Source organism: Pogona vitticeps, chromosome 3, assembly GCF_051106095.1.
Source record: "Pogona vitticeps strain Pit_001003342236 chromosome 3, PviZW2.1, whole genome shotgun sequence".
In the NCBI taxonomy this organism is placed as follows: domain Eukaryota; kingdom Metazoa; phylum Chordata; class Lepidosauria; order Squamata; family Agamidae; genus Pogona; species Pogona vitticeps.
The window spans coordinates 239,099,101-239,170,043 of NC_135785.1; the positions used below are offsets into that span (position 1 = coordinate 239,099,101).

Here is a 70,943-nt window from a genome sequence, read left to right on the forward strand (position 1 = left end):
GGCCTGTAATCACCCATTTTTTTAAGTACTTACCCAAACAGAAAATTATTTTGTGTCAACACTGGGGGATTAAATAACTAACCATCCCTAAATAGAATCGTGTCCCTGTTTACAGAATTTGCAATTTCCAGTATTGTCAAGAGTTGCTATGTCACACATTAATGTGTTTCTTTTCCTTCAAAGTCCCATTTGAGGCCCTTTGCATAGCAACAAGGGGACATGCATAAGATTTTGTGTGTTCTGTGGTAACTCTAAAGATTACATCTAGACATTTGATCTAATAAAACCTACTGCTTTACTTGGTTTACATTTTAAATTGTAAGTTGAAGAATTAATTAGACAGTATGAAACACATCCATTGTCGTAAATAACTTTATTTAAAATGCCAGCATGCTCTAAAACAAAACATAAAGAGAAAGATGCACTATATACTTTATTTTTTATGTAAATTAGGCTAATATGTTAATGACAATAACTACTAAGTGTTTGACTTCATATCTGCCCAAATAGGAGTTAAATGTCACATATCTTTAAAATTCATGGAGGCTACAATTAGCACAAAGGCCTTGCATCTTGTAAAATAAAAAATAATGGCAAAGTGGGGGGGGGACCTGGCTCTTAAAAATTCAGTGACATACTCATTTCTAGAAGGGGACCTAATAATTTACAGAAAAATATTACTCTTCTCCCTAAGATATGCCAACTGCACATGATAAATCATTTTCTTTTAAGGGAAAAAAGCTGTGTTAAATCAAAACTACAAAGCCCTTGGGAGCATTAGATTTATGGCAATCTAAAGAGGGGCTTTGTAGGCTGATTTCAAACATCTGCTTCTGGATATTGATTGGCTAAGCACAGTGACTTCCTCCATTCTCTATCACCTCCTCCCTTTCCTCTCTGCAGAGATTTAAGGAAGAAGCAACAGAGGAGAGATGGTATTGGATATGGTTTTTATATACATCTGAAAGTCACTTCCAAAAATGATGCCCAGGTAGTAGTTGAGGACTCCAGCCACAGACATAAGGAACATGAACGACATGAGGCGTTTTCCCAGCATGTAACCAGGGATGCTAAGAGAGAGAATGGAGAAAGCAATACATAAGAATATATTGATTCAATGGGGGAGGGGATCTTAACCTCTCTATCTGTCATGAAGGTCAACCTCAACTTAAATGGAGCTCAGATGTTCAGATTAATGGGGTCAAATTCTGCATTGATCTATGTCTCTGCTGCACAGTTAATTTCATGTGAGCCACACAGGTATAAATCAGCAGAGAAATCTGGTGCACAGTGCAAAATGTATCCATTTTAATAATAAAAAATGTTCCATTTAAGAGATGTATTAAGCAGTGTATATCTTGTTCTGGCTATTAAAATGATAGCCACTGATTATATTTGAAACAAAATTCAATAGTCTTGCATTTTAAATACAAGAACGAAGTGTGTGCATATGGAAGCTACGCTGTAGAGATGCCGAGTCCCAATGTTAACGTTTCGCCGTTGGAGAAGACCAGAGGACTGTGGCAATGGGAGAAACATTGGCTCTAATGGATGGTGTGGAAGTTCTACTGTATAATCATATCTATGTCTGTTCCAGAATCCCACTGGCTGAGTTAAATGGAGATTAATAATAATAATAATTGTCCCAATGGGGTTTATCATTCCTTTCTTCTGCAGGGCACCCTGGGACTGTGCAGCTTGCCCTGGACCACACAGGCTGGCTCTACTCGCCCGAAGCACAGTGGGGAATCGAACTCCCAAACCACTGAGCTATCCAGCTTCCAGATAAATAATATATTGTTACAGCTCCATTGTACTTGTGGAATTCAGCAGTTCTCCTTTTACCACTGAGGATATTGGATGTGGGAGCCATTGTCTAACCATCATATAACTCCAGAGCTTGATGTTAAAATAGTCCCATCTTGAAATGGGCACCTACCATGGTTCAGCGGTTCAGTGTGGTTTGGTGGATTGGGCCCACAGGTGTTGTGTGGCCACCCTGGATTCCATGCCCCACCTCCTCCCATGGGTGTCCCATCAGAAGCAGCACTGTGGGCTTTGCTGCCTCAGCGGTGGGCACCTGCAGGAGGAGGCAGGGCGTGGAATCTGGGGTGCCCATGCAACCCTTTTTGGCCCCATCTGGCAAACTGCACTGAACCGTGGAAAGTGCCCATCTCCAGCCCCATCTATACAACACAGCAGTGTTAGTAATACTGGTGGCGTTTTAGCTTAGAGAAATCAAATCAAGATGGAATGGGTATGTAGGGGCTCTAGTTCAGGGGTGAGGTAGCCATTCTTGTGTTGTCTTTTTAAAGCTATAATCCTTAGGATCCTCTGAGATACATTAACTTGACTTTTGTTATGACTTGTATTATTAGATATCAGAAAGCCATCTCCTACTCTGATCGCTGTCCCGTTCAAGATCTGAGTGGTCTTGTTAACTTCCCCTCTAGCCTTCCAATATTGCTTGCAAATGTCAGATAAGGCCATAATAAGACAGTTGCTCTATAGCGATATAAACGGAAAGCATGAAAAGCGGGTTTGAAGTATTTTAATAAATTAGAGATGCAAACCTATAAAACAAGATTTCTTAATGGTTGAAGCATCACTCATTTGTGTTCTGGCCAATATAATCTTCAGGAGCTCTGCCAACACAGCAGGAATTCTAGCAGCAGGAGCAGAATGCCACTAACTGAAGATTTCTCTTTTTGATTTGGGGTGTGTGCATGACTTGTGCACAACGAGATGAGGTCACATGTACTCCAAAACCAAGAGAGAAACTCTGGAATTAAATTAGCAGCAGTCTGTGTGCAACCTCATCCCTGCTATGTTGGTCAAATTCCCCGAGAGAGTCCAGGCCACTTAGTCTGCATGCTTGCTCAAGAATCTAAAGATTGATTATTTGTGTAGCCACTTATGAGAGGACATCCATTGCCCAAAAGGCACAACAAAAGAGAAGACTTGTTTGGCTAAACTTGCATATGCTACTTTGTAGGTACAAAGGCAAAATTAGAAATGATTTTTATAATTTAAATAGAGTTGCAGAGTGCATCACTCTAACAGAAAGGCTGTAAGCAGTGTGTGTATCTGTGTCACAAAGTCTGCTGTCCCAGTGATAAATGGATGGGCCACTTCCAAGACTCTGAACTCCCTCCTTGTGATTATCTTTAAACCAGACAACCTTTCAAATGGAGGACCCTTTCACAAGGAGGTCTGCCCACTGACAGTCTCTCAAATGAATGCCCTCCATTGAAGAGTGAAGGTGGCCATCACACTGAGTATGCTGGCTGAGGGAAACGGGAGTTGTGATTCAACAAGATCTGGAGGGCCACAATCCCACACGTCTGCCAAAAAGAGAGACACAAGAAGATCCACTCTACATGTGGTCCTCTAAGCGAGAAAAAGGCAAGAGGTCTACAGTACTTAGCTCAACTAACTAGGAAGGAAAACCAAAAACAAGCCTGCTGTTATGGGGAACATTGGGCAAATAAACATGTGGATGCTCATCTAACAGTTTCTCAGGAAATAAAACTGGAAAGTTACCTCTGAGTCCTTTCCCCCATGTAGCCAATGAAGTACTTCTGCCTCACATACAGATACATCAGTCCAGCAAAAGCAGCAGGGGCTGAAAGGAAGGACAAAGGGAAAACCTTTTAGACTGTCTCTTACTTCACTCCAGCCATACTGTGTGTAAACCAAAGCAGGATTCAAGTCTTGTTCAGTATAAATGGCTCTCTTCAGACAAAAAGAGCATTTATAAACAAGGAAAGAATATTAATAAAGAATCCAGAGCACTTCAATGAATCTACAATTCCCAGGGTGCATAAATCATAGTGCAGGTTCAATAACATAAAAATGGGAGGTTGTAGTGGTGGAAAGCTCAACACATACTCCTTGTCTCACCTAATTTGAAAACAAAATGCTTCTGCCGAAGGCCTCTTTTCCTCCATGCAAATGTCTATTCCTGACGGAAGTCTGCATATAATGGTAATGAAGGCTCTGTTCAAGCAAACAGCTGGAAAGGACTGGACATTGAAAGGCAAAGGTGCCTGAGGCTGTGGTTTGGGGATGTAGACAGAGGGACCACTCCATCTTTAGCAGCTCTTTGTGTAATTTGAACCATTTTTAATTATGCAAATACAAATTTTCACAAGTGCTATTTCTGAAGTTCAGATTATCTAGACATGCTTCTAGATTTTCTTTAAAATAGAGGCAGGACCTACATTGGGATATAGTGGTAGATCTGGGATTATGACTTTCAGAATCTACAAGTCAGCATGAGGACTATAGTACAAATAATAGCAATTCCAGGCTCTGATGCAGTAGATGGGGAAAAAAATTTTGATGGCTGCTTTCCAGCTATTTAACAATAACAGAAACACCAGGGCTTTTCCCACCCGAATTATGAGAGTAGGCAAGCAGCAATTATTTTGGTTGTTGTTGTTGGGTTTTTGTTTGTTTGTTTTGTTTTTTGGGAAAGGATCTCTGAGCTCAGTTCTTTTCTGGTATTTGGAACAAATGTCTGAGGTGCAGAATGTGCTCAGCAGGAAAGGACTGCTTTCCTCTGTTCTTTAATTCTCTTTGTATCTCTTTTGCACCTGGCTCTGGCTAATGATGGATCTTGGGGTTGTTGTTAAAAAGAACGTGGGCCCGAGAAGCCTGAACCCTGCCCACCATGGGGGACTGAGAATAGTATTTAAGTGGGAAAAACAGTATATTCAGCTGTAAGAAGGAAAGATTCTTACTTTCCTTCTGGAATAGGCAAACTGTTAATCGAAGTAGGGAGCTTTTCAGATGTTGACTACACTTTTATAAATCATGTGGTATAACAATAACTCTGTGTCGTCAAGTTGATTTTTGATTTATGGCAACACTTGCCAGGGCTTCCCCAGTCCCTTATTCTGAGGGTGCTCTGGGTGTGTGCACCAGTCTACACAGACTGACTCTTCTCCTGGGAAGTACTGCAGGGAATTGATGATCTGACATATATTCCAACTCACTGAGCAAACCAGTCAGCTTCAAAGCATGTGACAGTAAACAGAAATAGATCAAGTTCTCCAACATGGGGTTAAACTATACACTGAAAAGAGCATGTCATTAGAAAAGGGAATCCTTAAATGATAAATGCCTTTGACTGTCACAGCAGGGGATTTTAACATCTCTTACAGTCTTTAAATTCACTTGCTTTGTTTTTTTAGAGGGGTTTGAGAGGGAGACACAAAATAGGTTTTCAAGTCTGATACCTTAAACCTGAAGATCTGCTCTACTTGTGTCTGACTGAAATCCTGTTGCTTACTATAGTAAGTCACACTGAATCAACAGGGATTTGGTGAGTTCCACAGATTCAAATAGGCATACTCTAGTTGTGACTTACTACATGTAGAAATAGCAATTTCAGTAGACCATTTCAATCAACGGAACTTACAGAGGAATTGGCTCACCAATTGATTCAAAGGGGCCTACACAAGTGCATTTACTATGCAAAGGAAAAGTCTTACTAGGCTAAGGCATAGTGGGTAGTGGACGTGGTGAATACCTCCTTGAAAGAGGATAGAATCTAAGCATGCTTAAGGGAGGCAATAGTAAGCCCAAAGTTGAAACAGCCCTCCTTAGATCGCACAATACTGAATAACTACTGACCTGTTACACTCCACCTAAAAGCCCAGGTGCACAGCCTTGTGTTCTCCTTAGATAAGCCTCTGAGTCTTGATGCCCTGGTTTCGTCTGTGACCTGGAGTGCCTTGCACAATTAAAACTATTGTGCCAGCTGCGCTTGTTTCTTGAAAGCTCTGATTTGGCTATGGCAACACATGCCTTAGTTACATCTTGGCTGGATTACTTCAATACACTCTACGTGGGGCTGCCTTTGGAAAGTATCAGGAAATTTCAGTGGGTCCAAAATGCAGTAGCCAGATTGGTAACTGCAACTGCACACAGGGATCACCCCACCCCATTACAGAAGCTTCACTAGCTACTGATCCATTTTCAGGCAGAATTCAAAGTCCTGGTTTTAACCAATAATGCCCAAAATGGCTTAGATCCAAGTTATCTCAAGGACTGCATCTCCCTTTATGAGTCTGCTCAAGTGTTAAGATCATCAGGAGAGGCCTTTCTCTTGGTCCTGCTACCTTCACACAGGTGTGTTTGGTGGCAACACAGGAGACGGCCTTCTCTGTTGCTGCTCCCAAATTCTGGAACTCCCTCCCACAGGAGGCCATTCTGCCCCCATCTTTACTGTCCTTCTGCAAGCAGGCGAAGACCTTTTTCTTCAGGCAAGCTTTTCCTGAGTGACTGGCTGCCTGAGAGGGATTTTTAAATGGATTGTTGTACCTTATGGCAGGGGTCCTCAACCCCCAGTCCATGGCCATGGCAGGACTGGGCTGCAGAAATAATATCCCGCCCCCCCTCACATACTCCACCACCTGCATGCACAGCCCGCCACTTGCATGAACGGGTGCCCCATGCCTCCATGAGCATGCCCCACCCTCTGCTCATGTGCATGAGCACGCCCCACCCCTCTGCAAACGCGCCCCTCCACTCCGTACATGCGTGAGAGAGTGCCCCTCCCCTCCACAGGGGCACTCCACCCCTCAATGCACGGACCCTGCTCCCCTCAGCCGGTCTGCAGTTCAGAAAAGATTGGGAACCACTGCCTTACGGCATTGAATGTGTTTTGGTGTTGCTTGTGAGTTTTGGTATTGTATTAATTGATCCTTTTAGTATTATATGCTCATTGTTACTAACTTGAATAGTGTATTTTAATTGTTGTAAGCTGCTTGGGTCCTTTTTTTAAGGAGAAAGTCAGGTTAAAATATATTAAATAAGTAAATACATAAGCAGGATTTCAGTCACCGGAAGATGAACGTGATTTCAGCCTCTAATGAGGTGCCGTCTCTAACATATAGTTCGATGCACAGTTGTGAAGGTCTGAAGAGTTAACCTAAATCCAGTGTGTGAAGCAAGTTGTCTCCCTCTGACATCCTCTAGATTTGACAGCATCCAACTACAACCCTTTTAATACTGACCCAGCCAGCCCATTTGTCCTCAATAACAAATAGATAGCACAATGATGAGGGGAAAGAATATGGAGAATGATCTAGCTATATTACCTTGGCTACACAGCAAGCCTGCACACCAGAGCACAGCAAGAAACATTGGGTAGGCATCTCTGCAGTTTTGGCTAGGAGAAGACATTGGGAGAAAGGGGCGACGTCATATTGAAATCAAGAAAAAAGGCATATGTTTTAAAGTGCATTTTCAATAGATAAAGTACATGTAACAAGTGGAGAATTTAATGAAAACATTGGAACAAAATCTTAAAGGGATGTTGGGACATGAACATTAGTCTCCCCCTCCCTCCCATTACAAGTGCTAATCACCTCATCTACAATTTTGCTGTCTAAATATTAATTATCCAAGGAATAATTTGTGCTAAGTCTCACCCAGCTCTCTCTTTTGTCTACCAAACTCTGCCTGATAATCCACAGTCAGTACAGATATTAAGGCTTTTGCCTGGTTAAGAAGGAAATGCTTCTTCAAGTCGTCAGATGCCTTTCCCAAAAGATGTAACATGAAACCATGATTTTAGTGAGGTGGGAAAAAGAGCTATTCACGTTTCTCCAGCACACCCCTGCTCCCTGATTTCTTCCCTTCCACTCCATTACCTCTGTTTTCCTCTGTTTCTTTTGTAGTCACACTTCCTGACTTCATTGTGTTGGTTCTACTGGTTATGAAACTGGTTTGGGTGCTACTGGGGCAGTTGTAAAAGAACGATGGGTAATAAAACAAGTCACCGGGGTCTACTATATACTCCCCATCCCTTCACGGAAGGAGTTTGAATATTTTTGCTCCATTTTAGATTAACCACAGCTTGTTGTGATATCTAAATGAGGATAAACTATGTTTATTCTTAACTCTGGTTGGCACAAACAGACCAGCTACGTATCATAGAGTTTGGCTGATATACTAGATGATGTGCAGATGGACTCTAAGCCAGAATTTGCCAGTTTTCTCCCTTGGAATCTGTCCCAGGAACCTGTTTTGAGAACCTGGGCCCATCCAGTACTAACAGAGAATTAATTCTCTGAATGCTAACCGTAGAGATTGGAAGTTACTGGTTACAAGTAATGTAGTTATCTGCAACTAGTAATTTTTGATGTAGCAAGTAATGTAAGTGGAAGATAACATTTTATCTGTAACAATTCACACTTATTAACCTTTAAAAGTTACTTTTAAAGGATATGCGAATACATTTTTAGAAGCGTTTCGACAGGAATTTCAGGTTTTATGCCATTCTCTTCTCAGTCTTAGTTGGCAAGGGAAGCCTTGATTGGTTTTGTCTTTTATATTTTTATGAATATTTCCAAGTAGCACTATCAGAGTTTCCCCATATTTTTCTGACTTGTTGAAAATGATAACAAGACATGTTAACAATGCACAACATAGTAAATTACTTGCAGCATCAGAACAATGGAAACAATAAAGGCAATTAGATTGCTGGGGAGTAATGAGTAATGCAACAAGTTCCTTTGAACATGTAATGTTTTGAAGTCAGGCTGGAACCTCATATGCAGTTTGTGCATAAGGACAAGGTGTTATCCTCAGCAAACAATCTTGACAAATCGTAAGGTTAGAAGAAAGATTAGCAACTTCAGAACAATAATTAAATAACAAACAGGAGCATTAAAGAGACACAGAATAGCCCAGTGAGGTCTGAGACGGTCACTGGATATTGGTAGAAGTGACTGGCTGAGTAAAACATTCCATTGCAGCATCTGTTTGGATGAGATATCAGTCCAAAAGGAGATAAACAACTAAATATATGTAGAGTCCCTTTCTATCATTATGGTTGCAGTCTTACTCTGCACACCTTAACTCCTCTTGGTTGTAACATGCAGGAATACTCACTTGGCAGTATAGACACGGTCAAAAGCAGATGGAGCAGCCCGCTGAACTGTTCTGCCTGTTTTCTTGTTTTCGTCTTCAACTTTATGTGCAAAATAAGCTGTCAAATAAAATTTAGAAATTGGCCTATTTTCATTTCATTTCAACACTGATATCTTACTTTCCCTTTCTGTGAACACCTGTAAGTTGCTAAGGAACACAAGCAGAATATATTTATACATATTACTCAGTGACTCTACTAAATTCATCTTAATTATCAGCACCATTAAATCATAAATGACAATATTCAATGACATAGTGACTGCTCGTCATCATTACCTTTAACTAATCCAGAAATATTTCATTTCAATTCACTGTATAAAACAAAAATGCAAACAATTTTGTAAACCTGCTGAAATCTTATTAGCTGATCAGCATGGTTAAATAATTAAGCTGTGAATAAAGTCCAGTAATAAACTTGTTGTTTAGTCGTTTAGTCGTGTCCAACTCTTCGTTGGACCAGAACGCGCCAGGCCCTCCTGTCTTCCACTGCCTCCCGGAGTTGGGTCAAATTTATTCCTTTCACAGGAATAAATTTACCCACAGAGTAACTGTGAGTCGGAGGTGACTTGACAGCACATAACAACAGCAGCAGTGATTGTTGCTACTGCACAAAAGAAGGAAATAGTAAACCATTTCTGAATAATTCTTACCTTCAAAACTCTGTGATGAAGCAATCGAAAATTAAACAAGAGGTGGTGCTGGAAGGGGCATGGCATGTGAGAAGCCACAGCCTTGTGTTTGCAGGGCTGTTAATGACAGGACATTTTGGAGGTCACTCATTCATAAAGTCACTGTTTAAATCAGAATGAAGTGACTTTATGGTATGTAACAGTGACAAAGTGCCTCCCACATAAGCATGGCCATTCAAATAATTCATGCAGAGAATCTGAATTCAATGCGAGCACACACTTTCTACTTGGAAGTATTTCTCATAGGGCTCTGAAGCATTAACCACATCACCATCTTCTTCACCTAAGTCAAATGGAAAGGCCATCTCATCCTTTTTCCAGCCAGCCCTGAAACTTCAATCCCAAGGGATTGGTTTCCCCTTGAAGTGCGTCCCATTGGACGCACCACATCATTTGAAACACAGAGGTCACTATGCAGAAGCAATTCAATAGGCCAGAATTTGCTGTGAGCTTATATTTGTGCACCTATGTTTTTGATGTTCCAAGGTAGAGTCTTTATCACCATCTGATTTTTTTTCTAGGCTTGAGAAAGGACAATACATGGCTGCAAAGCTTTGTTTTTGAGAATCGGTATCAGTTATTTGGAAACATACTTCTCTTCCCCTCATGCTTTAGATTTGTTAGCTGAAATCCAGTAGGGTAGGCCTATTAAATCAAAAGAGTTTATGAAAGAATTGACTCATCAAATCCCCACTAATTCAATGGCCATATTCTAGTTGTGACTTACTGTTGGATTTAAGCTAGTGGTGTGAATTCACCTAACATATAATAGGGGAAACACTTAATCTTCCAGATGTTGTCCAAATTTCAACTCCCATCAATCCCAACCAACATGGTCAATGGGTAGGGATTATGGGAGATGAAATCCCATTGATCCTGACAGGTGAACATTTCCTCCTTCCCCCACACAAACACGTTATTTAAATGTGCTTGAAAACACTCACGTGAAAAACCTAGTGGTTTTCACGCTGTATTCCTACAAAAGCTGACATTTCTTGGGAATGGACCAAGAGGAGGTCTGTAGTGATGGGCAACAAAGGTGGGCGCTACTAGCCACATTTTCTTGTCATGCATGGCCTTAATATTGACTTGCGGTGACTTGACCCCAAGAGACTGTTGGATGTGTTTCTAGTCCATGGTACATTCTGCTTTGACAGGATATTTGGAAATCATCCCTTTGAGGCTGCCAGCATGCAACCAGCTGGGTGCAGGCAAAGAACAGAGGAAGGGAGAAAACCACAAGTTTGCCCCTCTGGGAGGAAATAATGAGAATTATTCTTTTCCATCAGACTTCCTCATCACGTAAACAGCCATGGCCAAGGCCACAACTTTCTGAAAATAAATCCCCACGTAGTCCCAGGTTTTGTACTTCCTCTAATCTACTTATGATAATAACTATGTGCTGCCAGGTTGATTCTAATGCAGTGACCATTTCCAGTGTTTCCTAGGTGTAGAGTACTCAGAAGTGGTTCGCCATTCCCTGTTTTTTGGAACGGGGCACTTTGGGGACACAGGCTGGTTCTTCTTCTGAGAAGCACAGTGGGGAATTGAATTCCCAGGCCCTACCAATTCACTGAGTGGCCTGCACAGCTCTAAACTGCTTACTCCCATGCAGATGCATTCAGATGGGCCAACACTTTGAAAATTTTCTTTTTGAGACTATACTGTAGTTCACCGAAATCTCATCCAGAATGGCTGCTGTCCATGCTGGATGGGGGATTCTGGAAGCTGTCATCTAAAAAGGTAATTTTTCAAAGCTTTTAGCTGGGCTTAATCATATGCCCTACAATGGTAGTCATCACAGGTTCCCTTTCCTGGGACATTCAAATGCTCCAAAGTTGCATGAAATGGAGCTGTTATTTCTTGTTAGTCATGGGTAAACTCATCTTGGATCAGATTTTGGTGGTTTATGCACAAATGTCTATAAATATGTATAAGTGTAATGCTGATAGAATTTTTTTTAAGCAAGAAAGGCTAATTTCGAGAGCAGCTTGTCTGACAGCATATCCACATTACACAGGTGTGTCAATCTGATGCCACTTTAACTGTTATAACTCCATACTATGGAATACTGATACTTGTAAATCAGTGCACAGAAATTTCTCTGCTGTACAGCTTTAGTGCATTTTCCTTAAGTCCTTTTTCTTGTTCATCTCCTACCCTGTTTCCCTGAAAATAAGCCCTAGTATGATTTTTCAGGATGCTCGTAATATAAGCTCTGCCCCCAAAATAAGCCCCAGTTAAATGAAACCCCGCCCTCCACCATTGTGCCACATTTTGCAGGAACCCAAAGAAGATGACATGGCTGTAAAATAAAACATCCCCTGAAAATAAGCCCTTATGCGTTTTTGGAGCAAAAATTAATATAAGAGCCCGTCTTATTTTCGGGGAAACGCGGTAGCAAAAGCTGGACTATTTTGACTCTGACACTGACCAGCGATGTTATGTTTTACCCAAATAGACTCTCAGGTTCCTCAGTCAGTGAGTTCTTCTTGTTATTCTTTCCCTGGTTATTTTACCTTGGATGGCCAACTGTAACCGTGTGTACTTTTTATTTCTAGGTAAGTCACAAAAGAATTCTAGCTCTCTGTATTTCATGTGTTTTATGACTTCTTTGTCTTTACACGTTTGCTTTAGTACTTGCTGGCCTTCTTGATCCAAAAAAATCACCACCCTGTGATAAATCCCGGGAAGAAAATTCTATTCTATGGGATGGAGCCCCAGTCATAACCATCTCCTGCACCTGAGTCGGCTGCAGGACACAGTCTGTCAGATAGGTTTGTGCTATTACTGATGTTAGGTAAGGAGCTAGCCCTGCCTGCTTTGTGTTTCACCAAAAGGTACAGCTGCCTCAGGCCACACTGCAGCGAATGCCTTGTGCTCCTCCAGGGGAGAAACACCACTTGCTTGAAAGGCTAGGTGTTCACAGTGAAACCATCCTCTGCAGTCCACCCAGTTAGAGAAATTCTCCCTACTTTCTGTATGAGAGGGAAACATCTTTGATCCACAACCTCTCACGCACCTAGTGCAGTCTATGAAAGCTTATGCCAAATAATGTCAGAACAAAAAAAAGGACAAAATGTTGTGGCACCTTAAGACGAATTGATACTCACAGATGAACTGTGAGCTTTTGTGGATTACGTGTACTACCTCAGATATTAGAGTGAGACTATATGACCATAACATTCATACAGGTCCTCATGACCAGGTAGAGAGGAAGATAATAAACAAAGTTACAATGGTTCATTAATAAAGGAATGGGATTATCAAGTTGTGAATATTTCAGTTAGCAATCTATGAGTCTACAAGGTAACAACAGCATTGTAGACAAAGGTGCCAAACTGTGGGAATCAATGTAAGATTTCACAGTTTATGCCAAATAAAACTATCTTTAAGGTGCCCAAAGAGTCTTTGTTTTTTTTTCCACAGCAAAGTAACACAACTTTCCCCCATCAAAACTGTCTCCGCTTATAACTTGTCACATTCAAAGTTTTCCCACTGCAATTCTATCAACGTTCATTTAACCCATGGACTGATGTTGTCAGTCTACATGAAGAGGTGGAACATACAGAACAAGCACTGAACTCAACCCAGACAAATAAGAAAAGAGGGAATGATGAAAAAAGAGAGGAAACAATTATGACATGCTATAGATATTGAGCAGAGCTTGGAAGTGTCACTTTTGGGACCTACAGTTCCCAGAAGCCCACGGTTTCCACATAATGTGGACATTTTAGCCTGAGAAAAAGCAATGCTGTAGTCCTAAGCTCTGGCATGGCATGCAGAAATCCATGCATGAAAGCATGGTTGATTCATCTTCCCCTCATCCATACAGGAATGATGCAGAAACAACTCCCTCCTTCCCACTTCCAAATGCATTGCACCCCCTTACCATTTTGGATGACACTTAAAAGTGTTACAATGACCAGAAGGACAATGTGTCCCACAATGTCTTGGTCCATGTTGGCAGCAGACGGGTCAGAATACTCTCTCACTGTTCTGTGCTGCAACTCAGTCAGATGAACCACAGATAGAGGAAGTAAAGTCTGCCTTAGCTTGCATAATGGAACCTTGGTGAGGGCTTCCTGGTTTAAGCTGCAGCATGGCCATAGCACATTCAATTCAGATGGGTTAGAAGTGCACTGACTCTGCAAGGCACACCTTTGAGTCTTTTGCAGCAGCAATAGTGGTGGTGTTCTAAATCTAAGAATCTCTGTAAAGCATGCATCGTTTTGTTTAGTCGTTTAGTCGTGTCCGACTCTTCGTGACCCCATGGACCAGAGCACGCCAGGCCCTCCTATCTTCCACTGCCTCCCGGAGTTGGGTCAGATTCATGTTGGTTGCTTCGGTGACACTGTCCAACCATCTCATCCTCTGTCATCCCCTTCTCCTCTTGCCTTCACACTTTCCCAACATTAAGGTCTTTTCCAGGGAGTCCTCTCCACCTGGAGTAGGAACCGGCAATTCCACTCCAGTATCTTTGCCAAGAAAACCCCATGATCAGAAACAAAAGGCTAAAAGCATGCATAGACAGATGCAATTTAAATGTTCAATTAATAGAGCAACGTGAAACGAATTTAGCTTCAGTTATTCTCTGAGAATAACAGGTTGCAAAATAAAAAGGAAATAACCTCAGACAGGACCCAAAATGGTGTAATCATTGCCCAGTAATGAACTAATGAAATATTCTTTTTCCAAAGTGCATGTTGTGAAACATTGGAATTCATAAATACAGTCCTGTACAATCTTAAAAATGACTCAGAATTCTTCAGACTGAAATCAAACACAAATTTGCACCAGTGACCAGCACAACCCAAAATTTATAACTTCAAAAATGATTTCCAAAGAAGTAGACTGAAGATCCTTATTTCAATAATCTATTTATAACATTTCTTTGTAATTGTGAAAGGGAAGTTGCTTGGATATCTTCTTGGACCCAGCCCTTTTATGAGAATCCCACATTGTTGCCACAACCACTTCAGCTTTTAATCAACTTAGGCTGATCGCCTAGTGGACGGGGTGGCCCTGAAGATGTTAGTGCATGAGCTAGTGATCTCAGGGATTGGCTGTTGCAACACTCTCTACATGGAGCTTCTCTTGAAACTGACCTGGTAACTTCAACAGGTACAGAATGCGATGGCCAGACTGATGTTGAATGTGAATAAGTTCAAGCACATTTCCCTAGTCCTGGCCAGTCCACACTGGTTGCCTGTGTAGTACCGAGCCAGGTTCAAGGTGTTGGTTCTTACTTATAAAGTCATTCACAATCTGAGACCTCAGTACTTGTCAGAGTGTCTTTCCCTAAGAACTTCCACCCATGCCACTTGATCCTCCCAAGCCACGCTCCTTCGGGTTGCCACTTTGAGGGAGGCCAGGAAGTCATTGACTAGAAACATAGTCTTCTTAGTCATGACCCCATCCCTTTGGAATGGGTTCCCAGTGGAGCTGTGTCTGGTCTCCTCCCTCACAGTTTTTAAGAAGATGCTCAGAAGGAGGCTATTTACTGCAACTTCTCTTAGTGTAGCACAGATTGACCATCGTCATCCGACTGCCATCAGTTTTTTTGTTGTTGTCAGTTATGGGCTGCTTTATTTGTTCATTTTTGGTGAACTTATTTTTTATATTATTTAAGATTTTTTTAAAAAAAATTATGTTATGTCTGTTTCACTTTGGATGTAAACTGCCCAGAGTAGTGTTTACCACTAATCAGTGTGGTATACAAGTTCCATCCATCCGTCCATCCGTCCATCCGTCCGTCCGTCCGTCCGTCCATCCATCCATCCATCCATCCATCCATCCATCCATCCATCCATCCATCCATCCATCCATCCATCCATCCATCCATCCATCCATCCATCCATCATCAATACAGTTAAATATATGGGCAAAAGAGACATGTAACATATACTGCAGTATCACACAGTATTAAACACATCTACTGAGTCAGATGACTTGCATAAGTTACTTTGCCCAGGAATTTAGGCAGGGGTGCACTTGCCTGTCTGGAAATATCAGGATTGTAGCTTTCCTATTGTCTCTGAGCTTAGTTGCAAACCTCATTGTAATTAGGAAAGAAATAGCCTTTCTCAGAAAGAATATATGGCTGAAAACCTGTTGCTTAGTGTAGCACGTCACACTTGTGTAAGCCCAGTGAATCAGTGGGGATTTGGTGATTCAAAAAGGTCTACTCTAATTGTGATTTACCGTACATCATGTTGTTGATAACTTCCAATTTGATCCTTAGATCCATTTTGTGGAAATTGTAGTCTGAGAAAAAGCAATGCTTCAAAGCTCTAGTATGGCATGAAGAAGGCATAGCAATTCCAAATACTGTAATGCTAAACAACATGCATTTATAGGAAAGAATGTGATAATTGCCAGTTTTCACAACTGCATGGAACAGCCAATCTCAACAGACTCCTAGCATCACTAGAAAGACATCCCAAATCACCTTTTATGATTTGCTCTGGACACTTTTGGAATGACATGTTGTTGTCATCAAGTATAGACACGCGCCATCAAGTATAGACAACTGTATAAGTGAGCAATCTCCAAAATGTCCTGTCCTCAAAAGCCCTGCTGAGCTCTTCCAAACTCAAGTCTCTTCCTTTTTGTGTGTGTGTGTGGTTGCCTTCAATCATTCCCAACGTTATTGCCTTTTCCAGATAATACTTTCTTCTCACGATGTGCCCGTCCAAAGTAGGACAGCTTCAGTTTCAACCTTTCAACCTCCAAAGGTAGTTCAGGCTTGATTTGATTTAGGACCTACTTGTTTGTTTTCCTGTCAGTCCAGGGTATCCACAGAGCTTTCCTCCAGAAGCATATTTCAAATGAATAATTGTTTTCTGTCAGCATTCTTTACTTTCCAGCTTTCGCACCCATACATGGTGATCGAAATACAAGAGTGTGGATTATCTTGGTCTTTGTCTCCAGTGACACATCCTTGCACTTAATGATCTTTTCTCATTCCTTCATTGCTACCCTTCTGAATCTCAGACTTCTGATTTCTTGGCTGCAATGTCCATTTGGACTGATGATTGAACCAAGGTATACAAAACCTCTATTTCAATTTCTTCCTTGTCCATGTTATAGTCATGTAGTTCTTCTGTAGTCCTGATTTTCGTCTTCTCAATGACCAAATGTCATGGCTAGACTAAATTTCTGATGCTTTTCAGCCATGTGTTGAAAATCAGGATCAATGTGGGGGCCATAGGGATAGCAATGGGTCAATTTCACTTTCTCCCATTTCTAAATTTTTACATCTTAATTCTCCCCCTTCTCAGTATTAAGAAATGTGTGAATCTTGGTGAATTCCTAATAAACATAAACTGAATTGAACTGAAACATCTGTTACATGGTTCTTATACACTAAATAGCAGGTGCTATTTCATGGTGGACTTCCTGTCAACTGGAAATCAAAACAGATATGGTAATACATACATGTCTGGCCAACATCTTTGGAAGTCATCATGCTTTAGATAAGGGGTGGGGTTCAAGTATCCTGCAGCAGCCCAGAGCTTCCCATTCCCTGCACCCTCTCCCCCCCCCAAATAATTAAAACTGAAACAAAGATTTTGACTTTTTAAAAAATTCTCCTTATGCACAGTTATAGGGGACCCATACTTCTAATTTTTAACATTTTTTTAAAGAAACATAGTTTTGGCCTCTATGAGTTCCAAGGACACCTTTTCAGTTAAGAAAACCGATTTTTGTAAGATTTACTCGGGGGGGGGGGTTAGGGGTGGTGGTCCTGTGGACCACCAGAGGTTGTCCACTGCTTCAGACTGCTTTGAAGCATCTTAGGCCATTCTAAGGCAGGTTGATCACTCACACTTTTGCTACACAGAGATGGAAACGAGAATAACCTTTCATGATCGTACTGAACCAGACCAAAGCATGACTGATTGCATTGTCAAGGTCTGATATCCCTAGTCTGCAACTTAGTTCTTGAACTCACTTTTTTTTCATTCCTTACTTCTTTTCCTTCCTGTGTTATCTTCTGAATATTTAATGCAACCACAAAGGAAGTACTGTATTTTATTATTTTTCTGTTTTTGAAGGGCCTGTTAGCTGCAGCATTAAAAAAAAAAAGAGAACTACATACAGTCCTTGGAACAAAATAATATATTTGTTAGACTTCAGTTATTCTTTAGGTATTACAAAACCAATGATTGATTATTTATTACCATATTTCTATACTGCCGTTGATCTTATGGCATGAGGGCAATATGCAAATATAACTGAGAAAGCTAATATAATATGAATAAAAATAAAACAGCATTAATTACAGCAGTAAAAGGGCAGGAAATAATATCTAAAATAACAGTTTACTTAAAGCATTTCAATGAACAATTTACTGGGCAAAGCAGTAAGTTTCACCATGTGCCAAAAATTACCATTGGTACCTGTTACACTTCTCACAGGGAGGATGTTGAACAATCAAGATGCTGCCATAAAGAAGTCTTGTTATCATATAAACAAAGTCATCTTATCATAAATGTCTCCTGTATTATTGTATAAATGTACTATTGGGACTTAGAGAAGAGAATGGATAGTGTTAAAGTATGGACAGCTATAGGAAGCTATTCCTATAAGAATATAGTAAGAGGTTTTTCTTCTGTTGGAGTTTTATTTGTAACTTTGCATTCTATATGTAGTTTTTGTGACTGAGGGATTTTTCCAGGCTGGGATGACTGTTTATTTATCCAGCACTAACTACCCATTCCTTCCAGCCTTTGAATTTGAAGAGAGCCCACGTCTCTGTTGAGTGTTCTTTAATTTGCTGTTGGTCTGTTTCGCTGCAAAGTATGTGTGCAGTAAAGAAAGCAGCATACCCAAGTCTATAATATCAAGCAACTGTAAGTAGGAAAAAAATCATTCTTTTTCCTACAAATGTCTCAGAGTGAGTTAATGAGACTTAAAGTGCCAGTTAATGAAAAAGGTGTTAAGTTCTGGGGAACTTTTAGCTATTCTCCACTGTGAATCTCTGTAGTTCTACTGCCTAGCAAAAAGGAATTTTAACCAGAAATTCAAAACACTGCAGCATCTTTAGATATTTAGGCCACAGTTTTCATCTATGCTACCAATATATTTTCCCAAGGAGTATGTATTATAAAATATCCTACATTGCTTTTTTTTTGGTTGGGAAAAAATCTTTAAATTAACTTTCTATCCCACTCACTCATTAAAGGTGGTAAGAATTCATTAACAAAAGTGCATCACAAGTGGATTTGAAAGATGCTCAAGATGCCAGGAAATAAGTAAAATTTATTTCGAGCTCTTAGCTTTTGTTCCCATTGGCCTTTTTGTAACAGCCTTCATTCAATTTGTTTTGTAGCAAAAGTGCTCTTTTATCCATTAGGAATAAAATTAACAGCAGCACAAACTGCAGAAACATCTTGTTTGAAAACGAGACATGGCATGAGCTCTATTAGTACTTTGCCGGCAGCGAAGTTTACCCAGCGAAGTCTCTGTGGCGCAATCGGTTAGCGCGTTCGGCTGTTAACCGAAAGGTTGGTGGTTCGAGCCCACCCAGGGACGCCTATAACTTTTTTCTTATTTGCTTTCAAGTACAGTAATTAAACATACCTTACTCGGAGCTTCCTATCTGTGCAAAGTGATTGGCATTTCAGGGAGGAAGCCCCTCCTATGCTTTTCAAGGTTTTAGCGAGAGGTGCGTGTCAACAAAGGAGTATTTGAGAAGAGTTATGAGCCTTCTTTTTTTATTTCGATGTCTTCTTTTGCAAGGTTACGGAAATATGCTCCGAATAGGAACAACATAACTTGCACGTCGTCAGTGGGACGGATAAAGCAACGGATGGCAGGCAGACAAGACTAGGCGTTAGTCCGATGGGCTACACAACAGTGTGTGTTAAAAACTTTGGCAGAGAAATCTTTCAGGACAGAGTGATTTCAGTGGCCAGTGCCATCTCCACTGCAAGAAATGTAGCATTCTCTCCCAGCAAATCTCCCAACATTTCGTAGGACGCTCTTGAAGGAGATTCATATTGGGAACTTTGAAAGGGGTGTTACAACACTTTCCCAGCATCTGCTTTAAGTAGACAGTGAGAAAGACTGGGGGCATGGAGCGTTTCCGTAGTGTAGTGGTTATCACGTTCGCCTAACACGCGAAAGGTCCCCGGTTCGAAACCGGGCGGAAACATGTTTTTGGTTTTATCTTCCAAAAATTTAAAAATGAATACAGTATTATTCATGGATTAAGAGGAACGTGTATGTCAGAAATTGACTTAGGCATGTGTTGTTTTTTAGCACATTACCTGGAATGCTAATTTTGAAGGGGATGAGCCCTCACCAAATCGCAGCGGACAGTTATACCCTTTGCAATTAAATAATTCCACCATTCTGTGTATGTGTGATTTATAGTACAAGATCAAATTGGAACACTTTTCTCAGTATCCTAAATGCGTTTATAGATATGCTTTCCTATATTAACGTACCTTTGGCTTATCATCATTCATTCTAGGCATAGGAGCCTCCGAAGATCTGATAGTAGGAGAAACTGTTGGAAAGCTATGGTATTAGTTTGGCAACTCTGCAGTGCAAAGAGCAAAGTTGTAGAAACTTGATAACCATTTATTCTATATTTATTCAGATTTTATTTATTCACAGGGCTGAATAAATAAATATTTTAAAAGTTACTTTGTTGTTGTTGTTTAGTGATTAAGTCGTGTTCGACTCTTCATGACCCCATGGACCAGAGCACGCCAGAGCCTCCTGTCTTCCACTGCCTCCCGGAGTTGGGTCAAATTCATGTTGGTCGCTTCAGTGACACTGTCCATCCATCTCGTCCTCTGTCACCCCCTTCTTCTCCTGTCTATTTGCTTAAGTATGTAAAAAAAAATTATCAAGGGGCTACCATCAAGTGTTCATTCCTGCCCACACATTAAGATCCTTCTCAGGGACCCATGACAAGTATCACATGCTAAGATAGGTGAGCTCAACATGCAATATATACAGTTGTGTTCAAAATTATTCAACCCCCAATGCTGTAAAGGGGTTTAGGGACTATAGTGTACATTTGGAATTGTATTCAGAATGAAATCCTACAAGGACGTTTTAAAGAACCAAATGCAACTAAAATAACATCAATTGTTTATGTAATACAGTAGTAAATGTTTCTTTTGTGGTTTCTTCATTGCCACAATTATTCAACCCCTTAAAGACTACCACTCTGAAGAAGAGAGGTTCATTCAGGTGTTTTCGATCAGGTATTGAAAACACCTGTGGATGTCACCGAGCACCAATCAAGCATAATAAGCACCAATTAGGCAGCTTTAAAATGACTGTGATACTCAGCTCCTTCTAGCCATTTACTGGTGTGGTTACAAACATGGTGAAGTCAAGAGAATGGTCCAGGAAGACAAGAGAAGAGGTGATTTGTCTTCACAGGAAGGGCAATGGCTATAAGAAGATTGCAAAGGAGTTAAACATACCAAGAGACACCATAGGAAGCATCATTCACAAATTCAAGGCAAAGGGCACTGTTGAAATGCTACCTGGTCGTGGAAGAAAGAAGATGCTGACTTCGACTGCTGTGCGCTACCTAAAGCGTAGAGTGGTGAAAAGTCCCCGTGTGACTGCTGAGGAACTGAAAAAAGATTTGTCAGATGTGGGTATAGAAGTTTCAGCTCAGACAATAAGGCGCACACTGCGTAATGAAGGTCTCCATGCCAGAACGCCCAGGCGCACCCCCTTGCTGTCTCCCAAGAATAAGAAGAGTCGACTGCAGTATGCCAAAAGTCATGTGGGCAAACCACAAAAGTTGTGGGATAGTGTTCTGTGGACTGATGAAACAAAATTAGAACTGTTTGGGCCCATGGATCAACGCTATGTTTGGAGGAGGAAGAACAAGGCATATGACGAAAAGAACACCTTGCCTACTGTGAAGCATGGTGGAGGGTCAATAATGCTTTGGGGCTGTTTTGCTTCTGCAGGTACAGGGAAGCTTCAGCGTGTACAAGGTACCATGAATTCTCTTCAGGAGCAGGAGATATTGGATGAAAATGTGATGCAGTCCGTCACACACCTGAGGCCTGGGAGACGTTGGACCTTTCAACAGGACAATGATCCCAAGCATACCTCCAAGTCCACTAGAGCATGGTTGCAGAGGAAAGGCTGGAACATTTTGGAGTGGCCATCGCAGTCACCAGACTTAAATCCGATTGAGAACCTCTGGTGGGACTTAAAGAAAGCAGTTGCAGTGCGCAAGCCTAAGAATTTGACTGAACTGGAGGCTTTTGCCCATGAAGAATGGGCGAAGATACCCGTAGATCGCTGCAAGACACTTGTGTCAAGCTATGCTTCACGTTTAAAAGCTGTTATAACTGTAAAAGGATGTTGTACTAAGTACTAAGATTGAATGTCACTTGGGGGTTGAATAAAAACTAATAATGATGTGAGCACAGAAAAGACATTTGTGGTTATTTCATTAGAAACTTAAGGTTATATTTCTCTGACCTACAAGTGCCTCTTTCATGTAAATGTAAGCAAGATGACTGAATGATCAAAATCAATGTCAAAATGGCCAAAACATTCAATTTCAGTGGGGGTTGAATAATTTTGAACACAACTGTATATACCCTTCTCTGTGATGGTGCACAACTCCAACTGTGTTGATGTGTGATGTGAACCTTGTCAAGGTGAGGCTTGAAGGCCTCCTTCTTCAATTTGATATTTATGTTTTTTGTGTCTTGCCTTTATTTTAGCTTTTACATTGTTTAATGACTGTGAAGACATAAATACCAAAAAACTAAATCCCATTATCTGAATCAGGTCCTTCTGACCACCGAGTGTCTTGTGGCATCTTGAACTAGATTTCACAGACACTTTTGCCTCCTGCAAAACTCCACTGCACACTTCATCACAAGCATCTGGTTCTCAAGGACTGCCAAAGCCAGAAAGGTCTGCCTTCGCTGCTGTCAGCAATAGGGGTAATAATCTCCCGTTCAAAGCAAACCTAAACCAAATCCAGGTGAGAGAAGGTTTGGAGAGGTTGGAACATCAAAGGCACCTGATTTCCTGCTCTTAGAGGGAGCAGCCATCCTCTCCTGAGCAGTGATGAGATAAAATGTTCTCAGGGGTAGCAGTAATGTCCCCAAAAGCAAGCTGCTGGCAACCCTATGATGATCCCAGGGGAGTGGGGTTACTTGTCTGCCACATCAAAGAGTTTGAGATGTACTGCCACGGGGTATTCAGGGAAGCTTTTCTTTACCAGCCTTCTGGGTCTTCTCTTCCCCCTCCATCTCATTATCTGCACTTCTCTTTTCTCTGTTTTTGGTCCAGTGACCATTTAACAGACAGCCCCTTGCAGTATTATTTTTTGCTTTTGATGAGAAACTGGAAATATAGTGTCTGGGATTCTGGGTCTGAATGTCTCTTAAAAAGCTTAAGGTGTGTCAGTCCCAACCTGTTCAACAGATATTAGGATACAACTTATGTCAGAGGTACTCACACACCCCTAGCAAATAACTAGAAGGGAGATCAAGATTCAGAAGCTTTATGGCATGAAGTGAAAGCAAACCAGCCAGCTCTTTCACTACATTGTGTTGCCTACTGGTCCTTCACCTTGACCTATCTACCAGTTTTAAGAAAATGGACTAGACAACCGTGTCCACTGCCCAGTATACTACCTACTCTCTTGGGCAATTATGAGTTTTAGTAGCAGCAATGTTACTTGGGTTTCATTTTAGTTTAATCAAGGAATCCTCTTGCTTGTTCCCATCCTTCAAGCAAGTTGGCCCTAGCATTCTACATCAGTGTGTCAGTCACTGTCAAGATGAAACACCTCCCCCCAAACATTTGATTATCTTACTTGTAATGCTCCAGGTTGTTTGATGAATTAGCTAACTTTGCATACTATGTTCAGCTGAGCTCAAAAAAGACCTGTACATGAACCAAGCGATGGAATTTTCAAACCTCCACAGTACCCGATTGACTGAAACCAATCTGGCTTATACAGGTTCTGATCCTGATTCAGCCTGTATTTCTTTCATATTGCGTTTATGGCTGTGGCCAAAACAGAGAACGGCTGACTGCAATTTGCTGCCAAAAATATTAGCATTGCTTTGTTTCTTTATTTCATGCTGCTGCTCCATACATGCTTGTGTGCATGCTTTTGCTGTGTACTTGCTCAACATGGTGCTCTTCATTTCAGCATTCATCTGTCTCGAGGTCTTACTCTGCTATTGGTATGTATAGTTTAGTACAATTAGCGTCATTTAACCCATTGTATATATCTCAAAACTTGTTCCGTGTATTTTTATTCATTGTTTTATTATGGGCTTTTTTTCCCTTTTAAAAAGATTGCCTCATGAGTTTGGTGCATGCTTAGCTGGGCCCTCATCGAATGCCTGTAGCTTGACCACTTGGGGTATCTGTGCAAGACACTGAAAGGTTGAGGGACCTGCATTTACAGTAGGACCCCCGTATCTGCAGGGGATAGGTTCCTAACCTCCTCACAGATGCATGAAACTGCAAATAGTATCAACTCCAGTAGAGAGTAAGAGGGAGGAGGAAGGGTGCATGCGCACTGCACTGTACTTGTGTGCAATGCAGGCTGGGTTTCAGTGAAGAGAGGTGGGGGAAGAGCAAGAGAAGTGTGTGTGCACATTGCAGGCTGGGCTACAGCCTACTGTATTCCTTAGTGGGCTCTGAAATCATGAGAGTGGTAGCATTTACTACCTTGTAGAGTTGGAGTTCTAAGTTTACTCTTTTATCCACAAGGCTGCAGATTCAGATGTCTGGGTCCACAGTAAGTGTTCAGACAGACCATTTACCCCTTTGATGGCTCACTGCACCTAAAAGAATCGACTGAAGCACTGGATTTAGAACAGTATAAATACTTTTGAGGTCCAGTGTTTGGTGGCAACATTTTCCAGTGGTTCTGCCTCTCTGGAGGGCTGATTCTAGAAATTCGATAGTGGGGCTTTATCACAATCTTAGCAGAACTGCATCATACTTCTGGATACTTCCCTTCAGAGGACTGCTCTGTAGCTAATAGGGACTGTTCCCTGTTAATCCCATATGAAAAAGGTGTTTCTGAATGAGGTCAAAGCATTGGGAGCTAGATGTTCCTAATATGCTGATGCCCTTTGCAGCTAAGTCAAAAGATGTGCTGAGCATGTGATTGGCACAACGAGTGTATTAAATGAATATAAAAAAGAAAGAGAAACATTGAATTCTGACAAACTGAAGGTGCTACTGGTAGATGTGGTATATGTGTGCCCAGGAGGATTTTCTACAATTTTCAGCAACAGGTGACTCCACAAATCAAGAGTGCACTTTTGACATGCGATTGAACTAATCTTTACTATTAAAAGTTCCATGCCGGTGAAAAGATAAGGCAGTAAAAATGCTGAAACATTTGCACAATTACCAATTTAAACAAACCTAATTTTAATCATGAATAAGTTTGCAACAGAAACCTGTTTCTCTTCTAGTGTAGAAAATGAATTTAATTATTATAATAGGGGGAAAAAGAAATGTAAGTGATTCTTTTTTGGCTGTGCCAACATGCTGAGAAGTGGCTATGCAAACAACTTAAACCAGTGCACTAGCATAAAATATGGCTTTATACGTTTTTGCTGTTACAGTATTTTCGTAGTTCAGCAGTAACATATTTAAGAGATTTTAGGTGAACAACATATAGTCATAGGTGCTTTTTATTTCTGAAGATTTTCATTTAGTTCCAGAACACCAAACTTAACTAGCTCTATTTCATAAATTAATTAGCTCTATTTCATAAAAAACACAGCTTCTCCTCTCTTCCAGTTAGTAACTGTTTTAAAAGAGCAAAACAAGCTCAAGTGCAGTAAACAATAAAGAACAACTCATAAAAACAGTATCACATTTTAAATATTCAAAGTAGAACCATGTGCAAAATATCCTGAAACCCAAGTTATGCTTCAGTTTAACACCACCTAATAGAAAAAGAGTGAAATTGTTAAAACACAATTCACCAAGTTAACCAAGATTCATCAAAATGATGCATGTCATCAGTGTCAGCCCTTACAGAATTCAATACTGAATGAGGTAACAGGTCATCTAGGATGTCTTGTTTTGCAGAACTTTCAAAATCAAGTTTCTTCAGGGTTGATTTGACTGTTAAAAGGTCTGAATGACCCTCACATCCATTTTCCTTTACTGGTGAGGTATAGTTATGGTCATGAGCAACATCAGGTTTCTCATTAAGCACTGGAGATGTTGGACTTCCATCTCCCATTTCCAAGTATCTACACTCTTCTTCTTTTGGAAGTTCCAAGGAAGCAACAGTTGGAGCAGGTGACAGTAGCTCTGACAAAATATCATCATAAGTTGAATTGCTGCACTGAGACATATTGGTGAGAGGAGAATTCACAGATTTACTATATTCAACATCAATCTGGTGGTCCAGTGCGTTTAACAAACTCTGTAGGGATTCACTTTCTTTCTGGGTTTCAGTACGTGACTGGTTCTTCTTAGTTCTCTTGGAAGAACTTCTCTTTTTCACTTGAGCCTTGGCCAACTTATCTAGTGAAGCTAGTTTCTCCTTTTTAGCCTTAAGATCTTGAAGGAGTTTTAGACGCAGCTGATGTGCTTTATCAACTGCTGTCTCGCCATGGTCAAAAGATGTAGAGTTTTTACTCTCAATTTTGGAGGGCTGAATTTGTTTACTAGAAGAAACCACCGAGTCTGCTCTCTTAGTTACAGTTCCTTCATTTCCATCAATGGCATGGTTTTCAATCAGGAAGTTTGCAAAAGGAGAAGTGGTAGGAGTCTTACGGGAAGAATCTAATGTTGTAACTTTCTTGGTTATAGTCCTTGACCATTTAGCTTGAAAACTACTGAACTGACTGGCATGTCTAGGAAGTGGAGTGGAGATATCTTCTTTCTGAATGGTCTTTTCAGAACTTTCTACTTCATTACAAGCTGAGACACTTTTAGGCAGGAAAGGAGGATGTTTTCCGAGTAAGCCCTTAAGCCAACTAGCTGTAGACAATTTTGCTCCTTTCTTACGGCCAAATGGAGAGGAACTACCTGGATCAGAAGCCCGAGAATCTGATGGTGTTTCTTTTACGTGCTGTACAATGTTAGGTATCTTCTGCATAGTATTTCCTGATTTTGCTTTAGAAGGTTTCTTTTGGGCATTAACCAAGTTCAAGCTGCTATCTTTACTCTGAAGCCGGTTAACTTCAAGTTGTGCTTTATGGACTGATAATGTTGCTGGTGAGTAACTGCTACTGCTTATAGGAACTATTGGCATAACAGATGTGCTATTTGTATGGGCTGGCTGACCTTGATACAAGGGAGCATTGCTGTGTTCTAGTAATGTGCACTCATTTCCAGGAATGTCTCCTTCAGGACTACATGGAAGCACGCTAATCTGAGCCAAACCTTGTAGTTGTAGTGTGCCTATTTTAGCTGTCATGTTACTTTGCACTATATGGCTGTCTTCTAGTGGCTTACCTTCTGAGTCAAGTGGAATACTAACAAGATTTGGGTTTACAATATCATCACTGGCTAGGTTTTCCAACCCCCAAAGCAAATTACTTCTATTATTGTTAACTAAAGTTTCTGCCTCGTTTGGATGTACATTTGACGTATCACTGTGGCAATTTAAAGATGTATTCTCTACAGACTTGTCATTAAAGTATTTCACTGGAGACTTTGGTGGTGTTTTTGGACTAGGAACGTTCACTGCTCTTTCATTTTGTAACTGCAAATCCTTATTGTTGGTCACCTGTGGTGGTCTTCTTTCCCAGATGACAATGTGAATTTCTGCAGGAGAAACTCCAAAGCTCTTGTGCCTTTTACAGTAGGAGCCCTTTAAGTCATCACACTCAAGCCAAGTTTCTGAAAATAAGACATTCAGAATTTTAAAAGGAGTAACTTTGTCATTATCACTAAGAAATCACTTGATTTTAGGGATCATGCACATTGTCATCACTTACGGTGGAAACCAGCTTTATAAGAGTCTGCAAAAATTAAGAATCTAGTTTTTAGCTAGCTGCCTTTCCACACATGACTATCTAAGTTTTTCATGGCCCATTAATAGTCTCAAAAGAAGAAGAAAATCTCTGCCAGTTCAGAGTAGCTTTTTTGAGTTACTACCTGGAGGCGATTTTAGTCATCACAGGACGTTGCAAAAGCGGTTATTTTACAAATTTGCTATATGCCCCCATAAAACATTGCATAATTTGTTTTCTGAAAAAGGATGATAAAAAGTAGAATTTATTTCAATTAGAACTGATTTGCATGTTTTTATTTTTCAAAGAATTGTGTGCTCAGGTACACAACAGGATGGAAAAAAAATAGGGTGAACCTGTCACTTACACAGCAATCTAAAAGGAACAGCTGAAGTATGGCTCTCTGTGGCTTACCCTGAATACACATCATACATTTATGTACAGTGAAAAAGAAAAAGCAGAGCTTTTTGATGGATGGGTCTGTAGTCCACCTGAAACTCTTGTTTCGAGTTTTAGGAGAGGTAACTGCATTAGTCTGTGCAACCATATTACCATATTACAACACAGAAGACAAAAATTCTGCGACACCTTAAAGACAAACGGTTATATTTTAATGTGAGTTTTCATGAATAAGTCCTCTTCCTCAGGCAACTCTTGCATTTAAGGAAATGGACTTGTCCACAAAAACTCACATTAAAATATAGCAGTTAGCCTTTAAGGTGCCACAATGTTTTTGTCATCTTGATTTTTTTGCTTTTGGCCTAATACTGAACCCCAAGAGATTGCTATGAGTAAAAAGGTCATGCAGAAACATTTTTGAGTTCCATGTCACTTTTGGGGGCCTCTAAGAAACTACTGTGGTTGCTTCTGTTTGAAAAGGCTTGATGGTCACATTGCTATGTCAGACTTTCACATCTTCCATAGTACTGTGACCATCAAGCTCTTTGCAAACGGAGAGGGGGGTGGGCAATGTGTAATTCCCCCTTCACCTTTCAAACCTCCATGCCCCCCTAAGCTCCCAGTAATTCAGAAAAACATTTTTGCTCAAAAAAGCTACCTGTGGCCTCTAGGAGGTGTGATGGAGCAATTTCTCCATGTTGGATCCTTCCAACAGGTCTTAAAAGTTTTCAAACTAAAAATTAAAGGTTTTAAATCTTTTTGTTCAGTTGGACATTTGTGCCCTCTAAGGAGCTTCTTCAGATTTTTTTTAAACATTGTTTAGTTCAACCCAGTTTTTCAGTGAACAAAAATAACTTCTAACAAACCTTATAAAACTGCATTAAAAAAATTAAAACATGCAGATTTTGAAAAATAATCCTAGGCCTGGATAAGATCACCCACTGCTGCTTTAGATACAGCAAAAGCAAGGGGTTGTATATAGCTGCACTGAAAGTTTTTTATATATATATATATAAAAAGAGCCAGCATTCAAGTAAAAAGGAAATAGTGCTCACAAGTGGGATCTGCAACAACTTGCTGGGGAGTTCTCTCTCGCCATGTTCCCTTTCAAGCTATGGCATTTTGCTACCCCAAAATCACTGAGTGTGCCCAATCCTAACTAGATTGTTTTTCTTCCCAACCTCTCTTCTAGTTCTATAAACCTTGATGATCTCTCAAGCATCTGTCTTGTACACAGATGATGCTTTCTGGCTAAGGAGCAGCACTTAGACAATGAGTTTGCTACCAATACATAGGCTATTATAACCTTTATTGATTTCTATTCCTATCAGTTCTGTGAAGGTGACATTGAGGGCCTGACAGCCAAGACAGACAAAAGGTATAAAGTTCAAGTTCAAGATATTTACCACCTGAATTCAGGACCCATGTGATGAAGTGTTTTTCTGATTCCTGATACTGAACAACTGCTTTTATTTGGTAAGAATATCCTCGAAACCGAAACGAGTAAGCTGCCAAGTCATTGTGTCGCAAACCTTCAACGAAGTGTATCATAAGCACTGAGGAAACACTACCAAAAAGACACAAATATGTAGGTTTAGAATTAAATAACTCACTAGAATATTAATAACATTGTCAACAGAGAATTAAAAAATCCAAGATGGTTGTTTATAGATGAGAATACACATTTCATTTTGGATTCACAGGGCAGAGCTTTCAGACAGAACTGTCCATCCCCCACTATGTGGAATATGCAGCTCCCTGCCAAGTAATACATTCTTTATACAACAGGACCCATCAAAGCTGACACTGCACCTCAATGCTTCTCAAAGAATCAAGACTACAACATGCACATTCCTTACAGTACAACTCAATCTTTTTTTGTCCATTCCTGATGTTGTTTTCCTCACCCCCACTTTGGTATCTTAACACAATAAAGACTTACTTTTCTAGAACCATTTCCCTTCTTTGAGATGTATGATTGCAGTTATTACAGGGGGCGATATGAACAGCATTCAGTGGGTGCCATTCTGGGATTATATTTGTAAATGTTGTCAATGTCTTCTGACACCTGAAATTAGGGAAATAATTATTGATGCACCACAGTGGCAACATTCTTGCAAAGCTAAATATCAGCACTAACTCAGCGCGGTTGAAAGAACTTGTTCAAATAAGTAGTCTTTATTCAGAATTATTTTGAATATTGCACAGCACTGAGATTGCTGTAAGTTTTCAGTGCTCATATCAGGCTGAGGCTATTGTAATGTGTCTGGAGTTCTTGAATCATCTTCTTTATAGGGTGAGACAAACTATCTCAGGCTATTTCTATTCACTGGCTAAGTATATTTCTTTGGCTACTGTATAACAACCACTGTTACTATTACTAAAACAGAGAAAAAGCTCTAATATCAAATCAGAATTGTAACAATAATGAAAAATTATTGTACAGTGGGGTCTCTACTTAAGAACTTAATCCGTATTGGAAGGTAGTTCTCAAGTTGAAAAGTTCTTATGTTGAATCTGCATTTCCCATAGGAATGCACTGAAAACCATTTAATCCGTATCTGCTCTTTTCTGTCCATAGAAACTACAGTGGAACCTTCTTCTTAAGAACTTAATCGGTTTTGGAATGGTGCTCTTAAGTTGAAACGTTCTTAAGTTGAAGCAAAATTTCCCATAGGAATGGACTGAAAACCAATTAATCCGTTCTGGCTGTTTTTTTGTTATGTAGAGGTGCGTTCGTACATTGAAGCATTAATTCCCATAGGAACTAATGCAAAGCTGGTTAATACGTACTCTACCACTAGGGGGAGAAATTTTTTTAACCTAAGATGACCTAAGGTTAAAAAAAGAGCAGGAAAGGTTTTTTTTCCCTGTTCTTATCTTGGATTTCTGTTCTCAAGTAGAAGCAAAATTTAGCAAATGGAGCTGTTCTTAAGTTGTATTGTTCTTAAGTAGGGACGTTCTTAAGTAGAGATCCCATTGTAACATACATCTTTCCCATTATGGAAGAAAGGAATGGAAGTAATGATATGCATGGGGTGACAGGAGCATTTCATGTTAGACTAAACCATATCTGAGATATAGTTTTTATGCTGGAACTTCACTAACAGTAAAAAGTGTGGTCTAGTGAATAAAAGTGGCTGTATAGGACTCAGGTGACTTGAGTTCAAAACTCACCAGGCGGTGGGGGCTAGGAAGATGCACTAATAAACCACTCCTCATATATCTCATGTATCTTGAAAATCCTATTAAGGTCACTTACTCCAAACTTGATGTATAAGTTACTTATAACTTATATTGTGTAGGTTACTTCCATTTTATTTATTTATTTATTTATTTACTTACTTACTTTACACACACACACACACACAATTTATATCCCACCCATCTAGACCCAACTCTACTCTGGGTGGCTAATAACACTGAATACTTAGTTACTTCCATCACACACACACAAAGAATAAAGATTCAGATGTTCAAGTTATGCAACTTGGTTATTTTTCACAGCAAACAAAACACTTTTATGCTAAGCAGTGAGCTAAGATGCATGGACAGATAAGAGCATGCACATAATACTCCTGCCAATACTAGTATCTCATACTGTTGGTGAAAGGAAAGAAATGTATAGCAACTTGAAATCTTAACATGAACCTGCATGCACACGCACACGCACACACAAAGAATAGAGGACAAAACATCTAAAGAAATTAACCTGTCAGTAACTTGGTGGCCACACTGTGAACATTCAAGTTTCCAAGAAAATGAATGGAGAAAGAGTTCCTCAATGTGTGCATCCTTTTGTAGAAGCAGAGGAAAAGCAAATACTGGGCTTTCCTCCTCACCTTTAAAAACAAGAAAAGCAAAATGGAATTATAATTTAACACACAATAATGGACATGCTACATGGTATATTACTACAATGAAAAGAAACCATGTAATTCAGCTGATGGCCCTTCCAAAGCAATATTTCAGGATCTCAAAATGCTGTTGAAAGGACCACTTGAAACAAAGATTTGTAGAAACAAAGATTTGTAGATAGTTCAGACTGGTAGATTTTGGTTTCCTTTTCATTAAGAAAACATACATAACAACATTTTAGTAACTAAAAGCACAATACAATTACTTTTTACTGAGAAGTCTATTAAGCTCTATGAAATATGTCCAGTAAAAGTCTAAAGAGTAGCTAAGGTAGTTTGTAGAAAACAAAAATATCTATATGCACAGAATTGTCCAGCAAAATGTCGTGTTTCCCATGTACAGTAGGAAAAGGCAAGAAAAATTGCTGATGCATCTAAATAGAGAATACTGTAGAAATGTAAAATACTTTTTCCCTGCTACTGATATACAAGTGTATGCAATTACAGAGTAAATATAAGATAATTAAACAACTAGTTTGCTTTCTCTCTGTGTAAACCATCTGATCTTAAACACAAACCAGTACTCTGGGAATTAATCAGTCCACTAATTTGTTTACAAAGCTGCAGGATATATATAATGCCAAGTTACAGCTTAGTGCTACAAGACATCAGCTCTGCTAACTTCCCCTGCATACCAAAATCCCTTTTCTCTTTTTCTTGTTTGGCATTTTGCTCAACCAGGTTTAGAGATTAAACATATACTATACTTTGGTGGTTTGGGTAAACCTGATTTAGAAATTACAAATTCTTTTTTGTAAAGGCACAAGCATGTTTTTGGGCAAGATAAAACTGCAATGTTTTCTCCAAATTAGGAACAAAAGGAAAGAGATCACCTCATAAAACGGGAAATAGAGAGCTTGGACCTAAGGGCTACATGAGGCTTAGGAGCCCGGTCGTACTGTTGCAAGTCATGTAGTCACTGTGTTCCACCTGTAACCAGCCCTTGAGCATCTGAACCACCTGCTATATTTCTTTGGCTGACAATTTAAATACAGTAGATTCCCCTCCCATTACTTCTCACTGCCTCTTATGAAAAATGCATTCTCTCCTATCCGAGAGTTTCAATAGCCAACCAGCTGTCTAAATCTCACATTCTATTTTGTAGTCAAATTATTCCACCACTATTATTTCGGTTCTTAACTTCATATCTTTATTATGCTGCAGCAATACTACAAGACACATCTTCAGAGGAGAAGCTGGTCTATTGTGTTTTTAGCAAAGGTTGTTTCCCTGTGCAGGTGGGAGGGTGGATGGGTGGGGGGAACAGCAGTAACTAACTGGCAAAATACATGCTTTTCTAGGGTTCTAAACCTTATCCCTAAAATCTGAAGGTAGAGCAAGAACTGATCGCTGTTTGAAACTCTAGAGATCAACTGCCAGGAATGACAAATAAGATGCTACTGGACTGTAACTCCCAAACTCCCATTATCCCTCATCACTGGTTCAGGTGGCCAGGGGCAGCTAGGAGTACAATCTAATCACGTTTTAATCATTCACCACAGTGTAGACAGTACTATATTAGACAAACCAATGGTCTGTTTCTGTCTAATGCTACTGCTTATGCCCTTATATTGCATCTCTAGATTTCAAGGTGTTATAGCATTAAATACTAGCTGATATGGTATGGCATCTTCTATGTTGAGTTTGGAGACTTCACTGAGCCTTGTGGACAGTCAGTGAGGAAAGCAAGATGCTGGGCTTGACAGATAACAGCAGTGTTCTTATTCTGAAATGAGTAATCACCAGAAAACAAAACAGCTGGACTCCACAAAGGCATTAGATCACTGAAACCAGAACCCTATTTGAAACTAATGTCAGAGAAAAGTGGTTTCTAGCAGATGGACAGGGCGAGCCGAAGAACAGCAAGAGCACTTTAATATATTAGCACAGAACTCTGAGGAATCACCCCCCCTTGGACCCATAAATGAAGAAACCAGAGAGAAAAGAAATGTATGAGAAAAAGAAATAAAGGGGGGGGTAAAATATTTTAGCAGTGTACCAGTTACTACCAAATCTGAAATCATCATTAAATTTTATGTAAAAATCTAAGGTTTTATAAAACAAAAAGTTTTTTGAATACACTTACCCAATTTACATTTCAGCTGGGCCTGAAGTTGGACAAAAATTATATTCCTGATTTCATTCAAGTATGATTCAGCTCTTGACAGAACATCTGATGGGATCTCTAAAATATTCTTACCTAAATGAAAATGTGTGTTAATCTATCAACATGTGGTTCCCCAAAAACTGTTATTTTGTAGTACTGTATGATACTAACCAAATATCAGATAAATAAAATCATATAATTAACATTGCAGCAGCGAATAACAATACATTTAACAAAATTTAAGCCATCCAGAAGGAAGTTGGCTGCAGTCATCCTCAAAATGAATCCCCAAAGCGAAATATAAACTGTTCCGACCTGTGAAGATAACTGCAAGGTCAAACCTGTGCCCAGTTTCTCATGGAGATCTGGATTTACTAGATTGAAAACAGGCTCAGAAAAAAACACTTATACACTGCTGCATGGAAATAATGTCTCCAGCTTAGTGGGAGCCAAGAGCATACTGTATAAGGAAACTACACTTTGCATCCTGTACAGTGATGCCTCGCATAGCGATTGCTCCATTAGCGACAAAATTGCTTTGCGACGATGTTTTTGCGATGGTCCCTATGGGCTATTTTCGCTTTGTGATGATCGCAGGGAAGCAATCATAGCAAAGCCTCCATTTTCGGCCAGCTGATCGGCGGTCTCAAAATGGCCGCCGGGTAAACAAAACGGCCACCTGCTGTTTTCAGGCATGGATTCCTCGCTTTAGAGGCACTGAAAATGGCAGTGTTATGGAGGATTTTCACTCAAAGGTGAGTTTTAATTAATTAATTAATTAATTAATTTTATATCCCGCCTATCTAATCGGTTAAGACCACTCTTAAGCCCATAGGAACACATTAATCGCGTTTTAATGCGTTTCTATGGGCTTTTTTATTTTGCTTAGCGATGTTATTGCTTAGCAGCAATTTTTTCAGAATGAATTAACATCGCTAAGCGAGGCACCACTGTATTTACAAACCTATTGTTCTAAGAGAATCATCCCTTTAAAAGAGATATGAATTGGTTAGAGAAAAGATTGTGTCATTCAGCACATAACAGTAAAACTCTCTTGGAAGTAGAAAGGTAGTTATCACATTTCTTTCCTCCCTACCATTTGATGCCTACATCATGGAAGCCACCTGCCACTGGAGGGAGAACTGGCCATTCACATGATACCAGACTTCAAAGGACCATGCCCAAATGGACTCAGGGTGGGGGGGCTCCTCAGCACGGGAGGACAGCTGTGTGTTTCTTCTTGCTACATTCCATCATGGTGCACCCCTGCCAACTACCTATAAAATTAAATTCTGAGGCACCAGTGGCTTTCTCTCTTCATTAGGACTAAAAGAACAGAAGGTCATCAGGGTTCTGGCTGGTCCAAAAAAGCCAGTTAGCACAATGGAGAACTTGTGGTTTTTCAGAATTGTGTGAGACAGACTTCATGGAGAAGAGTAACAATTGAGATATACTGCCACTACTGAGGCTGTCCCGCAATACAATTTTGAGGACAGAATTGATCATGCTTTAGTGTGTGTTCTCACTTTCAATAGGGCACACTGAGAGCCTACAATAGGGCACACTGAAAGCCTACTCAGCTTCGTAACATAGACTGCACGGTGGACATATGACCTTGTATAATTCTTAGTGTGCAGGGGCTCATGGGTTCTGTATCAACCAATTAGGAGTTGCTTGGCAGATAAAAGTATGCCCAAAAGGTTAAAAAAAGTTTTGATGCAAGAACATCAAACTCCATGCAAGTTATTGATATGAGGCGAGATTGTTCCATGGTGAGGTAGGGATTTTTCAGACTTCACACAGCCCTTGTTCCATATTACATTTCCTATTCAATCTAGTGAACAGATTAGAAGTCTATCAGGGCAAATTTGGTTGCTGGGCAGGGTAGACAATGTGTAAGTTATGCAAGAGTAGGAGAATATTTAAAGTAAAAACACATATTTCTTCTCTTCCACAAGAGCTGTATGAACTACAGATGATTCTGTCAAAAGCCCTTCTACAATTTGGGTATATATTGATAAAAATATCAGCATTCAAGTTACTGATTCACATTATTCTGATAGCAAATTGAGAAAACTTATTTGACTCACCCCTTTGGCAATTATTCACAAGTACAGTCACTTGGTTATATTTTGCAAACAGTTTCTGGATTACAGATATGTTTTCTGAGACTGATCCAATGCAAACTGTTCTTGGTGTTTCTAAATGCACAATGGCTGACAGGACACAATCTAACCAGCAAAGAGCATGCACATTTCTCCACTGCAACCACAATGTCTCTGGCACAGATAGTTTGTCTTGAGGCAGAATCTGAGACACTGATGAACCACTCTCATAATTTGAAAAATGCTGTATCTGCACCCTGGACAACACCGGTAAGTTTTTTTCAGTTACCGCTTCTATGCCCATTTGTTGTTTCGTGGATTCAGCTGCACCGCAAAGACTTGGCTGACCAGCTTGTGAAAAATCAGGTTGCCCTGACCGAGTCTCAGATGAATTATTTCTACACTTGGTAGGAAGATCAGGTCTGAATGTCTGCTCAGCATTATTAGTTCTAGTCAATTTTGAGGCTGGCTCAATGACAGAGGTCACAAGTCTTGTGTCAAAGAGCTTTCTTTTTCTGCAAGTTTCTTCACATAAATAACCTTTTGCATCAATGGGAATAACAATGTTGCTTAAAGGTTCAGATCCCAAAGGGTAGATGCACTGAAAAATAAACAAAAGGAGAAGAAAAACACCCCAGATGTTAATATACACATAACATTTGAATAAATTAATGTGACATAATTCAGATCCCGAAGAAAAAAACTATCCACAAAAACTTCCAACAACAAAATCCAAAGAAAAAGATAGGTGATACCTTTATTAGACCACTAAAATAACACAAGTAGAAACTAACCTTTAACCCCACAAGACAGATGTTACAGACCTGGGGGTGACGCACATGAAATATAAAAGTTCCAAAATCTGCAGATTTCCTTATTTAAAGCAAGTTCCAAAATGGGGACTACACAATAAGCCCAGAGGTGGTAGGTTTCAGCTTTCACTTTGGCAGTAGAGATCAGCATGTCTAGACTCCAGTTTCTGGGTTGTGCACAATAACTAGCAACATCCCAAAATTTTAAGTACTATTCTTCCCTGGCATTTTTCTTTTAAAAAACAATCAAAAAGACTCCAAATCCCAGTTAACAAACAACATTATAACAATAACACTATAAATTAATTCACTAAAATTGGAACCCTTAGAAATATATCTAAATCAGCACTAAGGGAGGTACCTCCTAAGATCAAGTATTGCTTCTGATTGGGTGCCTGCCAGAGGAGGTGGGGCAAGGGAAGCCGAACTGCAGTTCATGCCCATCTCTACAACATATTTTTGCTTCTGAACTCTATTTTTAAGTGTTGCTTTTATAGATGATAAGGACAGGTTACTTACCTGTAATTGTGGTTCTCTGAATGATCTATGAATTCACATGTCTGGGTCTCCTCTGTGCCTACATAGATGAACCTGGGAACATAGGGCATTAAACCCCCGCCCCATTTCAGATAGTATACTGGCTCAGCCTAACAACAGCTCCTCAGCTCCCTCTATGCAACATCACTGCCTAAATGGAAGTAGTGTGAAAGCCAGAGGGGAGGTTGGGTGAGTTGTGGGAATTCACAGATGACCACTCAAAGAATCAAAGTTACAGGTACATAACCTGTCCTTCCTGGTCTCTGTGATCCACACATATGGGTGACTCCTAAATTAACTTACCAGTTGGTGGGATGTCACACAAGTATAGAAGATAGTACCGTGCAACCGAACAATGCATCCTATTTGGCCCTCACATCCAACCTGTAATGGTTCACAAAAGTCATAGGCTAGGACCAGATTGCAGCCTTGCAAATGTCCTGTAACTGGCTCCCTTTCAAAAAGGCTGTATAGCATGTGCTGAATGTTCCTTTAAAGTATTAGGGAAAGAACACTTTATTTAGCTAGTTCATATGACAATGAAATTGCTTTTGTAACCCATTTAGATGGCCTCTGGAACAACACTTGTTTGCCTCTTCTGTTTCATTGATAGCAAATTTAAAGTTTATTAGTCTTTCTGAAAGTATGTGTTCTATCAACACAAGATGGAAGAACATGCCTAAAATCTAATGTGTACATTGTCTTTTACAAGGGAAACATATGAGTTAGAAAAAACAAAGGTAACACTAGTGGTTGGTTCAAATGAAAACTTGAAACTATGTTGGAAAGAAAAGAGATGTCTGTAAACCAGGTCATCAATTAGCTGTATTTTGCCATCACAAGATACAGTTTTTAAGCGAGTCCTTAGAGGCCACAAACAATGACGAAGGATGACGTATACGAATTATTTCTTCTTCTTTTAGGGTATGAAGAACAAAGTAAATGGAGGGAGGGAGGATAATCAGGTAAGTAAAATAAAGTAGAAAAGGTGGCAAAGAAAGCTCCAAAACACGTCCCAGACACTGTGAGAACAGCGGTTAGAGGGAACTGAGGAACAAGCAACTGTTGAATGGAGCGAGTATACTAGCTGAAGGGAGAGATTTGAAGCTTTAGAATATTCCCAAGATCATCTGCACAGGCACGGAGGAGACCTATATGTGTGAATCACAGAGGCTGCAAAGAAGCTGATTATTACCACCATTTTCCATTTTTATGTTTTACAAATAAGGAAATTCATCATCAGCATGTTAGAACTGCAGAGCTGGAACATACCCTGTGGATCACTAAGTCCAAACACTGTCAAAGAGGCACACTGCGGAGTTGTACTCCCAACCTCTAACTCTACAGCCATATACCTAAAGCACTGAACCTCTCTAAATCAAAGGTAGATTAAATAGCTGACTTTGATCCAACCTGCTCAAGCTCTCCTACTGAATAACCTATCTTTCCACCCAATTATTTCTTTTCATGTTTAGCCCAAGTATACAGCAGTGTTAGAATTAGAACCTACCAATGCTGCCTCTTTTTCAGTCTGGAACCAAGGCTCTCTAATCTATACTTCGGAAAGGCGACAGGGGAAAAAGCGACCACATTTAGGAATCAAAAAGGCTAAACATACTGATTTTCTTTTCTTGGCCCCAACAGTTAACAATTTTCAGGCACTAAATTGCTCCTGAACCCTTACAAAACTGCTCATTCCATAGCTCCCAAAGAGATCCCTGGGAGTTATGGGGATCCTTAGGAACCTGGTATTGGGAGAAGCTGTTAATGCCTCTGAAATAGCTGCCAAACAGGTTTCCAGCCAATGTATTTGTGGAATATGAAATCTGGATATCTGATACTAACTTGGTTAACAAAATGTTATGGCAACCATCTGGTAAAACTCCATATATGTCCAGATTAAAAATGGGGAGGTAAAGCAAGTGGATAAATTCCCGTTTAGCAACTCAAATCAAAGAAATACCTCTGGATTTTCACATAGGAAAATAGATTCTTCAAAACTGATGCGATATGTTCTTAAACGCTGTATCAGACCCTTCTTTTTGCAAGCCAGGCAGCATCCATCTGAAATTACTTGAACAGAATTATGGTCCTAAAGTGATATAAAACAATAAAAAATGTTGTTCCTGAAAAACCCAAAAATTAAGTATAGCAAAATAACATATACCACTCTTGTATCCAAAGAGTTAAATCTAACAGCATGGAAGCACAAGAAAATATAGAGAAGTCTCCAAGAAAATAATACTATATGATTTGCTTCATGTTATTTACATTGAACAAAATTAATTCTGTTACCATTCGGTGCTCTAAAATACACCCAGCACCAGAACAAATGTGTTTATGAATGTGTTTGTAACAACCAACACTATTTGAACAGTAAATCTTTCGCCATTTCAATAAGATTTCCGTGCAAAAGTAATCTGATAGAAAATTTACAAAGATAGCAATTTTGTTTTTGTTGTACAGCAAAATTATAGGCCAATAAAGTTTAATTTTTTTTTCAGAACTGATGAGTTAAAAGAACTTTGCACAATGCAAAAGTGAACTGAACTGACTTTTCCCAAATATCCCACCATGTGGAATGCAGATGCCCCTATATCAGTGTGTTGCAAACCATGTTCACTCTTCTGGCAATCCATCATTCTGAGGCACTGGCTAAATTATCAGTTGTAACATTTTCAAGAGTCTTAAGGATATTTTTCATACAGCCTGAAAGATAAGAAATGAACAGAGAAAGTTAAATAAGCATTTCCTTCCCCAATTGCAACTGTTAGAAAGCATGATAAAGGATTCTGTTACCATTTGGAATGGTATAGTGCATACTTGTAAGGAGCATACACAGAAATTACAAGGAGATAAGCAAAAACACTAGAATAAAGGTTAACATTTGCCAAACAATATATTAATTAATATCACCAATAGTTCTCAAAAATGCTGCTGCTGTTCCATTTCCAAAACTTCCATGGCAAAAGCAAGAAACAAGTCTTGCACAGGTTAGTGCAGGGGTATTTCTAACTGCGTTCCTTGTGGGATCCACAGAAATAACACAGCATGGCTTCACATTTTAGCTTAAAGAAGTGGGCTATATAATACCTGATGTAATGGCACAATCGGTGAGTAGAAAGCTTTGCCTACACTGTATGTAACACTGGATAAAAGAACTGGGCATGAGAAAAGAAGTCTGAGGGGAGATATGAAAGCACTTTTCAAATATTTGAAAAGTTTTCAGAGGAAGGGAAGGATCTGTTCTCAATCACTCTGGAGTGCAGGACACATAATAATGGGCTCAGTTACAGGAAACAAAAAAAAAGTCCTAACTATTACAGCAGTACAAGAATGGAACCAACTACCTTGGGAGGTGGTGAACATCCAACACTGGAGGCATTCAAGGAAAAAAACCTTCAATTTGGATTCATGCATTGAGCACGGGGCCCAACTTGATGGCCTTATGGGCTCCTTCCAACTCCATTACTTTATGATTCTGTATGGCTGCCATGAACAATGCAGTAAACTGCCCAATCTCCTAATTATGACTGTAGTGGGAAGTAACTTGTATGTTCACTCTCTCTTTCCTATTCCCTTCTCTAGTCAATCTTAACCACAGTTCACATGTCAGACATGACGTAAGACTTCTAATTCTTGTTAGAACTTGGAAAAGTTACTTTTTTACACTGCCAGTAACCCTGTTGTCTGCAGATTCTGTAAGCTGTACTAAAAAAACCAGTTTTCTAAGGTCTCATCCTGGCTTCATTTTCTACTCAAATATATTGTTTTCAGTACCTTGATATTGATATGAACTGCAGAATACTACATCATGTGAATTTTAACATGAAATTGAAAAAGAGTGCAGAAACACAGTGGGAGAAAAAAGAAAGGTATACATGAAGTGCTTCTCATCCCTTCACAGGAATTGGGAGATAAGGTAGCATTATATCCAAACCTGTGTTAAGTCAGGAATTTGCAGCATTTACACTGTGATTTCAAAGGAAACACACAGGACATCTACATGACTGATAAGGCTTAGGTCTTTTCTTCACTGTAAAACTGTCTTCAATATACAGTGGTGCCTCGCTTAACGGGTGCTCCGTTTAATGACAAATCCGCATAGCGATGGCTTTTTTTGCTATCGCTTTTGCGATCGCATTGCGATGTTGCCCCATTTCCCCCCAGCTGAGCGGTGGGAGCTTCCGAAGCCACTGCCGCTCAGCTGGGCGAAAATGTCAGCTAGGGCTTGGGAAGGAGCGTGGGGGAGGGTTCCCCCGCGCTCCTTCCCAAGCCCTAGCTGGCGCGCCTGCCGCTTAGCTGGGGAAAAATGCCAGCTAGGGCTTGGGAAGGAGCGCTCCTTCCCGAGCCCTAGCCGGCATTTTCCCCCAGCTGAGCGGCGGTGGCTTCGGAAGGACCACGGGGGAGGGTTCCCTCCCCCGCGGTCCTCCCAAAGGCCCCATTTTCACACAGCTGATTGGCAGTTCCAAAATGGCTGCCCGCTGTGTTGCCTCGCTTTAGAGGCACCGAAAATGGCCGCCCCTATGGAGGATCTTCGCATAGCGGTGAGTTTTCCCCCCATAGGAACGCATTAAACAGGGTTTAATGCATTCCTATGGGGTTTTTTGCCCCGTATAGCGACGAATCCGGATAGTGACGATTTATCCGGAACGGATTATCGTCGCTATGCGGGGCACCATTGTAATTTGAATTGGCTATTTTTCAAAATATGGAACGTAGAAGTCATGAAGAAATAAAAGTCTTGTAGAAACGTAACAGGTTTTGCAACTGGCTAACATTATTGCATTAAAATTATAATTAGATACCCAAATGGAGTTTGAAATGCTTGCCAATGATTATCTGATTTCATTCTGGAATTAACTCTTTACTGGGAAAATGTCAACTATGATGAGCCATAGTCTTCTGATCTTGGCCTAGGAGGTCTATATATTTCTTTAGGACTCCTGAGGGAGCCAGGCATCCTCAAGGATCAGACATATTCATCTGGCCCTGCATTAAAAAACACAGCAGGAACAGCCCTCCAGAAAATGCCTGGATGCATGCATGCATGCCACTGTCATTTTGTACATTACATACATTCAGAACTACAGTGGACCCCTGATTTACAGACGGCTTGACTTACAGACTTTTTGAGTTACAGACTTCTCTGGCCGCAAAATTTAGGTTTGACTTGCAGACTGAGATTTGACTTACAGACCAGAAAAAAACCAAAATGGAACAAAAACGGCCTGTTATGGGATTAATCGGTTTTCAATGCACTGTAGGTCAATGGAGACTTGACTTACAGACTTTTTGACTTGAGAACCGTCTTCCAATACGGATTAAGTTCTCAAGTCAAGACCCCACTGTAGTGTTTGTGGTGTGAATTTAAGCAGGAGAAGGTGGCCTATGGGGTCACATAGATAAGCACTTTTTCTGTTGCCTCAATCACACATTACCTTTAAAAAGCTAATGTAAATGGCAATCCATCAGGTATTATAAAAATCATACAATCTTTATAGAAGTTTTCAGCCACTTTTGATTTCACAGTACTTTGTCTTTTATTTTTCTAGAGAACCAAACATACTTTTCCAACTTTCACCAGCAACTTAAAAAATGCAATAAAACGGGAGGAAAAACATTCTGGAAGGGCATCTATGTTAACTGCGCACAAAAACTAGTTAGTACTACACTAGAAATATTGAATTCATTTTAAAAAATAGTGATACAAGTTGGAAAAAAAGTGACAATTTCTAACATGATATTTATCTTTTCTAACAGTGCTGTGTGCCTGACTGATATTTCCACTGCTACTCTGGGACATCTTTTTTCAATAAGCACTGCCAGCTAAGACTACACTAGTGCAGATGTATGGTTAGGTGTCTACCCCAGTGAGTGCTGCTTTACACTACTCACACTAAACTTTGCTATTTTGTTGACTCACCCAGTACAGAAGTCCTCTTGGAGTTCTTCAGAGTCCATGGACATTCATGATCCTGAACAATTTAGTGTCGTTCACTGACTTTATCACTTTAATGCTCAGCAGATCCACTTTAATGCTCAGCACTGATTTCAGCAGAGATCTTTGGATATCCTATCTTTTACTCTAAGAATTGCACATTTATATCAACTTCTTGCTGGCTCTTAACTAGTTTCTGATAGAAGTCAATTCTCTTTTCCCATGATTAATATTTCCAATTTGGGAGCCTTTGGTAAAGAACTTGTCACAAACCTTTTGGCATTCCAGCCTTAAAGTATCTACTAGACTGCTTCTAAGTGCATTCAAAAGTATTCCAGAAGGTCAATGAGGCAGGACTTTCCTATACAAATGCCATGATGACTTTTCCTCAGAAAGATTTGTTTTCTTCTTCTCAAATCCTGAGTGAGGCTTTCTATTAATTGATCTAAACAACTCATGTATATTTTTTAAACTTCACCTTATCCCCTTTAAAAGCATTTAAAAGCACAAGCTGGACATTGAAATTGTCAAGGGAGGAAGGCAAACCCATTTTCCCTTTCTCCCATCTACAGAAGTTACAAGTCCTATTCACTACCATCATTCTAAAACTACATATGCACTAAGTTTGCCTAAATTTGCATTCAACCTGCTTACATACAAATAATTAAACACAAAGTTAAAAATTATGTACTTTGTGGCTGTACCTCACTGAACCATCATGAGCAGTACGGAAGATGAGGAACAATAGCACAATTATTATACAGAACAACAACAACTGTGTGCCATCAAGTCAATTCTGACTTATAGTGACCCCTTTCCAGAAGTGGTTTACCACTCCCTTCCTTCTGGAGGCATCCTCGGACTGTGCAGCTTGCCCATAACTGCACACGCTGGCTTGTCTTCCAGGAGACACAGTGGAAAACTGAATTCCCAACCTTTAGCTCTGCAGCCAGATACCTAAACCATTGAGCCATCTAGCCAGTTTATAAAACAAACATAATTTCATTTTTGTCTATTACCAAGTGTACTGTTGATGTTCATACACAGTGATGGAACAGATGAAGGCTAAAACTGAGAATTAAGTCAGGATACTCAGGAGACACAGACAGACTCTGAAATCAGAATTTGGCTTATTTAGGGGAGTAGTACTCCCCTAAAGAATCAGATTCACCATTTGAAGAAGGTAGCACTTCTGTCTTCACATCTCTGAGAGGCAGTTTAGGCTGAGAGACAATGAATGGCCATAGAAATCCACTGAGCTTCATGGCTGAGTGGAGATTTGAACAAGATTATCCCAAGCTTGACATTCTTAATTGTGACAATAGATTGGTAAGGTTGAACCTGTTCACAGAATCTATAGGGAAGTGTTTTTAATACATGATCAGTCATGCCACATTATCAACATAGTATTTTAAGAAGTCCTCTGACACCTTGAAGAACAATGAATTGATTACATCACAAGCTTTTGTACACCACAACATACCTATCTAATCACGTAAGTAAATATACTTCTTGGGGGGGGATCTAATTCCAGTGTAATTATGAACTCAATTGTTAATAACCCTGTAGAATTTCTATCAATACCTGTAGATATTTTGTGTCTTCTTCATTTGTGTCAGAAGCAATCCAATAGTGGTTTTGGGGTGGAAGGGTTAGTTGACAGAGCGCTATCACTACCTGGGGACACCCAAATGTGTTCTTAATCCGCAAATTTTTCAGGGAGGCTCCTTCTGTTTTTTGACTGTAATCAGTTGCATAAATATATCAGTATTTAGAATACTGTTGTTCTCTCATCCCACTTTTCCCAGCTTTTAAGTTAGGATTCAATGTTTTTTTTTTACTTTGCAAACATGAACAGCCCTGCATCCCAGAAACACAAGTATGTTAACTGCAAACCTCTTGCCTCCATAAAGTTTAGAGATGGGCACAAACCTCAATTCAGAGGTTTGTACCGGTTCATATAGGTTCCCTTCCTCCACCTCCCTGACGAGTGACCCACTCACCTGTCAGAGCATGCTCCTCTATTCCTCCTTTGGCTATTCCACCAGTCTCTGGCAGGAGCACAGGCTTGCCTGTCCTGCCTTCTTGTCTGAGTGGGGAATCGGCCACAATTGTGGGGCAAGGAAGCCCTTGCTCCTACCAGGGACTCGTTGAACAGCCAAAGGAGAAAAGGAGCACATGCAGGCTGGTGAGTGGGGGATCCAGGTGGGGAGGCAGGGAAATGGAACATGCAGCATCTCTGGTACCATGCATATGAACCAGCTTGAATATCCGAACTGAGGTTCACGTCCATCTCTCTTTTAGATCATTACAAAGCCACAATGGATCTTTTATGAGAACTAGTACCACAGTTATTTCCCTAGAGTGCCTCTGCCCCAACAAGAGATAGGGATTCTCAAAGAATAGGAGAACTATACTTGGTAGGAGACAGGTATTTTTGGCTTACTTTTTTTTTTGGACATACTGAACTTGTTTGAACATAATGCTAAAATATAGTTAACAATTTGCAAATGAGCCTTGTTTCATGCACAAACACTTCTCTTCCATCTTCCATTCCATTTTGATTTATTGCAATTTTGCTTATTGTCCAAACACAGACAAACTGTGATTAACCATAACAATGGGTGTTGAAATAAGGCAGTGTCAAATCACAGATTATGAAGATGTCTTGCTTTCATGCTCAAGAGCAACCACAGTTTATGGTTCAACAACATACTTCATATTGCTTAGTATAAAATAGAACTGGAAGATTTTAGTCTCCTTAAAGTTCTATTAGAGGTGGAAACATGCAGAGGAGATAGGAATAGCTTAGCATCCTATGCAGTTGCAGCTGCTCAGTGCAAACCTATTAGCTGCAGCTCAGAAGTCAAGGCTTCCCTGCACTACAGTATTAACAGCCACTCAACTAGAAGTATGAGAAGGTCCAAAGGAATGGGGAGAGCTGTAAAGATAAATAGTCTGGAAAAAATGCTAGATGGTTTATTTATGTGATTTCCCTTTTGACATAACTAAGTGGATGTAAGAACACTCTTTCACCCTCTGGAATTTTACCCTTACCCCACCCCTATCCATTCCCTCTTTATCCCCTTGTACCCACACCCAACCCCTACTTTCATTGAAAATGAATTTTTTAAAAAACAGGCACTCAACTTACTGTGTTGTAACTTATGTATTTCTGTGATGTAACTGCTTCCAGATGCACAGCAAAAATAATATATCCCTCATTAAACTTTGTTTTGAAAAGACCTTTCAAAAGAAATTTGTGCAAACTTCAATATGCTTTGAAGAAGAAATCACTTAATTATAAACATACAGGATAAAAATGTGTAATATTCACTTCAGGTCAGCAGCTGTATCATGTACAGTAACTAGGAAGGTATTTGGACCCATCCAGATTGGCTTCCAATCTCTATGGCCAAAATATGCATATGCTGTTTTTCTTGATAAGCAGACTAATGTACTCTTCTTGTCTTGATTGATGATCCAGATGTCAACTGTGTTATGGTCCCCTAAAGCTGATTCCACTCATTTTTACGTATATATGTATGGAAGTGAAGGAAATACTTTTACCTAAGGGCATGACAGCTCATATGACTTTGACATCTATTCTCGCATCACTTGCCTGAATACAACACAGCTACAGCTACAGCTACAGCTACAGCTACTGCTACAGCTACTGCTACTACTACCACCCTATTCCCCTGAAAATAAGCCCTAGTATGATTTTTCAGGATGCTCATAATATCCCAGGGGGACGTGGTGGCGCTGCGGGCTAAACCGCAGAAGCCTTTGTATGCTGCAGGGTCAGAAGACCAGCAGTTGTAAGATCGAATCCACGTAACGGAGTGAGCTCCCGTCACTTTGTCCCAGCTCCTCACCAACCTAGCAGTTCGAAAGCATGTAAATGCGAGTAGATAAATAGGTACCACCTCGGTGGGAAGATAAACAGCATTCCAGGTCTAAGTCACACTGGCCATGTGACAACAGAAACTATCTTCGGACAAACACTGGCTCTACGGCTTGGAAACGGGGATGAGCACTGGCCCCTAGAGTCAAACATGACTGACTAAATGTCAAGGGGAACCTTTACCTTTACCATAATATAAACCTTATCCCCAAAATAAGCTCGTTAAGTGAAACCCCACCCTCCACCATTGTGCAGCAACCAGAAGATGACATGCCTGTATTTGAATAAATGTAGATTGTTGTACATGAAAAAAATAAAACACCCCCTGAAAATAAGTCCTAATGTGTTTTTTTGGAGCAAAAATTAATATAAGAGCCTGTATTTTCAGGGAAACACAGTACTGCTTTATCAAGGTTAGGTCCTATTACGCTTATTATTACATGTACATGAAGTCGATTCTCTTCCATACTTACGGTCAATGGAACCATAACTGCCAGACCTCTTTGTAGCAAGACATCTACAACTATGTGCACTGCCCATTATCCTTTATATCTCATTGGACATGGAACATCTAAAACCTGAGCTTCATCAAAAGTTCATTACAATGAATTAATGTGGACAGAGAAATGGCCACAGATAGCAACCACATTCACAGGTTTGGCAAAAGCCATTGAAACAGTTGAGATACAAGTGTTCAACCACAAGGAGGTGGCTGCTATCATTTTTTTACACATGGTTAACTGGCTAAAGATAGAAGTCATATAGAAAGACAAAAAACTGCAAATGTAAAAATAAATCATAAGAAGGAAGGTGTACTGTAGATTACAACAAATTAATTAGGAAGAGAATACTGTATATTTTGCAAGCTAAACAAGTACACCGACACTGCTATAATACAATGTTGATGTACACCTGTACAGATGCCATGAGGCAATCAGTATTTGTGCTGTTTTTAGTAGCTTATGAAGGATATTTGAAATGTTCTGTCTACAAGGATTTTACATAATCTTGATGAAAACAGAATGCATAATACAATCAAATAAGCCAGGGGAAGCAAAGATCTGTAACACTGAGGTGGTCTGTGCACAGATATCATAACTCATAGCAAGTAGTAATGACAACCATGACCTTGTAACTATGTTTAGGTAGGAGACTGGTACTCCTTTTAGTCTTTGTTGATGAATGGGGATAATTCCTCAAAGTTCAAGCTAATGTATGTGTTTAGAATCCAGACATTTTAAAGATGAAAATCAGTAGATAAACTAATATAACTTCAGAGGCCTCTATGTCAGAACCTTGTCACCAGTGACACTCCCCAAGTCCAGAGAAGCAGCATGACTGCCAAACCATAACTCCCTTCCAAAAACCAACATGAAAGGGTTAAAGTTATTCTCTCCAAAATGCCAAACATCTATGGCACAGATGTAAAATGAATGGTGGAGTGAGCTCTTTTGCTCCCCCCCATAGATAAATGAACTGGTGGGATGAAATGCGTGTCATTCCTGCTTTTTATCAAACTGATCTTATCTTACTACTGCACTTTAATGACATAAAAAGCAACATTTGAGACATGCAGAGTTGTATTCTTTCTCATATTTATAACTTTTGCAGGCCATATATGTTTAATTGTAGTAAGACCTACTTCATTTACTGGTAATCACTCCCATACAGTGGGGTCTTGACTTAAGAACGGCTTGAGTTAAGAACATTTTGATTTAAGAACCACTCTCATAGGAAAATATTGACTTGACTTACATACTTAGATTTGAGTTAAGAACTGAAAAAAAACACATGGGAGGCAGGGAAAGTGAAAAATGTGAACTTTCAGTTAACTGTTGGGCAGTGAAAAGGGTGCCTGTCTGCTTCCTCACTCCTCCCAGCGTTTAGAGAGTGGATTGGGAGTCTTCAGACTGCCTGGTACTGCCTGGACTGTATTTTCCCTGCCTTCCCTGAACCTTTCTTGACCTAAGAAAAAAAAGAAACAAAATATCCCCCTCTAGTGGTCAAAGGCAGAATAGCAGCTTCCCATTAGTTTCTATGGACGGAAAAGAGCAGATACAGATCAAATGGTTTTCAATGCATTCCTATGGGAAATGCAGATTTGACCTGAGAACTTTTTGACTTGAGAACCGCCTTCCAATACGGATTAAGTTCTCAAGTCAAGACCCCACTGTATAAGCAAGCATAGAGGTGCAGGCTGAACTGTTCTGTATATACTAATTGGCAATACACCCTGTACTACACACCTACAAACTGCTGCATCCCTAGGCTACATCCTGTGATCCCTCCTATGTATCCTAACATCTCCCAGAAATATGTCTGGCTGGGATGAGAACTTTTTTGTACCTGTCCTTAAAACTCTGTTCAGAAATGTCCTCCCCTTTAAGATCTGACTCCCCCCTTCTTTAATGGCTTTCAGTGATTCACAAGAGCCATCCTTTATAGGAAGGTATTTGGTTGTAGGTGTTTGCTTTATTGTTCTAGCTCTAACTGGATGCTTAAAAAGTATTTTTACTGTTGCTTCTCACATACTACTACTTTAGTACAACATTTTACTTTTTTGTATCTTATGGATTTACATCTGTTGCTAGCGATCTTTTTTTCTTTTGAAGAAAAGTGGGATAGAATTTTAAATAAATAACTCAGCACATTTATCTTCATTTTCATGCCAGAGGAGAAATAGAGTAGAAAATAAAAGCTGAAAATGGAAACCACCAGAACAAAAATCACCAAAGGGCAAGGGAAAGGAAGGCCTGGTATGTTCCCCTCCTGAAGATAAGAGCAGCATTTATGTGCAGAAATGCATCCTGGGTTGGTATACTGAATGCATCAGTGTCTAGACAGAAACTATCTAATGTTGTGCATTACATAAATTTACATAAATATCTTGACAGAATCTGATTTCAGGGAAAGCAAAACTGTATCTTAGAAAGCACTTAACTCATTCAAAGAGATAATTTTTTCATTTATTTGCCACAGCCTCGGATTTTCTCTTTTAAAAAAATCCCTCTTTCCCCCTCAAAGGTATTTTTACCTTTTTCCAACCCTCTAAATATTCTATCCTAAGTCTTGGAACTATTCCTTTGGTCATATTTATCAAGGATTTATGACTACAGAGGGATGAGAAAATTACTTAACTGTGATTCTGTTTTTAAAAACTCTATATTTCTTGTTTGAAAAATACAGTAAAACGTTCATTAAAAAGAGACCCCAATCTGTCTCTTACCCCTGTTCTACAAGTTTAGCTTAGCAGAAAATGTAGTGTAACCAGAGCAAAATAAAGGACCACCTGCAATAAGAGCAACTTAACGTAACGCAGAAAAGAACCAAGATGATGTCATACGTTCCTTTGTGTCTGTCATCTTCCTCAGAAGTGCAGTATATTCCAATATATGTTTAAAAAACAGCAAGTTGCACAATACTCAGTCCCTCACTGGTACTCTTCCCATGTATGCACAGCAGGTATAGGCAAAATAATGTGTACAGTACTGTATTGTGTTTCAGCTCCCATCACCTTCAGCCAGCAAATCAGGGGTTTTAAGAATTGCAGTTCAAAATCTGAAGGGTGTCAAGCTACCTGTCTCTGATCTATAGGACTGCAGCCCTAATATACTAGGAAAAAGCTAAGGAAAAGGGGACCATTGGAGCTCCTCCTTCTAGTTCTGCATGCAGCAAAGCAGCCTACACACATACATCCCTGGACACTAGAGGATTGTACCCACACCGCATCCCCAAGGATTTCCCCCCCCAAAATTTTCAAAACATTGAAAATGACTCATCCCATTTAGTGGGCAAGAAACATTTATTTTAAAAATGGAGAGCAGGGACAGGGGTACATTCAAATATGCCATAATTGTGCCCATGCCTCTTAGCGAGCATTTCCCCCCAAAATAATTTTCTGTGCAGCTGGGCTGTCCAAGGCTGCAGCAATTAAAACCCTATGGGTCACATGTTGCCCATCCCTGCGCTATTTTCTCATTCAAAAAAGGTATTGTATGGTGTTAGAAGATTTAGTCACGAAGTCTATGGATGTACAAAAGAGGCTCAAAGTCAATAATCTTGATCCACATGAAAGAATACTGAACATACAATGTGCCTAGGATTTACACATCAACAAGAAAAGCCATATATAACTCCAAAACATTAGTTATTTCCATTATTTGGTGACTTATGACAGAGTATAGATTCATAAGTGCTGATGGGACAAGTTTTCACTTCTGCAGATTTATGTTGCATTTACATGGTTAGAAGATGCCCCGTAGGCTGTCACACTTCTTTTGGAAGGTCTCTTAGGTCAATATGACTGTTAGTAGTTCCTTCACCTGAAAGCAGGTATATTCCAAAGATGCATTACAAGCTGTGACCATATTGAATATCTGTTAATAGATCAAGCAATCCAATTCAGCACATTTAAAAGACCTGAAAGTTACTTGTTCCACTTTTCCAGGTTTACCCTAAAACTCAGGATTTTATATTCTGTTTACACTGTTTGAAAAATATGGTTTTCTTGTTAAAACTAGAACATAAAGGGAACATTCACATACATAAAGTGTAAATGAAGTGGGCTGCAGGACTGTGTCAGCTAGTTTTATCTGAAGTTTCTCTATTACCATACTGTATATTTGTGTACACTGCATACCATTTTGCTTCCCTATCAAAAATCACTAATAAGAAAACCATGTTACTCTTGCGTGGCAGCAGGCACTGATAGTACAAAAAAGCCATCTATTTTCATTTATTAAAAGATCCTGCTGCAGTACCATTTTTGTTGTTGTTCTTATGTGCTGTGAAATAAATAAATAAATAAATAAATAAATAAATAAATAAATAGCTAGATAGCTAGTCTCCAACACATGGTGACCTTTGCACATCATGCATGGGTGTGAAAGCTGGGCAATGAAGAAAGCTGCCAAGAAAAAAAATTAATTCATTTGAAATGTACTGCTGGCGGAGGAAAGTTTTTAAGATACTCTGGACTGCCAGAAAAACAAACAAGTGGGCCCTAGATCAATTCAAGACTGAACTATGTCTCGAGGCAAAAATATTGAAATTGAGGCTATCCTACTTCAAGGCACATAACTGACAGGGCAGGATTCTCTGGAAAAAAATAATATGCGGAAAAGGTTAAAGGCAGCCAAAAAAGCATAAGACCACATACAAGATGGACTGATCCCCATAGGAAGCCACAGCTTGAGTCTGCAAGAGCTGAACACAGCAGCTGGGGATAGGACATTTTGGAGGGTCCAGACAGGTCTGTGGATAGCTCCAATTTCCCCCTTTTCAATTAATGATACACCCATTATTTTTATCTTACAATTACTGTACATGATTCCAATCCAGGACAGGATCTCACCCCAGGCCTTAGAAATTTGAAACTATCCATATACTGTACTCATTATCCCTTCCCACTAGCCAAGTGGATAAGAGCTGGAGTCCAAAAATGGACAACCACAGTCCTAGAGCCCTAGCCTACAAGATGAGTTCAACCCAACTTTGCCCACAGATTTTTCGATTTTTCTGTTAGTATGTTGGAGCAAAACAACAACAACAACAAAAAACAAACTTGTGCCACTTTTAAGATGAAGAAGTTTCATTTAACACAACAGTGGATAATCACAGACTTCAGTCTGTTTCTTCGATAGAACTGAAAACGAAAGGTATAATCAACAAAACGTCTTTAAGATGCCACAGGACTCCTTGTTGTTTATCCTACACAGTAATTACTCTCTCTCTCCTCTACCTGCACTCAGAAGAAAGGAAGCTACGTATATAACACATAACTGTCTCTCCCCACCCAAAAAGGCAACTAGAGGCGTCTCGCACGTGTAGGCTAGTCAGCCACAGGTTCAGCAAATACAACCCACAGGGCTGACCTACACCTCGCGCTCAACGCGCATCGAACACGTGCGAAGCCGCCCAAAGAGCTTCCCGTGAAGAGCCCTCGCCTCAGCCGCCTTGACCTGAGCATGCCGCGAGGAAACCACCAGGTTAGCCTATAGCATGGCGACCAAAACACACGCACCGGCTCCCGCTTCCCTCTGCGGAAGAGCCAATATGCAGAAAGGCGGAGGCCCGTACTCACCTTCAACCCCCCATCAGGGCTGGAGGACGGCAAAAGCGGCGCCAGTGCTCAGCACCCACCGCTAAAAACCCGCATCCACCCCTCCAGCAACGTTGCTTCTACGTCCAGGCCGGCCAAGGCCTGGCGCGGCTTCCGGCGTATCCTCCTGAAACCGTTCCCTGCTTTAGAGGGGCGGGGGGGGAAAGGCCCGACCTCCACGTTGCTCCGCCTCGACTCTGCGTTGAGGCGGGGTTGTGAGGAGGTGGCTGCCTAGAGCCGGGCGGGAAAGGAGCGGCAGGAGAAATCTTTGAACGGGGGGGGGGGGATCCCTTTTACATTAAGAACAGTCTCCCTCTCAGAGATTATTTTTTTAAAAAAAGGTAGGGCGGCTGTAGCCTCTATATGTAATCCCGGGAGATGCTGAGGGAAAAGAAGAAATGAGGTGCTTCTGCTGGGCTAAAAGGAGAAGCATTTGTGGGCTCTGTCTTAGGGACTCTGCGGGATCCTTAGTACAAACGCCTCCCTGACTAACGGGTTCTTCTAGGCTGATTTGCGGGACCGAAGCGAGTCGCTAGAAGTTCCGGCTCTGTTCTTACACATTTATTTGGTTGTGAATTGGACTCATGGCTGAATAGATGTAAGAAAGACAGGAAAAGACACGTGTTTGGGGCACCTTCTAAGACAAACTTGTTTTATTGTGAGCTTTTGTTAAGTAAAATGGGCTGCCTCAGACACATTTAGCACAATACGCCACAGGTTAAATGGGCTGATACACGGGCTGAAAACACACAAGAGCTGACTTAGCAAATCCCCATGGATTCGGCCTACTCTAGTAGTAACTATCTACAGTACTGTACTGTACTGGCTTTCAGCCACAATGTACAGTACCAGGTTGTGGGGTGCTGCTGACCTAGTGAGATGGGGGGAAAGAGTGTGTCAGTAGCATTGGAAGTGAGCTTTCAAAGAAACTGGCGTTGGCAAGTAACGAACACTCACAATATTGTATGTCTGGAAAAACTTCCTAACTGTTGTGCAGCTTGCCCAAGGTGTCACACAGACTGTTTTTTTCCCCCTTGAGATACAGAGAGAATTCGAACTCTCAACCATATACCTGACTGAGTGAGCTATCCAGCCAGCTGCCGCTGATGTCCCCCAACCTTCTCTGTACACCCCCCCAGGAGGGAACAGGGTGGGCTGCTGGCCACTGTTTGGAAATCAGAACTCAGTGTGTCCCATGCCTGCCCCTGCTAGTCAGTGAGTCTTGTGTGGCCTGGGAGTGCAGGTGATTGGCCAAAGCCCCCCCCCCTTACAGGATTGTTACACCAGTACAGTTGTTCTGTATTTGGGGAAAGAAAATCTTTGCATTTGCTAGGCTTGGGCCTAGCACAGTCAAGCTGTTTTCCTCCTTAGAAAATTATAAAGTGGTACTCACCTCTCGTGTTTACTTAATGTGTTTAGTTGTATTTACATTAGAGAGAATAATTTCAACCCTAACTTTTTAGTTCCATCCTTAAGCCAAAGTCTTTTATCTTTTGAAAAATTCTCTTTTTCAAAACATAGAAACACACAGATGCCCGTGATGGAAAAATAGTCTGGCTTCACCATAAACTTCAGATATGTTTTAAAAACTACTATGTAAATAAACAAAGCAAAGAGTCAATAGCTACAAAACTCCTTTGACTCCCCAATTTCTCTAAAACAAGAAAAACCTCAAAAGAACCACAGCCACTTACAAAAGAGGAGTTGCCATTTCAGCCTGCCTCTAAAAGTAACAGGTCCTGCATACCTCAAGGTTTTACTCTTCTACCCCAATGAACAGTTGGTGTATGTCTTTAAGTTTTCATTTCAGAAACACATTCCAGGATCGGATATGAGTCAAAAGCTGGCCCTACCTTAATTGGAGATAAGAAAGTTAAAAAATAAACATTTTCATGCTATAGTAGCCAATCTAAAAATGTCCATTTTGGTAAAAAGGGACAGTAGAAATGGTAACACAACTGTGGCATCAGTAAATAATAGCCATAAGAAAAATGTTGCCAAAATGAAACGAAAATGCATAGTCTCCACTATTAATTCTTTGCAGAAGAATTAATAAGTCACAAATGTATAGTGGATAGAGCTATTGTACAACTTTTTAAAAGGCAAGTCTCTTATTCTGGATTGCAAGTTTTATTGATATGTGCAGCAGAACATTTTATCTTTGGAATACCAAGAATGCATCCTAAAAATAACAAAAACAAAATTGATTTTGAATAGAAGCACTGAATAACAAGGAGTAAGCTTCACTGAACTTCATGTGATTTATCTCTGTATAGATTTGTGTAATATTGTATTACAGATTATTTGAATATACTAGATTGCACTGAAAGGATAAATTAATAATTGTTTAAATCCCATTGATTTTAATATGAAGTAATAGTGTAAAGATTTCTATTCACATATGAAGCTCCATAAATTAAATGGTACTTAAGACCAAGTAAGTGCATATAAGATTGCAACTTTAGTCTGATTCCAACCCATTAGATCTAAATATTGCTTTTTAAATATTTTTTTAATTATGTAAGCTGCCTTGGGTCCTTTTTAAGGAGAAAGGTAGTGTAAAAATAATTTAAATAAATATTGTCTCTGTATTAGTAGTGGGCCAGTGTTGGGGAGCATATTATCCTTGTCAATAAATAAAATGTTACTGCAAAATCTGAACCTAATGCCATTTTTTAAAAATATCATTTCCCACGCTAGCAAGGTTATGCTCAAAATCCTCCAAGGTAGGTTTCTGCAGTATGTGGACCGAGAACTCCCAGAAGTGCAAGCTGGATTTCGAAGGGGCAGAGGAACTCGAGACCAAATTGCTAACATGCGCTGTATTATGGAGAAAGCCAGAGAGTTCCAGAAAAACATCTACTTCTGCTTCATTGACTATGCAAAAGCCTTTGACTGTGTCGACCACAACAAACTATGGCAAGTCCTTAAAGAAATGGGAGTGCCTGACCACCTTATCTATCTCCTGAGAAACCTATATGTGGGACAGGAAGCAACAGTTAGAACTGGATACGGAAACACTGATTGGTTCAAAATTGGGAAAGGAGTACGACAAGGCTGTATATTGTACCCCTGCTTATTTAACTTATATGCAGAATACATCATGCGAAAGGCAGGACTGGAGGAATCCGAAGCCGGAATTAAGATTGCCGGAAGAAATATCAACAACCTCAGATATGCAGATGATACCACTCTGATGGCAGAAAGTGAGGAGGAATTAAGGAACCTTGTAATGAGGGTGAAAGAGGAGAGCGCAAAAAATGGTCTGAAGCTCAACATTAAAAAAACTAAGATCATGGCCACTGGTCCCATCATGTCCTGGCAAATTGAAGGGGAGGATATGGAGGTGGTGACAGATTTTACTTTCTTGGGCTCCATGATCACTGCAGATGGGGACAGCAGCCACAAAATTAAAAGATGCCTGCTTCTTGGGAGGAAAGCAATGACAAACCTCGACAGCATCTTAAAAAGCAGAGACATCACCTTGCCGACAAAAGTCCGAATAGTCAAAGTTATGGTTTTTCCTGTAGTGATGTACGGAAGTAATAGCTGGACCATAAGGAAGGCTGGCCGCTGAAGAACTGATGCTTTTGAATTGTGGTGCTGGAGGAGACTCTTGAGAGTCCCCTGGACCGCAAGGAGAACAAGCCTATCCATTCTAAAGGAAATCAAGCCTGAGTGCTCCCTGGAAGGACAGATCCTGAAGCTGAGGCTCCAGTACTTTGGCCATCTCATGAGAAGAGAAGACTCCCTGGAAAAGACCCTGATGTTAGGAAAGTGTGAGGGCAAGAAGAGAAGGGGACGACAGAGGATGAGATGGTTGGACAGTGTCATCGAAGCGACCAACATGAATTTGGTCCAGCTCCGGGAGGCAGTGGAAGACAGGAGGGCCTGGCGTGCTCTGGTCCATGGGGTCACGAAGAGTTGGACACGACTAAATGACTAAACAACAAGAACCTTTTGTCAATTTTATAATGTATGTTCTCTGACAGCCTTATTGTCCAACCAAATGCATTCAGACCATCTGCTGAGGCAAAATCCCTTAAGTGTCCTCCATTTCTTAGTGCTTACTAAATGTGCAGCAGCTAAAACAAGTGAGATCAGGTTCTTATGGAGGAGACTTTCACACACAGTAACAGCAACTCTGTGTTAAAATGTATTTGCTGATCTGTCATTACAACCGGAATGTACCTACAGTACTTGTTCCTAAAAATGCTTGAATAAAGGGCATAGAAATCACACATAAACAAAGGAGTCTTTTTTGCATAGGTATGCCAGCATTTTGAAGATAGCTGTTAATTAATTCTGTCCAGTTTGGTTGGTGATAAATGCCATCTATGAAGTATTTTTAATGCATTCTTCTTTAGCTGGGCTAATGTGAAATTAAACAGAGGTGGAACTCAGAACCTTTCCCTTTGGAACTGACGTATGATAGATTAAGGTCTGTTTCCCATGTTAGAACCTACACTGTCTTCATACTTTTCCTGAATTACCTATCTATGCAGCATAAAAACTTGGCCTTTAGTGGTGTCTACTAAAACTACACATAAAGATTACAGTCTTGGAGCATCTGCCTTCTTCTGTTTAGTGTTCAAAAGCCACATTCTTGCTGTACTTGAGATCAAAAGGGTTGCAGATCTTGTAACTTGCTTCTCAGTTGCTCCACTATTAATCATTTTGTTTTACAGAAATATCCCTGACTATCTATGTGCCCTTTTCTTGCCAGCCTATATATTATAAGAATTTCATCTGGGAAAAGGAAATTAGGAATAATTTAATATTGGACAGAAGGGTGAAGTGGATGGAGCCAAAATTATAGCCCAGGTTCACCAGGTGTAAAATGTTTCACCTAACAATTTCCATTATTGCCCTTTTTTGGTGGTGGTGATGGGTGGTGGGCTAAGAATATTAATGAGAGCAGAGGGAACAATTTTATGTTCAGCTGTTCAGTTCCATGAATACCTAGTGGATGGTTTCATCGTTCGTTGCTGTTGTTTAGTCGTTAAGTCATGTCCGCCTCTTCGTGACCCTATGGACCAGAGCACACCAGGCCCTCCTGACCTCCACTATCTCCCAGAGTTTGTAAATAATTAGTAATAAACATTTTTTAATGGAAAGGAGCTAAAACAAATCTTAATATTGGGTTTTGCTAAGACTGCTTTCTGACAGAGATCATAAACAATGTTGTTGAAGAAATGGAGATGTTTACTTTCTGCAATAAAATTGTTGATAAATTTCCATCATTCTTTCAATTTTGGTGCTAGGGAACATTGTTGGATTACGTATTTCAGAAACCCAAACCAGTAAAGCCTTTGGGAGCTTTAGTCCAAAAATTGGGGACCCATATTTGGAAACTACTGCTTTAGGGGTTCTTCTTCTATGATATTCTGGCCTGATATCACATTAGGAAATTCTGGGATTCCTATTTGGGTATTTGAACACAAAGCCAATTTTTCTCAACTTTACACCAGACCTGTGATGGGAACAACAATACAATATCAAATTCAACAAAAGTGTGGTGGAAATAGAGTAGCAGCATAGACAAATTCTCAATGATATATGTCTAGATCTTCCCACTTCACCCCAAGTTTGAGATCAAGAGTAAACAGCCAAGGCTTTACAGATGTTTTTGGACTTAGAAAATCTAAAATAATACCTTGCTATTGGCTAGGACTGCTTTCAGTTGAAGGCTCCAGATGCCCAGCCCTGGTACGTACAGGTAAATCAATAGAAATGTATGCAGTTAATTCAAAGATCTGCTAATGAGTGGCAGTCCCTTATATGCCCCATGTGATGGAGTTTAATGCGAAGTGAAGCTAGATATCCATTTCCCTTAAGGCAGTGCTTCCCAACCATGGTTCTCCAAATGTTCTTGGACTAAAACTCCCCAAAGCCTTCGCCACTAGCTGTGCCAGGATTTCAGGGAGTTGTAGTCCATGACCATATGGGGACCCAAGGTTGGGAAGCACTGCCTTAAGCAATAGGAGAAATATGGTAAGGTAGGTAAAGGTTCCCCTTGACAATTTGTCCAGTCGTGTCCAACTGTAGGGGGCGGTGCTCATCTCTGTTTCCAACCCATAGAGCCAGCATTTGTACGAAGACAATCTTCCATGGTCACGTGGCTAGTGCAACTAGACACGGAATGCCGTTACCTTCCCGCTGTGGTGGTATCTATTTATCTACTTGCATTTTGCATGCTTTTGAACTGCTAGGTTGGCAGGAGCTGCGACAAGGAACAAGGGCTGACTCCATTGCATGGATTTGATTTTACGACTGCACGTCTTCTGACCTTTCAGCACAGAGGCTTCTGCAGTGCCACCACATTGCAATATAGACTCCAACCAACAGATGGCAAGAGCAAGGCTCCTGTAGTTTCTCTTCTCTGTTGCTTCAAATCAACAACAATTACAAAACTAAATATATATTTTCTAGGTAGAGAGTATAGTACTCAGAGGTTATTTCCATTGACATCTTCTGGGAGCATCCTGGGACTGTGCAGCTTGCCCAGAGCCACACAGGCTGGCTCCTCTGGGATACACAGTGGGAAATTAAACTAACAAGATACTTAACTCATTGAGTTAACCAGCCAGCATGTTTTATATGTACTGTAGGATGTGGGGTTTAGGGTACATAATTCATGCTTATTTTGTCATGTTTTTCTGTTTCTTGATGGGCTTTGCCACAGCCTGTGTCCTTTTTTTTAAAAGGAATTGATTATGGGAGAAGGTTATCCCATTGCCTTTTCTATTTGGACGAAATCCATATAGTTTAGCAATGCACTATTGGTAATATCTTCACAAAATCTGCTCTTAAAAATCGTTACTCATGATTCAGATTGTGTTGTTGGGAATAGTCCCCAAAGGTAACAGATCATGTAGCTCTTGGTAAGCCTTTGTTTACAGTGTCATCCTTGATTTACAAACTTTTTTGCTAAAGCTCTTTAGCTGGTTCCTTCGTTGTATGTCATTTCAAAATGTAAGACTTTGATACCAAAACCTTCAACATTGAGCACTTCAAATTTGAAAACTCTTTTGTCAGCTATCTTAACATTAATGGAGATGATATCGGATATGGTTTCCACATTACAGTACAGTATCTTCACTTTTTCTGATCTTGCACTACTTGGGGGTACAGGGGCAAAGAAAATGTTTAGGCATCTGCCCTCTTCTCTCTGTCAAAAAAAGCAAAAAATAAGAGCAAGAACACTGATAATACGAGCCTGCCCGTACTCTAAGATCAGGCCAGGAGGCCCTTCCGAAGGTGCCATCCCTGAAAGAGGTGAGGGGGATGGCATGTCGAAAGAGGGCCTTCTCAGCTGTTGCCCCCCAACTTTGGAACACCCTCCCTTTAGAGATCTGCCTGGCTCCAACACTTTTGGCTTTTCAGCGCCAGGCAAAGATCTTTCTGTTTAGCCAGCATTTTAATTAAATAATATCCAACCATATGAGCAGCAGGATTTATTAATGATAAATTAACAGTTTTAATATATAGTATTATAATATTGGGAATTTTTAATGGTTTAAATGTTTTTCTAATGTTTTAATATTGTTGTACGTCGCTCAGAGACCATTGGTAATAGCGTGGCTAAAAATATCTTGTAAATAAATAAATAAATAAATAAATAAATAAATAAAGTTCATTCTACAGAGCTTTCTGTCTTCTGGCAGATTCCCTGAAGGTGGTTTGGACTCCAATCACATTTTATGATTCTATTCTGACTGTGATCTCAGGACCTGAAATATGTGAAACCTTATGGTGGTTCTGGGAAAATTTCAGGCTGGAGCTGGCCTACACTATTCTGATTATGTTGTATGCCTTGGTTGTTTCTCTGAAGGACAGATCAGAAACAGAACCTATGCAGAGAGCAGTTCAGGTTGTCTCTCATCCAGGTGAAATGCCACATCATAGGAGGGCAGACCATTCCCTATATTAATGCAAAGGAGGTCATTTCCTGCACTGTGCCTCTTCAGCAAAATTTGCTTGATACTGATGGGAGACAGATTGGAGATACAGTTCTCAAACTCAATATATGGGAGACTTACCATAGATCACCCCTATCATGAAACTGAAGGAGAATGGGACTTGTAGTTAGAGATTAAAGGAAAATGGGAATTGTAGTCAATGAGAAAGAGAAAATTGAGTCTGTTAGGTTTTAAACGTGAAAGGAAGACATGGGAATGTGAGAAAGGCAGAGAGGTTTTTTTCTTAATTTACAGCCAGCCTACTACAGCTTGAATTCTGATAAGCAGACAAGGACGGGAGGCGCAGAGACCACAGACTCAACAAATTCTTTTCTAATTGGGGTGGAGATAAACCACCTGCATCTCCATGAGAATTGTGGGTGGAATGGACAGTTATGCCTCTTTTAGTTGATTGGTTTATGGTCAAGGATAAGGAGGTCTGAGTAATGTAGAAAATGGATGATGGGTTATGTGAGAGAGATTCTTGTGAACTTCTTGTGGAGTTCTTGTTCTATTCGAGATCCAAGATGATGGATTGATGGTTTGAGTCTTGGAGGAGAAAGAGAATGTAAGTAAGGGAAAGAAGTAGGTGGGGCTAGCCCACCTTAGCCCAGGTTAGTGTTTGTTATTTTAATGAGAATTAGTTGTTGTATTTAACTGTGTGTTCTTTTGAACATGTTTTTTATGCTATGCTTGAGCAAAAACAAACTTTCTGTGAAACTATATATTTTCTTGATAAAAATTTAATTACAAAAGTCTTCATCAAGGATGGTCTCTTGGATCAGCAGGGTTTGGCTAAATCCAGAGGAGTGGTAACGGCCATTGACTAGCTACCAGAGAATTCCTAATTAACTGAGCTGTTGTGAGTTCTAAGGAACTACAAAGTCCATGTGTCTGTACTTGCAAAGTACTGAGTAAAAGTAAAGTGTTCTTTTACGGTCAGGCTTATTCTAGGCGCAAAGGCTACGCACTGCTGGAGGCTGAGAACTTGCCCCATCGTAAAGGTGGTAGATTTGTGGCTGAAGGATTCCATGACTGAAGGATCCATGCTCCTTAGGGAGATTCAGTTCCTGACAACCCCCAACTTCACATAGATCGTCTTAATACTGTCATTCTCTTTCTTCTGTGTACTACTGGGTTTATTATCATCATTATCCCACAGCTCCTTGATATCAAAGTCAAACTCAATACCAGTTTCCTTTTCATCTGTCTCAGTATGTTTTTCCCCCCAATGTGGCCTTCATCAACTGCCCCTTCCTTCCACCAGTGCTATTGTGATCAACACCTGCTCTTGGTACAGGAAACAATTTTGCAACTCAATCCTTGTACAGTACTCTATTCTTGGCTCTGATAGCAACACCTGACTAACCTGTGTCCATGGCACAATCTCTTCACCCTTATATTTGTTGCCACTGACTTAATCTCCAGATCCCCAGATCAAATTTTTCCAACATAAGAGGAAGGAGCTTATTGATTGATTGATTGATTGATTGATCATCAATATTTCTATCCCGCCTTTCTCACCAAAAGGACCCAAGGTGGCTTACATCATTAAAACAGTATTTAAAAGCTAAAAACAGTATAAGTATACAAATATTTTAAAAAAATTAAACAAGTACTGTATTATAATAAAATGGCAACTAAGATCAGTATTGAAACACGTTTCAAACAACAGAGCACAATAGTCCATTTAAAACCCCTCTCAGACCACCAGTCATTAAAGAAAAGCCTGCCTGAAAAGAAAGGTCTTTGCTTGCTTGCAGAAGAACAGCAAAGATGGGGCTTACAGTTTATATATGGTGAATTTGCTTAATGTTGCAATTAAGACACCACCTCTGCTATCAATACAGGGTTCTGCGTTGAAGACAGTTCCAGTTTAGTCACCTACACTAGTTACTATTCCTTCTGTTTATTCCTATTTCATTTACATTATATTTTGAAGAAACTATCTTCTATCACTCTTACATCAGGAAGGAGAAAAAAATTTATCATATCCAGAGTGGTGGAGGAAAGTTTCTATTTCAGATTCCTGCTCCCAGCTTCACAGACCAAAGGTAAACAAAAGCAACACAGACCAAAGATAAACAGAACCCACAGACCATGCCAGTGGATATACAGAATGAAAAACTGGATTTGATGGTGTACAGATGCACTCACTATATGGATTGGCAATGATTAAAGACTCATGGCTCTATATCAGCATGGAAGAAAATCAGTGCCTTCCCCCCACCCCTAATGTACCTGAGGGCAAAAGAATAGGGAGTATATGTTTCCAGAAAAGACTCACCATATCTCAGGGCAACACATTAATACTGTCTATCATACTGGGGTCTGTTCTACCAATATTATGGCTGGGGCTCTTTCTGTAAGATGACCTGCTTGGTTTCAGTCACCAAATGACTGTACAGAAGATCTTCAATTGATACAGAAGATCTTCAATTGAATTGAAGATCTTGTACAGAAGATCTTCAGTTGATGGTTAAGGCTTTTTCAGGGCCAAGACAGGTGAGGTTATATGGACCATATTTTAAAAAGTAGAAATATACCCTAAAGATTAGGAATACGCTTCCAAATCTAGTAGCTAAAACACTGTTCTTAAAAAAATCTTTTCTAGATATCATTAACCATCTCAGTAATCTAAAACTTTACCTCAATCATCAACTTTACAAATGAGATGCAGGATTAATATCAAAGCAGGATTAATATCACTCCTCTGTGAAAATTCAAACAATTCAAAGCAGCAGCATATATTCAGCATGTGGACAAATTCCTTCATATGGTATCATCCACCCCAAGGGTAGTACAACAATAGCTCCATGTCTCAGTAGACTGTCTTTCACACTATTTTGATGCCTAGTACATAATCATAAGAACCTAAGAAGAGCTCTGCTGGATCAGGCCAAGGGCCCATCTGGTCCAGCATCCCGTATCTCACAGTGGCTCCACCAGGTTGGTAGGAGCTGGGACAAGCAACAGGAGCTCACTCCGTTGCATGGATTCAATCTTACGAATGCAGCTCTTCTGACCTTGCAGCACAGAGGCTTCTGTGGTTTAACCCACAGCACCACCATGTTCCTTACTAAGCTTACTTCACACTAATTTTGCCATTTTTTTCTAAGCCTTTAAGATCTACAATTATATCTTATGTCATCTTTCTTATAATTTTAACCCATTCGTGTTCTCATTTCTCATCCAATTATACAAAGGTTCCCATTTTTTCTAGCCTCAACAATTTCTTTATCTTTTAATACTTCAGTTAAAATATCAATTTCTACTGCTTTGAAAAAAAATTCTATTAACTCCTGGATTGTTGGAGTCTCTTCCCCCCCCCCCCCAGTATATGACATATAAAATTCTTACTGCTGTAGTTACATGTATTCTTTTTCTATCGAATCTGGTATTCTATTCAACAAAAACAGTTCAGGTTCATATGGAATTATACAGGACAATAGTTTTTGTAAAATCTCATGGACTAGTTTCCAAAAGCTCTTAACTTCCCTACAAGTCATCCACAAATTTTACAAGCATTCCCTCTACTCCCTCATCCAAGTCATTAATAAAAATGTTGAACAGCACTAGACCCAGGACTGAGTCTGGGGTACCCCACTTGTTACTTCCTCCTAGTTGGAGAAAGAATCATTAATCATCACCCTCTGAGTACGATACCCTTGATCTATCCAGCCCACACCTAGTTAGCTTGCTAATCAGGGTATCATGAGGCAATTTGTCAAATACTTTGCTAAAGTCAAGATATGCTATGCCTACAGCAGTCCCTCTGTCTATCAGGGAGGTTACCTAATGAAAAAAATTATATCAGATTAGTTTGGCAGGATTCGTTCTTGACCAATCTGTGTTGGCTTCTAGTTATTACTGCATTATTTTCTAGGTGCTTGCATAGTGACCATTTTATAATTTGTTCCAGAATTTTGCCTGGGATTGACGTCAGGCTGACTGGCTTGTAGCTTCCAGATTTGTATTTTTTGCCCTTTTTGAAGATAAGGACAACATTAGCCCTCCTCCAATCATCTGGCACCTCACGCGTTTCCCATGATTTCAAGAAAATAATGGACAGCAGTTCTGAGAATTCTTTGGCCAATCAGTACTCTCAGATACAATTCATTCAGCCCTGGAGATTTGAACTCGTTCAAGGTGGTAAAGTATTCCTTAGCTATTTGTTTACCAATCTGCAGCTGCAATCCTGTCTCCTCCACTTGCACTTCACATTTGTCTGGAGGTTCATATTCTGTCCTTTTGGGAAAAGACTGAGCTAAAACAGGAATTCAGCACTTCTGCCTTTTCTTTATCATCTGTTATTTTTCCATTTCCATTGAGTAGCTGTGCCACTGTTTCATTTCTTTGTCTTTTGCTTCGCACATACCTGAAGAATGGTTTTTATTGCTTTTATTGTCTCTAGCTAATCTCAGCTCATTCTCAGCTTTTGCTCCCCTAATGCTATCCCTGGATTTCCTTGCTACTTGTCTATACTCGTCCTTGGTGACCTGGCCTCATATACGTGTCTTTTTGGTTTTCAGGTCTTCTCTGAGCTTTTTGTGAAGCCAAACTGGTCTTTTTTGCTGCCTCCTGCCTTTTTTTTTCTTGTTGCAATTGTTTGCAGCTGTGATTTTATAATTTTGTATTTTAGCAACTCTCATCCTTCTTTGACTCCTTTTCTTGTTAGGATCTCCTGCCATAGGTCCTTCCTCATCCTTGTTCTGTGATTATTAAAATTGGCTTTTTAAAAATCCAGCATATGCTTGTGGCTACACTCTTTGGTTTCCTTTAAAATCAAGATTTCTAGTAGAACATGGTCACTCTCATACAGAGCTCCCCTTACTGCCACTTCCTCCACCAAGTCGTCTCTATCAGTTAGAATTAAGTCAAGGATAGCTAGCCCTCTAGTTTCTTTCTCCACTTTCCATAGGAGAAAATTATCAGCCACACAAGCCAGGAATTTCTTGAAAGGACCATACTGTGCAGAATTTGCCTCCCAACACATATCCAGATAATTTAAATCTCTCATCATTTCTACATTGTGTCTCTTTGAAACCCTTGCAATTTGTTTTTCAAAAGTTTCATCCACTTCCTTTCCTTTATTGAGAGACCGGTAGTAGACTACAACTACCATGTTTCTTTTGATTTTTTCCCCAACTAGATTGATCCAGATGTTCTCAATGGGACATCCAGTCTCCTCCTCCTGTACTTCTGTGAAGGAATGCATATTTTTACATATACTGCAATTCCACCTCCCTTTCTATTCCCTCTATTCTTTTGAATATAGTAATGTATATCCTTCAGTTGCTGTATTCCCGTTGTGGGAGTCATCCCACCAAGTTTCAGTTATTCCTATCAAGTTATATTTGCTCTCTTGAACTAAAATTTCCAGTTCTTCTTGTTTGTTTCCCCTACTCCTGGTATTTGTATATAGACTGTGTGATTTGTGGCCCATTTGTCTTTGTACATTTTTATGAATATTACTATTAATGTTAATGTTATTATTGACCCCCATTTGAACAGTTCGGTCTGTTCCTCTTATTGTGAGTAAGGCTTCATCTATTTTTAACTCTGTGCTTGTGTCTCCCTCCACCTTCCAATTCAGTTTAAAGCCCTCCTGATGAAGTTTTTTACGCTGTGGCCAAACACATTCTTCCCAGTCCTTGTTTGGTGCAAGCCATCTCTTGCTAGCAGTCCTTCTTCCAGGAAGCTTAGCTCATGGTCCCAAAAACCAAATCCCTCAGGTCGACACCACCTTCATAGCCAGTCATTCACTGGAGTATTTTAATTTCTCTTCTTCTAGTCCTCTTCCAAATACTGGTAGGATGGATGAAAACTATCTGGGCCCCCAAGTCCTTGGTTTTCCTTCCCAGAGCTTCAAAGTCGTGTGATTTCTTCAAACCTCCTCTTGGCTGTATCATTTGTCCCCATGTGGACAAGAAGAAAGGGATATGTATCTGTGGGTTTTATGAGTGATGGCAGTTCTTCCGTCACATCTCTTATCTGACCTCTAGGGAGACAGCATACCTGACCAGTCCATGGATCTTCCCATCATATTTCAGACTCAATTCCACGCAGTAGGGAGTCTCCTCCTACAACTACTCTTTTCTTCTTTTCGTCGTGTGCAGGTTCGGTGACTGCAATTTGCTGGGTTTCAGCCCTCTCATATCCTCCAGTGGGGTCTCCTCTGTATGCTGTTCGGCAGACGGCTCTTCAAGAATCTGAAAGCAGTTTTGCAGTTCCACTGCTGAAGAATTTCCTCTCCTTCTTTTGCTTCTAACTGTGACTCTTTTCCATGGTGGTTCCTCCGCTATGTTTTTATTCTTCTCAGCACTCTCATCCTCTGCTTTGGTTTGGTTTTCTTCCATCTCCAGTGCCCCCTGTGACAGCTGCTGACAGAGTTCTGGCAATGTATGCTTCATCTTCTCTTACAACCTTGAGTGTGGCTACTCACTGCTCCAGTTCTCTTACTTTTTCTTCTAACAGTGCAAATAGTTTGCACTTGTTGCATGTGTATGCTGTGTTCCACTCAATATATAATATAAAAATTATATAATATTTTAATTTGGTTGAGTTAGTACAAATACTGATGTCTGAATTTAATTAGGCATTGCGATTCATACCCATCAGCAGAATCAAAGCCTCATAGTAATGGCACTGACCTCAAGAATTAGAGTGAAATCAGATTTCAAATACCACTACATTTTTAATGTTTGGGAAATGTTGTTAGAATAAAATCTCTTTCTTAAAATGACCAAGGGTGAACAAATTTGTTATTACTTATATATCCTTGCCCCGGAAACTTTTTTCTTTGCATATTAAGATTCATGGTGGTCAAAATTTTATAAATTTTGTAGAACACAGAATGACAGATAGATGTTGAATCACCACAAGCATACAATTCCATGGGATCTATAATTGAAGTTATTCAAGTTAAAACCACCTCTGAGCAGCTGTCATTTAACACAAGGCTGTGTTGGAATCATGAAGATACATCCATAGAATACAGATCTGTTCATTATTTGCTTCATAATTTTTCCTAGTCATGGAAGAAGCTGTTCAGTTTTTCTTTGTGGCCCTATTCAGAAATGGGAAACAAAAATTCCAAAATGTATAGCTTGAAAAGTTTATTTCATGAAGAATGAATAGAATTACTCTGGGTCCCAGAGCATTATCCTACTGCTGTTCAGTTAGGCATAGCTTCACCATGTCATTCTATATATTTTTCTGAAAAGTTTTTTTCCAATCTCTGTCTCTATATTCACGCTAACAGCTTAAGGGAAAGAACAGTCAGCCTTGTCAGCCTTTATTACAGCAGATGTTAGAGAAGTTGCTTGGCTTTGTTTTTGTTTTGATATTGAGTAGGCAATTGGATGGCTAAATTATTTATAGTATTTATTTCTATGCCACTCTTTGCATTTGCAGTAAATTCAAATTTTAAAGAGAACAGGAAATAAAATTACATACAAATAGAAGATCAGTAATATTTACAATCAACAATACCCCAGCTTAAGTATCTTAAACCAGGCAAAAGTGTTCTGAAGTAGTTATATTTGTCCGTAAGAGTCAACAAGCATGGACCCATCAAACCTCCTAGAGTAGGAAGATCATAAATGGAACACCACAACTTAGAGGTGAAATTGTGGTCTCTCTTTGGTGCCACTAATGAATTTGTCACCTTCTTAATAGATAACAACTGTCTGCTTGCTTCTCACAATAACTCTATAAGCGTAATCATGGGCAATTGCTTATCTTTTGAACATATTGTAATGTTCCCTACCATTCAATTTAATGTTTTCTCCTCTAATTCTTAATATCTGACTCGGACCAGGGACTGGATCCGCACACATGAAGAGAAGATGAATGCAGACAGAACTGAGACAAGGGTGTTTTTAATGATATTTGTGGATTGAGTTCACATCAGAATTAGGACTCATTCTCGTAATTCAAAACTGACATGAAAAAGTTATTGGTAATATTTACTTTTTAAGTTCCCAGTAACTGTCAGGTATCAGTGTTGTTGATTAATTTACGTTTTCCCCATGAGATGTTTCTAAATCCACTTCTGAAATCTACATGGAGTTACAGGAGGTGATAGTAGTTAGGAGCAAATAAGAAGAATTAATCTACCATATTGATCATGAACACTGTTCATGCATTTCTAACATTTACAATTAATGATAGAATGTTTATGGATGGACTGCTCTTGAAAACTATAAAACAAAGTCTTCAAATTTTGTTTGCTAATGCTTGAAAATAGTTCTACAGAGTGGTGTGTGACCACTACCCATACTATACGTCAAGCTTTCAAGAAAAAAAAAATTTACAGAAGAAAAAGTCAAAACACCTCAGGTCATTTATCTTCAGCAGAACCTAACAATGTTTCAAGAAGTTGCAAGCAAGCTTTCAGTTTCTGCTGAACTCTTTAGCAGATTGAATTTTGAGCAAAGCAGGGAGTAAGCATATGGTTAGACAAAACTAGGTATTATGTCGTTGCCTTAAAATCTGATGGTTATAATCAGCCATGTGCAAGTTTTTGGACTATGAATCCAAAAGTCTCCTGGATAACATTGCTACCTGAAGAATTCTGGGAGTTGTAATATAAAAGCACAAATCTATACATTTTAACAGTTTTAAGATGCAAGTTCCTACTGTAGTTTGCCAGTTTAGTGGTCCCAATAAAAGTAATGCCATACTGTTTGTTTGTTTTTTTCTTTTCCCCTTCTGGACTCGGAATATGAGGTGTTTGTGGCCAAAGCCCACTGAAATTGACTGTCTTTGCTTTGAAGAGCAATGGCACGTCAGCTTTGCCTAGTCCAGAATTCTGCTTGCACAGCAGCCACCAGTTTTCCATGGGAAGCCTACAAGCAGGACGCAAGTGCAACAGCAATCTCCCAAGCAAGCTTCTCAGCAAATGCAATCCAGAAGCATACCTGGAGGGAATGATATCTATCCATTATTAGTAGCAGCCTCTGATAGCCACATTTTGCTATGTACTGTACTGTATAAGATTTTGAAGATGATTTTGCTAAAACCAAAAATTTGGAGGAGCAAAGTGTATTTGAAAAATACATTGAAATATTTTCCTTCTTATCAGTAGCAAAGCTGGTCATCTCTTTCTCTCTCCCCACACTGAAAATACTGTATTTTTCTGTGTATAAGATGCCCCCCCCACTTTTCTAATCCATAATTAAGAAATCTAAGTGGGGCTTACCAAGTGTAGGGGGAAAGGGATCAAAGCGCTGCAGGATCGCTTTGATCCTTGCTTTCCCCTCCACTTGTTTTTGTTCTTTCCTCAGCTTACTTCCATGTATAAGATGACCCTCAATTTTTAGTCTAAAGATTTTAGACAAAAGTGTAGTCTTATACATGGAAAAATACGATACACTATTTAAATATGCTGTGCAGTGAAGCAAAGTACCTTTCATACAGCAGTTCGACAGGAGAGGTTATCCATACCAGGGCTGCTTTGTAAGCCTTGCCGGGCAAGAAGGAAGTACAGTATGCGTTTCCCAGACACTCCTGTTTTCGCGAAGGCTTTCACGGCCGGGATCTAATGGTTGTTGTG

General features: G+C 39.9%; 2 protein-coding genes and 2 non-coding genes across 10 annotated transcripts; 2 read left to right on the forward strand and 2 right to left on the reverse strand.

The window, feature by feature from the left end:
- Nucleotides 1-356: 356 nt before the first annotated feature.
- ALOX5AP (arachidonate 5-lipoxygenase activating protein) lies at nt 357-14,007 on the reverse strand. The gene is made up of 5 exons (XM_020788594.3): nt 13,528-14,007; nt 8,908-9,004; nt 7,110-7,180; nt 3,544-3,625; nt 357-1,070 (listed from the first exon to the last, which is right to left on the reverse strand). Exons 1-5 carry the CDS (start codon nt 13,595-13,597, stop codon nt 908-910), a joined length of 483 nt encoding a protein of 160 aa, XP_020644253.3. The 5' UTR covers nt 13,598-14,007; the 3' UTR covers nt 357-907.
- A 5,094-nt stretch (nt 14,008-19,101) lies between these two features.
- Nucleotides 19,102-19,175, forward strand: TRNAN-GUU (transfer RNA asparagine (anticodon GUU)). Its single transcript has one exon. It is a non-coding gene; the product is annotated as a tRNA-Asn (tRNA).
- Nucleotides 19,176-19,724: 549 nt separating this feature from the next.
- TRNAV-AAC (transfer RNA valine (anticodon AAC)) lies at nt 19,725-19,797 on the forward strand. The gene has a single exon. It is a non-coding gene; the product is annotated as a tRNA-Val (tRNA).
- Nucleotides 19,798-25,297: 5,500 nt separating this feature from the next.
- USPL1 (ubiquitin specific peptidase like 1) lies at nt 25,298-53,572 on the reverse strand. Of its 7 annotated transcripts, XM_020788534.3 has the most exons (9): nt 53,406-53,572; nt 40,031-40,184; nt 39,439-39,567; nt 36,112-36,727; nt 34,001-34,114; nt 31,710-31,839; nt 29,940-30,065; nt 29,404-29,564; nt 25,298-27,485 (listed from the first exon to the last, which is right to left on the reverse strand). In XM_020788534.3, exons 2-9 carry the CDS (start codon nt 40,115-40,117, stop codon nt 25,609-25,611), a joined length of 3,240 nt encoding a protein of 1,079 aa, XP_020644193.3. In that variant the 5' UTR covers nt 40,118-40,184; nt 53,406-53,572; the 3' UTR covers nt 25,298-25,608. The 7 variants fall into 7 exon arrangements, with proteins under 7 accessions (XP_020644193.3, XP_078246123.1, XP_078246121.1 ...); XM_078389997.1 differs by lacking the exon at nt 40,031-40,184 and having other exon boundaries at nt 29,407-29,564; nt 53,406-53,570; XM_078389995.1 differs by lacking the exon at nt 40,031-40,184 and having other exon boundaries at nt 53,406-53,570.
- Nucleotides 53,573-70,943: the final 17,371 nt, after the last annotated feature.

What these genes read in the sequence shown, in the direction of transcription:
- ALOX5AP (XM_020788594.3), bottom strand. Translation starts at nt 13,597, where the DNA reads ATGGACCAAGACATTGTGGGACACATTGTCCTTCTGGTCATTGTAACA. An exon ending in TTTAAGTGTCATCCAAAATG is followed by an intron (nt 9,005 to 13,527) that starts GTAAGGGGGTGC and finishes TTTATTTGACAG; the next exon opens with CTTATTTTGCACATAAAGTT. An exon ending in ATGGGGGAAAGGACTCAGAG is followed by an intron (nt 1,071 to 3,543) that starts GTAACTTTCCAG and finishes TCTCTCTCTTAG; the next exon opens with CATCCCTGGTTACATGCTGG.
- USPL1 (XM_020788534.3), bottom strand. Translation starts at nt 40,117, where the DNA reads ATGATGGATTGCCAGAAGAGTGAACATGGTTTGCAACACACTGATATA. An exon ending in TGGTGGGATATTTGGGAAAA is followed by an intron (nt 39,568 to 40,030) that starts GTCAGTTCAGTT and finishes ATATCACTTTAG; the next exon opens with GACCATAATTCTGTTCAAGT. An exon ending in GGCCACCAAGTTACTGACAG is followed by an intron (nt 30,066 to 31,709) that starts GTTAATTTCTTT and finishes CCCTAATTTCAG; the next exon opens with GTGTCAGAAGACATTGACAA.